This window comes from Megascapheus bottae, chromosome 10 (assembly GCF_031878675.1).
Source record: "Megascapheus bottae isolate mThoBot1 chromosome 10, mThoBot2.hap1, whole genome shotgun sequence".
Taxonomy (NCBI): Eukaryota; Metazoa; Chordata; class Mammalia; order Rodentia; family Geomyidae; genus Megascapheus; species Megascapheus bottae.
Window position 1 is genome coordinate 20,121,006 of NC_143518.1, and position 60,948 is coordinate 20,181,953.

At 39.0% G+C, this 60,948-nt stretch overlaps 1 pseudogene; it reads right to left on the bottom strand.

Annotated features, from left to right (window-relative positions):
- Window positions 1-48,771: 48,771 nt before the first annotated feature.
- Window positions 48,772-52,918, bottom strand: LOC150057677 (heat shock protein HSP 90-beta pseudogene; annotated as a pseudogene).
- Window positions 52,919-60,948: the final 8,030 nt, after the last annotated feature.

Genomic DNA, 60,948 nt, shown 5'->3' on the forward strand with positions numbered 1-60,948 from the left:
AGTGTTTACATAATTATGACTATATTCACAGCATGCCTATGTAGAAAAGCACCATTACATTGTCTTTCTTGTACAACTTTTAATTTTCCCTGGTGTTAATAACCGTCTTAATTTTTCATCTGCACAGATTTCTGTTCACCTACCATTATTTTCTACTCGTATAATCTTTGTTTGTAAATTTCCTCTCTATGCCATTATGAACATCGGATACTTACTTCATCAGTTTAATCTTCTTGGGAACAGTCTAGATGCACTCACTCCTTTCCAATTTGTGCCACTTGCTGTGAGCACCCGCTGAGTAGCTGCTGACCTCAGCCCTCTTCCTTCTCATCCTAGAATTTTTCTGTTCTTAAACTGTGCTCACTTTATTTCCTGGGTCCCACTGTGGTTTATCTTTTTCACTCAAGGAGGGTATTCTACTGCTTGATCCACACCTCCACTTTCGGTTTTTTACTGGCTTAATGAGTATAATTCTCTTTGAAGACTGCACTGGCTTCAAAATGAAATCCTCAGATCTCAGCCTCCTGAGTAGCTAGAATTGTAGGTGTGAGCCACTGGTGTCTGGCTCCATGTCTTCTTTTTTCCTTTAATTGTTCCTTTCTCTTTTCTGTAGAAGCGTATATGGGAGGCAAACACATAAAAAAGAAAAAAATAACTTTGCACCCAGAGCATATCCTCAATTCTACCTTAACATTTGATTGACTGGTGGCCATGAATAGAATCCTAGATTACAGGTGATTTTTCTGCTCAGAATTTTGAAAGCATTGTTCCATGTCCCTTAGTTCCTGGTACTAATGCCAATGGATTCGTTGTGACTGAAGACAGCTAAGCTATGCTATTTTAATTTTTGATCCTTGTACGTGATCTTACTACAAACATTTTGGCAGCTTCTCTCTGTCCCCGGTGTTATAAATTTTTACAATGATATCCTTAGATGTAAAGCTGTGGTCTTTTAAGGCATCAGCCACTTTGTATATCCTTATAATCTCAGAGTGACTGACTTTCAGTTCTAGGAAATTTCCTAGAACTAATTTGGCTATTCTTCCTTTCCAGATTCTCAAATATTCCTGGGCCTATTTCTCTAATTCCATATTGTCCCTTCATGATTTTCCCATCTCTTTGTATTTTGGTTCTCTGAGAAATTTCTCCCAATGATCTTCCAGATACGTGTGTGTTTTCATGCATTTTATTTCAGGGAGAGTTTTAAATTTGAGCTTCTTGGTCAATAATAAAATTATTCTTGCAAAAATATAGACTAAACATACACGTTCATAGGCACCCATCAAGTCTTCTCTCTTGAACTGCAGTTTTCTTAAACAAAAGCTTTCACTGTTGTTCTAGAAGAAACAAACCAGGTACTAAGCGTTTTGGTTGCAGACCTGTGCCACAGTAGAGAAGGGTGGCCGTGGGCACACACGGGGGAGAGGGTGGTAGGGGAAGAGGCATCTGGGGGTCTTATTGCTTCTGAAATCAACTCTGAGTTTGTTGTTCCCATCATGTCATACCTTTCTGAGCTCCATAGTACATAGCTGAGACTTCAGCCATCTTAAATTCTGTAGAGTCCTTATTCAGTGCCTATTTGCTTTTCCACTGCAAAAATGTGTTTGGTATCTTGTGCTTTCCTTCTGTCTTTGTCCTTGAAAGTTGTTCCTCAAATATCTTTGAGCTGGGCACAGTGGCTCACACCTGTAATCCTAGCTACTCAGAAGGCTGAGATATGAGGGTTGAGGTTCAAAGCCAGCTCAGACACTAAAGACCATGAGGCTCTCATCTCTAATTAACCTCCAGAAAAACAGGAAGTAGCACTGTGGCTTAAGGGGTAGGGCAGTAGCTTTGAGCTGAAGTGCTCAGGGACAACGCCCAGGCCCAGAGTTCAAGCTCCATGACCACCACCACCAACAAGAAAAAAAAATCTTTGTGTTGTTGTTTCTGGTAAGGTTACAGGAGATAAAGATGATGTGATTTTGGTCCACAAATGGTGCCAGGAAGGATACAATTAGTCTTGAGTCCTAGGGAGGCAGAATCTCCTTTTCGGACCTTCTCAGACTACCCTACACCTACAGCACTGGAAGCTTCCTTCTTTACAGCACTTCTGTATCTGAACCTAGTACAAACTTTTTTTTCCCCTCACATATATAACATGATTACATAAGAAATTTGGATCTTCTTACTGGATTATAAACTGCTTGAGTGAAAGAGTTCTATCTATTTTTACACCTTGAAGATCTAGCACATACCCAGGCACCTAAATGCCCAAGAATGAATATTGAATTGAATAGAAACTACATGCTATTGACTCTGTAAATTCAACTGCAAAGGGAGTGATTGAACCAGTTTTCCTGTTAGCTGGAAATGCTGAAATAAGGGTACTTGACTGGATTCAGTCTCCTCATTCCTGGGATGGTCAAAAGTGGCATTACAGACAAAACCTTTCATCAGGAATGAAAACACACATTATAATGACCATCTCTCTCAAGAATGGAGAGTCTCCAGCTCCCCCATCAGTTCCAACTAATGGTGGCTTTGAAATGGATTAAGTTGGATGATTTTTATTCATGACTCAGGCTAAACACACTATGCCGCCCATGGAGAGATGGGCATTTAAGGGTCACCATCAGCCATGGGTGTGGGGTGGGCTGTGATGGGAGTGGTGTTTCAGCTCTGGAAACTTGGCCCTGGAAAATGCTTACTTAGTACTTTAATGAAGGCCACATTTCCAGAGACAAAGCTACTCAAAGCTAGGCTAGCTCAGAGAGTCTTTAGCAGCCTGTTGAGCCTATGGAGACAGACAGAGCTTTGAGTTCAGGACCTCCTGCTAGAAATCTAGCTAATGGTGACAGGTGGGATGCGAACTGAGCTGGGCAATAACTCTACCTCTTTCTCAGAAGTCAGGTAAATGAGAAATATAACGCAACTAGAGACCAAGAAGCACGCAGCCACCTTCTTTGCTCTGGGCCTTCACTTTTCAATTGGAGAATGTCAAAGATGGGAAGTTAGCCTGAACCTCCAGAAGGCCCATCAGGTTACAAAGTCTGCGGAAGCTAGGGAAGCTGGGAGGAGCATGACACAGGCAGCATAAGTGAGCAGCATGAGGCAGAGGCAGAAACAAGCAACCCTTCATGCTGACTGTGGACATTGAATCTGATGAGTGAGGTGAAAAGGGATGATTTGGGACTTGAGTGAGACTGAGCCAGACACCTAAGTTTTATTTCTCCCCACTTAGCCATCTGAGCCTTCGAGGGGTTGTTTTTTAAGTTTCCAGGTTCCCATTTGCAGGTAATGCCCCTGCAGTGTGAGATGCCATTTCAAATAACAAATTGCCGCTTACTGAACTGACAATGTTTAGTCAGAACCTATCCAGGTGCAAGAGAAAGGATGTAAGGAAGAACAAGTGAAAGAAGAAATGATACAATTTTCCTTAGGACTGGGTAAGGTTACACATCTGTCTGGGGAAATAAACCTGTCAGGCATCTCTTGGCCTATTTGGATTAACAGCATAACGCTGAGTGCAGACACACAGTCCAGGCAGCCTCGTGAGCCTGGATGATGGACTGCTTTGACATCCTCTGATGTGCACAGGCTGGAAGGAGATAGACTCCCACAGCCAGAACGGCAGCAGTGGCATGGAGAAAACTTGCAGTTCAGTATAGGCACAAATCTGCCTCCCCCTCTTCCTCTGCCTCCTCCTCTTCCTCTGCCTCCTTTTCTTTCTTTGCTTATTTTTCTTCTCACAATAATAGGTTTAAACAATAAATGAAATTTGGACATGGATCTGGATGTTACTGAATTGCAAATACAGGCATTGCCCTTAGAAAACTTAGAGAATCTTGGGAGAAATAAAAAGGTCAAACAAGGCCAGAATTTTTCCAAGTGACCTATGAGGCAATCTGTGCTTTTATGCTCGTCTGGGTGAGTTTTCTCCCTTAAGATCATGGATGAGGACAGAGACACAGAAGCCAATTAAGGCTTCACACTGATGTTTTTTTTAAGCTGTGATCCTGGGAAGGTCAATTAACTTCTCAAGCCTTTGCTTTCTACAGTGTCAAATGGGAAAAATAGTAATATCTATCGTCTAGGCTGGTTCTGAACTTTATTAAGGCCATGTGAACACCAAATATCACACACAGTTTGGTATCTAAGTATCTCTAAGTGTCTACAACATGCTATACACATAAGGTTCATTCTCTTCCCACTAGCTAGCAGCTGTGGCTTCCTGTGGTGGTATTTTGTCGTCATATAGTATGGACCATCCTCTGGATATTCAGATATTTTTCTGAACTTGGAAAAATAAATCCTTCACAAAGTAAGGAAGTAGGAAATCTGTCATTATGTCTCAAGCATCCAAAAGACTGCTAACAGTCATCAGTGATATTTTGGGGAAACAGTGCAATGGCATACACTAAATATTGACCAGGACAAACACAGATTCCAATTATAACTCTGTCTCCAAACTACTCCATTGGGACAAATTCAACTCTTAGAGCTGTGGAGGAGTCTCCATTCATTCAAATGGTACCATCAGTGCTTCTATGTAAGTTAATAGGAAGCAAGTATAGATGGAAATGTTTTGTCTATCGCCTTGTGCTTAGGAGCATTTGTAATAAATGTTATTTTCTTTCCTCCCCATGGCTTTTCTTTTATGGCCTACTCATGAATCTCTGATGCATACTTCAAAATCCATATGCCAGGGCAGACAAAAACATTAAGAGATGACAGACTCAAGATTAAATCACGTCTTAATGGCTTGGAACATTGGGGCTGAAAAAAAAAATAAGTGATAACATTTAATAGGGTTTTCCATGAACTTGTTTTTGTATTCACTTAGTGCCTGTGTGGGTGATGGATCTGTGAGCTCCACAAGCAACCAACACCGTGTCCTGGAATTCACTGTCCACAGGGACCACAGCGGTCTGCACACATCACACCATTCCTCTACCATGGTGCCACATCTGGGAATCACACTTTTTTGTTGTTGTTGTAAGGAGAAGCTTTTGATACACCAAAGCAACTTCACGAGGGTGTGTGAGTGTGGTGACTGTCCTGAGGAACGAATGGAGGAAGTGAAAAATGTCAGTATGAGAAATCAAAACCTAAGAGATGAGTGGGCATTTGTCACATAGGGAACAACATGAAGTTGGACATTTGAGAAAAGGTTATTAAAGCTTTTATTTGTGTACGTATTTACACCCATTCCCATTGTATTCAGTGTTATATTTAGTGATACCCATGGTATGCAGTAGACAGTGATAACCATTTGGAGCTCTTTGGTGCCTGATTACAAGCTACCGATGGAAATGTGGAATCAGGGAGGACCATGGCCCATGACCTCTCTCAAGCAAGAGTTATCTGGCTCCTGCACACCTCTGACAATCTCTGTGACTCTAGAATTCAATCTCATGGATTACAGGCAAGAGACTGCAATTTAGTGGCATAAGTTGTTCTAATCCATTCATGGTCCTAGAGTGTACTTGGACCTAAAATGCAAGAGGACCCAAACCTGACTGGGAGATAAAAGCTAGGCCTAGAACATTCCAGTCAGATGGGGAAATAGATGCAAACATGTGGCTCTATGAAGAGAACTGCTAAGCATGGTGTCAGAGCAACTTGTCTACATTGATTAGAGCAAAGATGATACATGCTGATTTACAAAGGCTGATCCTAAAGGAGAAAACAATGAGTTAGAAAATATAGTTATAGGAGCTAGTATAAAAATGGCAGGGATAACAGGTTGTAAGTTTGGTTTTTGACATGAGTTAAAGCTCTACTACAAGCTAGAGGTACCTAATAAGCCATTGTGTGTATCAGTTAAGAGACCAGAGGAAGATGTAAGTCAGGATACTGATTAGGAGATACCAATATAGAAGTGGTGATTAGGAGACAGTGAGAGCTGAGAATGGAACTCCAGAGAAGAATGTTCTTGGGATACAAGCATAGGAAATGTGGTGGGAAGAAGAGGCGATAGAGGCAGGAAAGGGACTCATAGGCAGGTTCCCTAGTATAGAAGGCCTCCCTAAAGAGTTGCCCAGAGTCCAAGTGAGATGTGATAATTTGTGAACTGAGAATTTTCTGTCTTAGATCCATTTGGGAATGGAAGATGGGGAATGGGCCTCAACAGGAGGTAGAAATTGGACATAGTTGAGGTAAAGTCCTAGCATAGTGAAAGAACAGGATGGGGATAGAATATTTAAGATGGAGAGACCTGGGCCTGTGTATGTGATAAAGAAATGCAGCTAATTTGAAGAAAAGATGGAGAGAAAGGGAATGACTGAAACAATGACAAAATTTGAAGTTTCTTCCTTGAGATCAGAAGGCAAAGCAGATGCTGATGAAAATAGGGTTCCAGGCAGATTCAGGACATCATGGATTTCCAAGTCAGTGATCTTCTACTGCTGTTCGTAAAAAGAAAAACTCGGGAATTCAGGTGGTCCTGCAAAGCTGAGGGAAGTGGTGAATGTGAGAACTTGTCCTTGCCCTGCCCTAGCTTACCTGTGCCTATCCAGCAGAGCTCAGTCTTAAATATGGTCTGAGTGGGTGGGAAACTAGATAGCCTGATAGCTATCAAAGGAGACCATAAATCCTGCTAAAGGGATGGGTCTTGTCATGGGATGGCCATCAAGTCTCAACTGGTAGAAGAGCTAGTCTAAGGATTACTTGTATCTACAAGTAATTACTTTAATATCAACAATAAATCTGATGGGTGGGTGGAATCTAGAGGCTTGCTTTTCTACAGGGGCCCCAGAGGATTCTAATGTGTACAAAAAGTGAAAAGCTATTGCTTCTTGAGGCCTAAAATCCTGGATTGTTAATCCCAATACCTCTTTAGCTTTACTAATGTGTCTCAAAAGAAGCTGGAAGTAGTAGAACATACCTGTAATGCAAGCTGATTAGGAGAAAGGTGGGGGTAGGAGAATCTCTATTCTAACCAAGACCTTTATTTGTAAAACAAACTGAAAGCAAAAGGATTCCCATGGTAGCTCAAGCGGCAGAATACTTTCCTGGGAAGAACAGGGCTCTGAGTTCAAACCTCAGTACTGTCCAGGCAGTCTTTGGCCTAACTGCCCCTAACGGTGGGTGGCTAGCTTGTCACCAGGAGTCCTTGGGGGGTCAATATGTGACCCTTCCCAAGGGGGCAGCCCCTCTCCTCTCCCTTGCCCTCACTGCGGGGCCCCTCTCCCTCCCAGAGGCCCTTCCCCACTCCCACTCCCACCCCCCTTTTCCACTTTCCCCCTGGCTCTGCCACGTGTTCACCTGGAACTCCTGGCGGATCTCACTCCCCCGCAACTCCAGGCCCACGGACCAGAGACAGAGATCGGGAATTTAAGAGCCAGAATTAATTAGGAAAATGTCAGGCGGGCATGAGTCACCACAGCCCTGTGTATTTTAGTCCATTACAAATGGGAGCCCGCACAGCAAGAAAGCGCCTGCAAGGCTGAAAGCACCTTGGCAGGCACAGGTTCCCTGGGGCTCTAGAGGGCCTCTTCTTCTCCCCAGGAGGCTCAGCCAGGCCTCTGGGTTGAAGCTAGCCAGGCCTGGGCCCCACTCTGTCAGGGAATCCTTGCCAGCATCCCTAAAGATAACTGGGCGTTTAAACAACCAGGCCAAAGCAAGAGATTTGTGTAGATGTCTGTTAGATGGGAAGGACTAGAGCTGAAGAGACTCTTAGAGGCTTTAGGGAGCCAGAAGCCTGCCCATCCAGAACGACTTTCCAATTTCTTTCTCTACACACTTCGCGGGCCAGATTGTCCTCCTGTGATTCTCTAAGCTTGAGGGAAGTGACTGCCATTTTCTCACTAGAACCCTGGCATACAGGAAATGATCCTTTTCCCTCCAGAAATCTTGAGCCACCCCCACACCTCCAGCGTTTATCACATAATTGTGACAGTGGTTTAAAAAGAAAAGCATTAAAAGCTAGGAGAACCCCGTGCCCACAGCTCACATTTGTAGTAGTAGCTACTAAGGAGGCTGAGATGTGAGGATTGTGTTCAGAGCCAGCTTAGGTGGAAAACCCCATGAGACTCTTATCTCCAATTAAACACATGTGCACACACAGACACACACATACACCAGACACCAGAATGCTAGCCTTAACAATAAAAGCTCAAGGACAATGCCCAGGCTCTGAGTTCAAGCCCCCAGAACACATAACACAACACCCTAGAAGGATTAATAAGATTTTCTCAATTACTGATTCAGTAAAATTAATGAATATATAGCACTGTGTTCCTAAATTTTCCCAAATGAATCCACCATAAATCCTCCCCTAATTGTTTTATATTTTAATCTGTGAAAGTAGTCAGGGTCAGAAGTGTGGCCTAGAGGTAGAGTGCTTGCCTAACCTGCATAAAGTTTTGGATTTAATTTCTCAGTGCTAAATACACAGAAAAAGCCAGAAGTGGTGTTGTAGCTCAAGTGGTAGAGCACTAGCCTTGAGAAAGTTCAAGGACAGAGACCAGGCCTGAGTTCAAGCCCTAGGCTATCAAACAAGAAAAAAAAGTCAGAACATATCAACTCTAAATTATACATAAGTAGAATAGGACAACCAGTGGGGAAAGGACAAAGGATTGTTTTGTTTTGTTTTCCTTGGTTGTGGGACTTGAGGTCTGGGCGCTGTCCCCAAGCTCTTCAGCTCAAGGCTATTGCCCTACCCCTTGAGTCACAGCACCACTTCTGGTTTTCTGGTGGTTAATTGGTGATAAGAGTCTCATGAACTTTAGATCCTGGGCTAGCTTTGAACCATGATCCTCAGTTCTCAGCATTCCAAGTAGCTAGGATTATAGGTGTGATCCTGAGCCCAGCAGGACAAAGGATTTTGATTGAGTAGAGCTGATCAGAGTAGGTATCTATATATTCACATAGACTGATCAAGAGATGGAAGCCTTCAGATATTGATTAAATACATTTTGGAGACGATATACAACACAAGGATGAGTTATTAATGATATTTGGCACATATATTTGAACATATTCTTACCCTCCTCTCCATTTTTAACTCTGAGACACATGGTATGCCAATTAGCTTGAATATTGTATAGAAGTATTAAAATGTACATATTTAAGGAATATGTGACAATTTCTATTTACACAATGCTGTCTCAGTAAAACTTGGAAAAGGAGGAGATCCCAAAGAAATGCTTCCAGGAAGAGGTGTCATGGATAGCTCACAATCTCATTGATCCAGCCCGAGATGCTGCATCTCTGTTCCAAGCTCACAGTGAGTGAATTATAGGGCTCTATTAAGGAAAGAGCTCAGTTCTATGGATTCCCACTCTGATGATGCAGAGCCCGTGGATGGTAGTTTTTCTCCATCAGAGAAGTCAACCTAAGAAAATTGAAGAAGTTTTTTTTATAATAGTACCAAGCTGGGTCTTATGAAGCATTTTTTCCTTAACAAACTAACAATAGTAACCACACATCCTGAGCAGACACCCTTCTTGGTCTTTCTAATGAACCACCATCTCCTCAGGCACACCAATAAGACCTTTGAAGTCTTTCATGACTCATTCTTTCCTCCTCACACCCTATATTGGTTTTGCCTCATGAAAAAGTCAATCAACATACATATTTGTTGGACAGCTCCATTGGATTCTGGGAAACTAGATGAGGTAGAATCTCAAGAGACCTATAATTTATGAACTCACACTTATAAACCATAAAGTACAGTGTAATGTAATGTATGGACAGTGACTTAATGGCAGTAAAGCTGTGGAAACAACACCTGAGCCTGGATTAAGGATGGGAAGCAAGTGATGGTTTTCCTTTAGGTCCTTACTCTTCATCCCCAGCAGCATGCATGATCCTTTAGTGTCTAGTATGAAAAGCCTCTTAAAGATCTCCTTGTTTCTCAGCTTTTTGCCTATCTATATGTTCTCCACAGCACTGCAGGGTCTTTTCAAAACATAAACCCATATTTCAGCATATGTAAAGCTCTTCAGTAGTTTAGGATGAGACAGAAATATCAGGTCTGGCTCACAAAATTTGTAATGATATGACCCTTGCCTCTCTCCCAACTCTTACACCAACATGCACAAAACCCAATCTATTTGTAAGTACCTTTGCACACACTATTTTCTTGACCTAGAATCTTTTCCCTACGCATATCCCCGCTGAATCACTACTTTTCTATCAAGACTTTATGAGAGTTTACTTGTTGGATCTGGCTCTGCGGTCATCAAACATAATTATTATCCTCATTATTGGTCTCTTCTTGGTTCCTCAAACTTCCTTGTTACCAGTTTGGACTACCTATCAGGCATATGCTCATCTCTAGACAGCAGACATGTGCGCACAAGGGCTATGCCTTAAATATCCTTGTTTGTGCTATAAGAACAGTGTCTGAGACATTGTAGCCACTTGATAAATGTTTGTCATAGTATGTTCTCAGAAACTATAATGAGATTGAGAAGGAAATTCTGTTGGAAGCAAGTAGGCAAATAAAAGTATATTAGGATGTTTTGATGTCAACATCGCCCCTTAATCTAGACACAATTGTTCTTCACAATAAACACAACTTGTTGGGAACCATAGTACATAGTACAACTCCAGGAATATAGTAGGTTGTAGCTTCTCAGTTGCATTTCTGGCATTTCCATTAATAACTCTGTGCTTTGTGTGATGTAACCTTTTACCCTGAGTTTTCTTATTTATGTAATAGCATTGATATCAGTGTATAGCATAAATGGAATAACAGCTCCTAAAATATGTGTAACTTTATTTGGTTAAGGGTCATTGTGAATGTTAAGAAGATAAGGATATGAGATTATGATAAACTCAGTGACAGCCCATAAAATTAGAAAAGGAGACCTAGAACAAAAGACATGGGACAGAAATTGGGACAAAGTTTGTGTGTGCAGGTAACTGTCAGAAACTAGGAATATGGCCTGGAATGGATTCTTCCCAGTGTCTCCAGAATAGCCAGTTTTGCTGATACCATGATTTCAGATTTCTGGCTGCCAGAACTGGTAAGAGAATGAAGTGACAAGTTGTTATGGTAACCATAGAAATGATTATACAGCCTTACCGGGCCCACTGGGATCTCAAGAAGGTCAGATGAGAAAGGGTTTGTCGAGGAGCTCAGCTCCCAGCCCAGCTTGTCTGACAGGCAGCTTTTTCCTCCTTGCATCTGCAGAAAGCCTGTCAGTGATGATAGGGGACCCTTGCTCAGCAGAGTGCATGGAAGCACCTTGCCTACATCACCTGCTGCCCTTTACAAGCTGATTTCAGAGCCTCAGGCCATGATGCTATAAAGGCAGAGGCTTATGGGCTCTAATTTCCATGGTTACTTTGAGAGATTAACTTTATTCAGCCTAAGTTATCCTTTCTTGGGAGGCTCAGCTATGCCCTTCTGAGCACTTTGGTCAGAGTTTGGAAGGGATTTGGCTGCCTGAATCCTCCATGCTGGTTGAGTCTTTGTTATTATATGTAGCTTCCTTCTGTATGTCAGCATGGCTATTATGTTGCTTCCCAGGCCTAGAAAAACCTGTCTTCTTGCCAGCCTGGGCCTGACATCAAACATCACCCTGAGAAGATCCCCATATGAAACAAATGGGTACAAAATAGTCCTGTCAAGACATCAATGGCCCCCCAGCAGACCATGGGGAACCTTCTTGCCATTTATTTCTGATAGATATATGGAGAAAACTTAGGAATGCCTACTCAGCTGGATAGAAAAGCAGAACTCATTGCAAAGACTTCTCAGAGTCATAACTCAGTCAAGGATGCTTCAATATGTGGTCAGCTAACTAGACAAATAGAGGAATAGTTTTCAAAACTTAAGGTATTTAAACACTCCCTTGGACAGGACACCAGTGGTTCATGCCTATAATCCTAGTTACTCGGAGAGCAAAGATCAGAAGGATTATAGGTCAGTGCTAGCGTTGGCAAAAAGTTCATGAGACATGCATCTAACTAATAGCTTGATGGAGTGATATGCAGCTGAAAGAAGATGTGATTAGGAGAAACATAGTTCCAAACTAGTCCCAGTGACTCCATCTTAGTGGAAAAAAGCTGAGTGGAGTTATTCACATCTCTAATCATAGATATGCAGGATGCAGGCAGAATAAACATAGGATCATCGCCGAAAACAATCTTGTTAGTAAGCAAGGCTCTGTCTCCGGGTTAACCAGCCTCAAAAGGAGTAGAGATATGGCTGACAATGTACAGTGCCTTTCTAGCAAAAATAAAGCCCTGAGTTTGAACTAGAATAATGAGGTGGAGAGGGGAGAAACAGACAGAGAAAGAGAGAGAAAATGAATAAACTACTGAGGGTTATTGCATATGCAGAATTTTGGATTCCATCCCTTTGGGTATGTGATAAGTGCTCCTGGCAATTTTGACAATAGGAAGTCTCAAGGTCATACTTGGATAGATACTGCCAGTACAATTCTTGAAAGCCAGGAGATTCTTTGAGGAGAGAATAAATAATTTACTGGAGGATTAGTGATGGGGTATGAGAGCAAGAGAGGCAGAAAGATGACTAAGGATTTCAGCACACATACCTGTGTGTATGGGGATGGAGATGCTAGTCACTGAGAAAGGAAACTATTGGGGTAGAGATGATTGGCCTTCCTTCAAGCAGATAACTGAAGAGTTTGTTTGTGAAAGTGCTATATTTGAGATACCTATTGAACAGCCAAGTGTGAATGAAGAACAAGTACTGGATGCGTTGTCTTCATGCATGGGTTAGGCTGGTGATTGAGAAGAACATTTAAGACTGCTTGATATTTAATGGCACTGGATGACATCATGTAAGGGGAATAAGGATATAGATATCCAAGGGTAACAGGCTCATCAACACTTAGAGAGGAAGAACAGAAGAAGCTAGGAAAGGAGAATGTGGTTTTATACTTTCCTCATCCCTTTCATATCACCTGTTTGGCCTGTGTTGGCATTTGGGTAGTTCACAGTATCAGCTCTGGAGTTGGGTAATTCAAAAGTAAAGACTCAGTTTCACTAGTGTAAACACTTTGTCAAATTATTAATCTTTCTTTTTCTTTCTGTGTGTGTGTGTGTGTATGTGTGTGTGTATGTATGTATGTATGTATGTATGTATGTATGTATGTATGTATGTATGTTGGTCGTGCAGCTTGAACTCTGGGCCTGGGTGCTGTCCCTGAGCTCTTCAGCTCAAGACTAGCACTCTACTCCTTGAGCCACAGTGCCACTTCTTGTGGTTACTTGGAGACAAGAGTATCATGGACTTTTGTGCTCAGGCTGGCTGTGAACCATGATCCTCAGATCCCAGCCTCCCAAGTAGCTAGGGTTACAGGTGTGAGCCCTCCACTGTTGAGTAAAGTAAGGATAACATTTCCATGAAATTTTATAGAAATTAAAACAAAAATGCATCTAAATCAACATTTGACACATAGGATCCTATTACATTGTATATATCATTAACAGTACCATGAAAAATAGTTTATACATCATAATATGCTGAGAAGTTTCAATGACCATTACCAAGATTGCTTTACAGATTCTCAGAACTGGTGAGTTTTTGGTTCCATGATAAATCAAGATGACTTACTGATTCATAAGATTCCTTATATAAGAAAAGCTGAAGATGACCTCTCTGAAACCTTGACAAAGCTCATTTAATTCATTCTCAGACACCCTGCTTCTCCAATAATATCATTTTAGATGTATAAAGAAGGCAGGAGAAAGCCAGGCTATGAGAGATGACTTTGCCAAAATTAGTCTCCAAAGGCTTAGAATTTCATAGTCTTTCTAAGTCATGAGATTTTGGAGACAGGAAATCCTAGAAGTTTTGCCAGTGTAGCTCAATGAGTTTCCTGAAGAATACTGTCCCCATCCCTAGGGTTTCATAGAAACTTTCAAGATTCTTGAGGTAGAGTGGCTTCACTTCTGGTAAAAATGGAAAAAAGTAACTTCAATCAACTTCAGTGAGAGGCCTGCTGCTGCTTATCTCAATAATAAGGGTCCAGACGAGAGCTGGACAAGGATCTGGTTACAAAGTCTCATCAAGTATAAACCTCAGGAATCCCAGCCCTCATTGATTAGTGCTCAAGCTCCATCAAGGTGTTGATGCAGGGGTCATGGCTGAGGGATCTATAATTTCCCACCAGAATTTGTTTTATTATTATAAGGGGATGTACGGAGAGGTTACAGTTCTATATATCAGGCAAAGAGTACATTTCTTTTTGGACAATGTCACTCCTTGCCTCACTCTCTCCTGGATTTCCCCTCCCATCTCCACCTATAAGTTGTATAGTTCATGTTCGACATAGTGTCTATCTCTTATTTTTATGTAGTAAAGGGAACATTCTTTATATCACTGTGGTTAGCTCGTCAGGCAGAATAAAAGGGAAGGCAAATAATTTTGAAATATGTAGGAAAGACCAAACATTGAGTGCCTTAAACTAAATTCTTCTAGGACAAGAATACTATGTCCTAAAATCAGTATGACTTCAAATTAACCTAAAGGTTTAATTTTACATCGTGCCATATATTTGGGCTTTAACCAGTTCTTCAAATGTACCATTGTCAAGTTGTTTAATAATTCAGTCAGTATAGAACAGTGAGTGATTTTCACTTGGATGAAGATGAGAATCACATGGAAATAAATTGAAAAATACTGCCACACAGGCTATACTTATAAGGATTTCGATTCCATTGATCTACCACAGAGTCCATGTGTTGGTATATTTTTCAAAGCTCCTTGAGTGATTGTGATTTGTCCCTGGGGTTGGGAACTACTATTGTAAAGACTATTTGACCTTTACTTCATATAGCTGACGATTGATCTTGCAGTAGCTGGTATACAATTGACAGAACCTATTGGTTCCTCACGTATGACCTAGGGATCTGTATGCCCATTTTAAACAAGTTAGACAAAAATCCTTCGAAAGAGGAAGTTTTGTTGGATCCAGGGAAACCAACTTCACATAGAAAGATGTGTGAATTCCAAATTCACTGCTGAATTTGGATATTTCAGTTTTTAGATGCAAAGCAGAGAAAATGAAGTGTTCCCAGGATGAGTCAGAGTCTGTTAAAAGATGCTTAAGCCAGGACCTTGGAGAGAGACATCCTCAGCAGAGAAGCACTGGATGCCTCCATTCTGCAGAAGCCACATTTTCTAGGTTTTGTATCTGATGCTTTGAGATCTTGGGCATTAGAGACACTGGAGGGACTGCCACATCCAGAGTTAGCCAATTCATAAGAGAGAGTACCTGCAATAATAGGAGTGTCCTCCAGGTCTGTGTCACAATTTGGTGATTTTTTTTTTTTGCCAGGCCTGGGCCTTGAACTCAGGGTTTAAGCACTGTCCTTGGGCTTTCTCAGAGCTCCACCACTTGAGCCCCAGAATCATTTCTGGCTTTTTTCTATGTATGCGGTATGGATGAATAGAACCCAGATCTTCGTGCATGCTAGGCGAGCACTCTAACTCTAGGCCAAACTCCCAGCCCACAATTTGACACATACCTGTGCTTCAAATGATGGGCTATTAGCCCAGAGGGTGTATTTCTAGAACTGCCCCTAATTTAATACAGCTGATGCATAGCATAAAAATGCAGCCACCATGACCTCTCGACCTATAATCATGCCACACAACTTCATGATGCTTCATCTTCAAAAATCATTCTGCAATCATACAACGGTCTTCCACTCTCTCCTCTTGGAAGCTCTTCTGTTCTCCATTTTTTCTGGCCAATTCTTTGTCCTTAGGAGCCTTGTGTTCCACTACTATTTCAGGTCAAGCTTGCTTTCTTTTCTCTACTGTTCTTCCTGTTCTAACCTTATGTGGCCTATCAGGTTGAATGACACAGTTGAAATAAACCAATGTATTACTGTAATTTTTTAATTGACATATCTGTCCTCATGAATTGGGCTGATAGAATCATGAGCTCCTCAAAGTCAGGGACTTGGTCTCATTCATCTTTGTATTGCTAGTGACATTCAAAGGGGGTGACACATAGAACTGCTAAATAAATAGTAGGGTCAGAAAATGAATTGTAGTAACTCTCACAAGCATGGATTTACATGGGAGAAAGAATGTCTATCTGACAATGTTGCTCTCTGGATGCAGTAGCCGATATACTGTCTTTAATTGTGTACAGGAGAATCAAAACTCAGATGCCACCTACTCTTTATTGTCTGGTATAAGTGGGCTCTCAACCCTTTTTTTCCTCCAGAATTCCTTTCTAGAGGTGATTTCTTTGAGAAGTCTGCAGTACCATGATGAGAGTCTGCCTGGGTACCTTTCCCATAGCCTTGCGAGTCTATGGAGAGTTGCCTTCCCCGTTTCTCTGTTGCCTCTCTGTCATGGACTCTGGAACCAAATTTCCTCAGATTATTGTCTGGGATTTCCTATTTGATGAACTTGGGGCAGGGATTTTCTCAAAGCCTTTGTTCCAATTTTTCCAAAAAGCTGAACACCACCTCCTTACAAATTTCAGTTAAATATTTTGGTAGAAACTTAAGATCTTAGAAGACTGTTTACTAGAATATAGCATGATCTTCCTAGTACTCTCTTTTGGACTTTGAGAGTATTTCTCAACAGAAAAAAAGAAACAAACTTTGATTGCACAGCAGATATACTATAACTATTTTAACCTGTCAGGCTATGGATTTAATTCTCTTCCCCCCCGCCTTCCAAATAACATCAATCTTATGTTCAACCTGGTCCATTATAATCCAGTCAGATGGAGGTAGCTATAGCTTCTGTCCTCAGGCATCCACTCTACGAGGGATACAGGATTATATGACAGGTGTTGTTCTAAGCATAAATGGACAGAGCTACACCCCAGAAGCTGAAGACAATGATGTGTATTACTGATCACTCAGCAAGCTCCCTTTTGTGCACTGTTGAGCAATGCTGTTCCTGCTATAGTCTTTGCGGGAAACTTCAGATCTTAGCTCTCTGCAGGTAGACACAGCTGAGGAGTGCTGGCCTCTGTGCTCACTTGAAATTCCATGCACCATGCTGGCGTCCTGCAGATGGTATGGCTCATTTGCAGCTGCATCCGGCACAGGAAGCTGCAATGTGCCACGAGATGTTGAGTGTGCATGGATTGAAGTTTCAGGTTTGCCTCGGACCTCTGGAGGCAGCCAGGAGTGATTGATTATAACACAGAGAAGCAGGTTGTGCACCTGCCAAGAATCTTGAATGGGAGTTGTTGCCTCATGCTCTTGTAGACAAAAGTCCAATTAAAATACCATCCAATGGAGCTGGATACTGGGAGGTGGTGGGAGGGGCAGAGGAGAGGGGAGGCTGTCACATTTGAATCCCTCAGGATGTTAAGATCTGAGGATCAAGTTCTGGGCAGGAACATCTAATCTCCAATTAACCACCAAAAGCCAGAAGTGGAGCTGGAGCGAGAAGTAGTTCAAGTGGTAGAGCACTAGCTTTGGATACAAAGCTCAGGAACAGAAAACAGGCCATGAGTTCAAGCCTGAGTATCAGCACACACACACACACACACACACACACACACGCACGAACGCACGCACACAACAGGAAAAACATAATCTCCCTATCCAATAATCCTGTGATATGGAGGAGAACACAGCTCCTGGGCTGTGTTTGCATTGTCCACTGTGGTAAGACCACCTACTTTTTTGATTGCACAAGGACCCTGAGCAGTACAGAATCTGTTCTGCTACTACTAGAAGCTAATAATGTAACGTGTCCTAGCACTGTCAATCTCAGTGAGATGGGCTTCTTGGTAATTACTTGCAGGCAGCAACATATAATTCAAGTTAATCTTGGCTCAGTGTTTTTTGTTTTCCTGCAATACTTTTTTTTAATATTTTTTATTGTAATTAATAAAAGGGTTGCATGATATTTGCCAGATAGAAGGTGCATTAATTCACATACATTGTTACCTTTTCACATGTCTTGGTACCCATTACCGTCCCCCCCACGTCTCCCTACCCGTCTTGGTTTTGCCCCTTCCCTATCAAATTTCAAATAACCAAATACAAATAAATTCAATATATCAGATAACAAAGTGAGATACTGTAACAATATGAGATAATCAAGGGACAGCAAAGGAGATGAGAGATAACATAGTACATTAAGGACAACAATCATTCATTATATGGCTTTTGTTTCAATATCCTGGAGGTCCTTTCAATTAGCTTCATACTATATGGCCTTATGTATCAAGATTTTGCTCTATTGCAGATCTCTGCTAGTAGAGCCCAAGGTTTCTACTGATTATGACAAATGAGGGAAACCATTGAGCCTAAGTTCCTTTGAGTCTGGCTTACTTCACTTAATGTGATTTTTTCTAAGTCTTTCCATTTCCTAACAAATGGGGCGATGTCATTCTTTCTGACAGCAGCATAGAATTCCATTGTGTACAAATACCACAACTTGTTGATCCACTCATCAACTGAGGGACATCTAGGTTGGTTCCATATCTTTGCTATGGTGAATAGTGTTGCAATGAACATTGTTGTGCTAGTGGATTTAGTATGCCCTTGTTTCTGGATGGTTGGGTAAATGCCAAGTAGTAGAATTGCTGGGTCATAGGGGAGTTCTATGTTTAGCTTTTTGAGGCACTGCCACTCTGCTTTCCACCAACAGTGTAGTAGTGATCCCTCCTGGCCACATCCCCTCCAGAATCTGTTATTATTCATTTTCCTGATCCTGGCCATTCTAACTGGAGTGAGGTGGAAACTTAGAGTTGTTTTGATTTGCATTTCTTTTATGACCAGAGATGTTGAGCATTTCTTCATGTGTCTGTAGGCCATTTTTGTTTCTTCTTCAGAGAAGACTCTTTTAAGTCTTTGGCCCATTTTTTAATGGGATGGTTGTTACTTTGGAGATTAGTTTTGGAGTGATTCAATTTTTTGAGTTGTTGATATATTTTAGATATGAGGCCTTTGTCCGTTGTTTGGTTGGTGAAGATCTTCTCCCACTCTGTAGGCTTCCTAATTAGTTTACTAGCTATGTCCTTTGCCATACAAAAGCTCTGCAGTTTAATGCAGTCCCACTTATCCAGCCTTTCTCTGATTTGTTGTGATTCTTGGTCCTTATTAAGAAAGTTTCAACCTGTGCCAAGGAGGCCTAGTGTATCTCCTATTCCTTCTTCTAAAGTTTTCAGTGTGTCAGCTTTTACCTCGAGGTCTTTGATCCATTTGGAGTTAATTCTAGTGCAGGGTGACAAAGAAGGATCCAACTTTAGTTTTCTGCAAGTGCTTAACCAGTTCTGCCATCACAACTTGTTGAAGAGGCTGTCGTTCTTCCATTCTATTTTTTTGGCTCCCTTGTCAAAGATTAGGTGGCCATAGGTCTGTGTTTTAATATCTGGGTCCTCAGTTCTATTCCATTGGTCTTCAGGCCTGTTCTTGTGCCAGTACCAAGCTGTTTTGATAATTATAGCCCTGTAATAGAGTCTAAAGTTTGGAATTGAAATTCCTCCTGCGCTGTTCTTTCTGCTAAGAAGTGTTTTTGCTCTATGGGGTCTTTTATTATTCCATATGAAATTTTGGATTGCCTCTTCTATTTCTTTAAAGAATGATATTGGGATATTGATGGGTATTGCGTTGAATTTGTAGATAGCCCTTGGCAAGACTGTCATTTTTACAATGTTGATTCTTCCAATCCAGGAGCATGGGAGGTTTTTCCATTTCCTTAGTTCTTCTTTAATTTCCTTTTTTAGGGTTTTAAAGTTTTCATCAAAAAGGTCCTTTACATTCTTAGTTAAGATGATTCCTAGGTACTTGATTTTCTTTGAGGCTATTGCAAAAGGAGTTGCTTTCCTCATTGTTGCCTCATTCCTCTCACTGTTGGCGTAAAGGAAGGCAGTTGATTTTTGAAGGTTAACTTTATACCCTGCTACCCTTCCAAAGTTTTGAATCAGCTCAAGGAGCTTGGGAGTGGAGTCTATAGGATTCTTTAAATACAGAATCATGTCATCTGCAAAGAGGGATAGTTTTACTTCCTCTTTCCCTATTTGGATCCCCTTTATGCTTGCTTCTTACTTTATTGCATTGGCTAGGAAATCTATGTTAAAGAGGAGTGGAGAGAGTGGGCATCCTTGTCTCATTCCTGATTTTAGAGGGAATGGCTTTAGATTTTCACCATTAAGTGTAATACTAGCTGTGGGTTTGTCATACCCAGCCTTTATTATACTGAGGAATGTTCCATGTATTCCTAGTTTCTCCAAAGCTTTTAACATAAAGGGGTGCTGGATCTTGTCAAATGCCTTTTCTGCATCTAGTGAGACAATCATGTGATTTTTGTCCTTGCTCCTGTTGATGTGTTGAATTATATTAATTGATTTGCGTATGTTGAACCAGCTTTGCCTCCCTGTGATGAATCCTGTTTGATTATAGTGTATAATTTTTTTGATGAGTTGTTGTAGACAGTTGGCCAGTATTTTGTTGAGAAGTTTTGCATCGATGTTCATCAAAGAAATAGGTCTATAGTTCTCTTTCTTTGATGAATTTCTGTTTGGTTTGGGGATGAGGGTTATACTGGCTTCATAGAATGAGTTTGGTAAAGAACCTTCATTGTCAATTTCATTGAAAAGCTTGAGGAGTATTGGTGTGAGCTCTGCTTTGAAGACCTTATAGAATTCAGCTGTGAATCCATCTGGCCCTGGGCTTTTTTTAGGTGGAAGTTCTCTAATTGCCATTTCTATTTCAGAGCCTGAAATAGGCCTATTGAGTTGGGTTAGCTCTTCTTGGTTCAGTGTGGGTATGTTAATATTGGCTAGGAATTCATCCATTTCTTCTAGATTCTCAAATTTGTTGGTGTAAAGGTTTGAGAAGTATTCCCTCATGATATTCTGGATCTTGGTAATTTCTGTCGTGATATTACCATTTTTATCTGCGATTTTGTTTATTTCCATATGCTCTCTTCTTTTTTTGGTAAGATTTGCTAAGGGCTTGTCAATTTTGTTAATTCTTTCAAAGAACCAACTCCTTGTTTTGTTGATTCTTTCTATAGTTTTTTTTTGGATTCCAAATCATTTAATTCTGCTTTGATTTTAATAATTTGCTTTCTTCTACTGGGATTAGGGTTGGTTTGTTGCTCTTTGTCCAGGAGCTTAAGGTGAGACATTAATTTGTTGGTTTGCGATTTTTCCAACTTGTTATTGTAGGCACTCAGCTGTGTCCCAAAGGAGTTGGTATTTTGTGTGCTCCTTATTGTTAAATTTCATAAACTGTTGGATTTCTGTTCTGATCTCTTCGATGACCCATTGGTGATTCAACAATGTGTTGTTCAGTCTCCATGAGTTACAGGGTTTTGGTTGGTGGAGATGTGTGTTCAGTTCCAATTTGATGCCTTTGTGGTCTGAGAGTGTGCATGGAATAATTTCAGTGTTTCTGAATCTGTCCAGCTTTGTTTTATGGCCTAAGATGTGGTCTATTTTGGAAAATGTTCCATGTGCTGCTGAGAAAAACGTATATTGTGTTGTTGCTGGGTGGAATATTCTGCAGATGTCTGTTAGATCTAGTTGGTCTATATAGTTGTTCAGTTCTAAGGTTTCTCTGTTGAGTTTTTGCCTTGTTGATCTGTCCATAGGTGAGAGTGGTGTGTTAAAGTCACCAACAATCACTGTGTTTCGATCTATGTATGGTTTCAGTGTAAGTAAAGTTTGCTTGATGAAGTCTGTGGGTGTTCCACGGTGGTGGGGAGTCTTTCACTCCCCTTGGGTCTCCTCCGCCGCCTGTGTGCCGCATCTGGGTTCCGCTGCTTGCTGTTCTGGTTCCGAGTCCTGGTTATGCTGCTTCTGCGCCCCGCTGGCCCCGTCCAATGCTGGTTTCTGCAGGTAGGGGCTGGCTGGCCCGGTGCCCTCCACTGCCGCTTTTCTCAGCTAAGCCGGCAGCGAGGCGTGGGGGAGGGGTCCTCGCGTTCCGAATTCTTTGAGAAAGTTGGATGTGAGCTTTATCTGGATTTCTTTTCCGGTTTGAGTCCTTCTCCGTTGCTTTTTGAGTTTGTTGTTGTGGATTTCTTAAGGTAGTTGGCTCGTGGGACTCCCTGGTTCTCTCTTTTTGTGAGAGAGAGCTAGGCAGCGTCCCTATTGTCTCGGCGCCATCTTCTCTCTCTCTTGGCTCAGTGTTTTTAGGACCACTGCAAGGGCCAAGTTTTGTACTCTATGTTCTGATTTTTAAACGAGCATCCTGATTATTTGTGTCAGAGGAAAGCTAAGAAGCCAATGGAAAAAAAAAACAGTAACAACATAAAGCTGATGAGATATGACAATACGAGCCAGAAATGGTCTTTGAAAACATTTTGGTTCTTCTGGAAAAGGCTTAATGTTTGTGTGTGTGCACAGCACAGAATAGAAGCATTACAATCATCTCTTTGGGACAAGGTTTGCTAACTGGCACCAAATTACTGGCACATGTGTGTGTCCATCCTTCTGTGTACATGTTTGCATGACTGAACAGAACCATGAACTCAGGGCCAGAAAGCTGTATGTTGGGTCTTTTGGTAAGCTAGTTCTCAACCAGTTGAGCCACAGCTTGATGTCTAGCTTGTTAGTGATTAATTTAGAATAAGAATCTCTAATTTTTCTCTCCATGCAGGCGTCACATCATTATTCTCAGATCTCAGCCTCCTGATTAGCTAGGATTGGATGTCTGAACTGCTCTTATCTCCTCCTACTCTTTAGTTTACTGCTTTAGATTATAAACAGATTTCTTTCTGAAAAAATTAGATACACAATTTATTAAATATGCATATTAATGGAGTTCAGTGGATTATGTCTATACTTACTGCATATAAGTCAAATCCAACTTTATTTTCCACCCACTGCATATAAGTCAAATCCAACTTTATTTTCCACCCACAACTAATCCTCCAGTTTTTAGTTATCATTCTTCCACTCCCAAATGGACTGTTTTAACCTCACATTTAAGAGAGAATATGCTGTGCTTGTCTTTATGTGTCTTCCTTATTTCACTTAACATAATGTTCTCTAGTTCCATTGATTTTGTTGCAAATGATGGAGTTTCATTCTTCTTTATGACCAAATAAAACTCCCTGAGTTTTTTTATCTTTTATTGTAAATATAATGTACAGAGAGGTTACAGTTACATTGGGTAATATGTATATTTCTTTTTGAACAGTGTTATCTCTTCTCACCCCTCCTTCATTTTCTCCCACTTCTCCCTTACATCCTCTCCCCCAAAAGTTGTAAGCTTCATTTCCAATATAGTGGCTAGTGAGTATCAGTGTTGCATTGATTCACTTTTTTCCCACCATTTCTGTAATTCTCTTCCCCATCCCCAAATCAGATAAACTTACATTCAAGTCATCAGACATGGGCCTCATATCTAAAATATACTTAGAGCTCAAAAAACTATTCCCCACTCCAAATCCTCAAAGAAACAATCCCATTAATCACTGGGCTAGAGACTTAGATACTTCTCTAAAGAAGAAAAATGAATAGCCAATAGACACATGAAGAAATGTTCAACATCTCTGGCCATAAAAGAAATGCAAATCAAAACAACATTGAGATTCTACTTCACCCCAGTTAGAATAGCCATTATCCAGACGGTGGCAGAGATGGGAACAAAAGGAAATGCTGCTACACTGTGCGTTGGCATGTACACATGTTCAACCACTTTGGAAAGCAATATGGCGGTACCTCAAAAGACCAAACATAGAGCTCCCCTATTACACAGCATTCCCATTTCTGGGCATCAACCCAAATGACTACAAATAAGGCCACACTAAAGCTACCAGCACAACCATGTTTATTGAAATATTCTTTACCATAGCTAAGATAGAAAACCAATCCAGTACATGAATGGATTGAGAAAATGTGGTACATATACACAATGAAATTTTATGCTTCTATCAAAAAGAATGACATTGCCTCATTCATAAGGAAATAGAAAGACTTGGGAAAAATTATATAAAGTGAAGTAAGCCAGATCCTAAGAAACACAGACTGCATGGTTTCCTTCATTTGTCATAACTGGAATATGTCTAGGATATTCTTAGCAGAGGATCACAATGGCTTAATACCCCTGTGCATGTGACCATATAAACTGATGCTTATCAAAATGAACTCTAAGAAATGGAAATGAGGGCTGGAATTTTGGCCTAGTGGTAGAGTGTTTGACTAGCATGCACAAAGACTCGGGTTCGATTCCTCGGTACCACATACATAGAAAAAGCTGGAAATGGTGCTGTGGTTCAAGTGGCAGAGTGCTAGCTTTGAGAAAAGCCCAAGGACAGTGCTCAGGACCTGAGTTCAAGCCCCACAACTAGCTAAAAAAAAAAAAGAAATGGAAACGAGGTATTTGTGTACTGTTTGCAGTTCTTCCATTTTTTTCTTTTACCTTTGATTTATTCCCTGTTGATGCTGTTTTTGTTTTCTGTCTCCTGAGATTTGAGATCACATTTTCCTTATCCATTCTTTTCTTTAGGACTCTGCGTCTGAACTACTATGAGTAGTTCCTCAATATATATGGACATGCAGCTGCTCCTTTCCCATGCTGATTTTATTTTTGCCAGATAAGTGTCCAGGAGTGTGGTATACAGTCATTCTAGTTTCATGCTTTTTGAGGGAACTCCAGACTTTTCCACAATGGCTGTATTTATTCATTTGTAATCCCACTAGCAGAATTCCATTCCTTCCACATCCTCATTGGCATTTATTTATTTGATTATTGTCATTCTCATTACAAGTAGGTGGAATCTCACTTTAGTTTTGACTTTTATCTTCATGAAAGCTAATGATACTGAGCCTTTTCTCAGTTATTTGTTGGCTATTTGTATTTCTTCATTTGATAAGTGTCTGGGAAGATCACTTACATGTTTTTACCTGGATGACTTATTTACTGTTAAGTTTTGGGGCTGCTTATAATTTGGAATGTGAACCTCCTGTTAGAGAAATAGCTGGCAAATACTTTCTCCTATTCTTTTTTTATTAAAGAATTTATTAATGTTGATTTTTACATCATATTTTAAATGACATGTTTAACAAACAAGTGTTCAAGAAGGGAATCTCTATTTACAATCACTGGGACTTAGTATTTAGAACTTAATCAAAATTAGGCTAATGGTTTGTATGTCATAGAAACATATAAATTTATGAAATAAAACATTATGTCTAGAGTCATAGGTTTTTATGTCTATATAGTTATGTTTATATTTCCATTACCATGTCCATAGCTTTGAGTATGCAGTTATTGAGTCCTCGTTCTTGTACTCTTTGAATTTAATAGCCACATATTAAGGATACCATGCGCCTTTTTTTCCTTTGGTCTTAACTTGTCTCATTCAACAAGATTCACTCTAGATTCATCCACTTCCCTGTGAATACCATTATTTTATCTTGTCTGTTGAATTCCATTGTATGTATATATATATATATATATATATATATATATATATATACCACATTTTTGGTATCCATTCATCTGCAGTAGGGCATCTGGATTGTTTCCATCCCCTGGCTATTGTGAATAGTGCAGAGATGAACATAGCTGAGCAGGAGTCTTTATCATATCCTGGGTTATGATGTTCAGGATAGATGCCCAGGAGTGATATGGCGGAATCGTAGGGAAGGTCTATTTTCAGTTCTTTAAGAAACCTCCTGCTTTCCAGAGTGGCTGAACTTGCTTACAATCCCACCAGTAGTGCAGGAGGGTTCCTTTTTCTCCACAACTTCGCCAGCAACTGTCACTGTCTGAGTTCAAAATCTTGGCCATTCTTGTTGGGGTAAGGTGGTATCTTAGGGTTGTTTTTATTTGCATTTTCTTTATGACCATGGATGATGAGCATTTTCTCATATGCTTTTCTGCTATTTTAACCTCTTTTTTTGAAAAGTCTCTCTTTAGTTCCTTTGCCCATTTAGTGAATGGTTTATTGAGTTTGAGGGGGATTAGTTTCTTGAGTTCCCTGTAGATACTGGGTATTAAGCATTTGTCAGATGTATTATTGGTGAATATCTTTTCCCAGTTGGTTGGCCATCTCTACTTTCACAACTATGTTTTTATCTGTACAGAAACTTTTTATTTTTAGGTAGTCCCATTTATCGAGCCTCTCTCCAATCTGTTGTGACCCTGGGATTCTGTTCAGGAATCTTTTGCCTGTGCCTATGAGTTCCAGTGTCTCTCCTACTTTATCATGTAGCAGTTTCACGGTTTCTGGTCTGACGTTGAGGTCTTTGATCCACTTTGAGTTAATGCTTGTGCATGGTGAAAGGCTAGGGTCAATTTTTAGTTTTCTGCATGTGGCTGCCCAGTTTTGCCAGCACCAATAATTGAATAGACTTTGTTTGTTCCACTGCATATCTTAGGCTCCTTTTTCACATACAAGTTGCCTATAGGTATGTGGTTCTATTTCTGGATCTTCTATTCTGTTTTTGTGCCAATACCAAGCAGTTTTGTTATTATGGCTCTATAGTAGAGGGCTATTTTAGGTCTTTTCTTGTTCCATATGAATCTTCAGATTATATTTTCTATTTCAGTAAAGAATATCTTTGGGATTTTGAGGGATGGGGGAGGTGTCCTCGCATTTGGAATTCTTTGAGAAAGTTGGATGTAAGCTCTATCTGGATTTCTTTTCCATTTTGAGTCCTTCTCCGGTGCTTCTTGCATTTGTTGTTGTGGATTTCTTAAGGTAGTTGACTCGTGGGATTCCCTGGTTCTCTCTTTTTGTGGGAGAGAGCTAGGCAGCGTTCCTATTGTCTTGGTGCCATCTTCCTCTCCTTTTCTCCTATTCTTTAGGGATAAATGTTTATTTCACTGTGATACTTGTTTTAGAGAAACTTTTTAGTTTGGTATAATCTCATTTGTCTATTTTTAATTTTTTTTGTATTTTTGGATTCTTATATAGAAAATCATTGCCTGTATCAAATCTTGTGTTTTCCCTATGTTTTCTTCTAGTAGATTTTTGAGTCGATTTTTTTTTTGTGGAAGGTGAAAGAAGTTGATCTAATCCTCCATATGTTGATATCCAACTTCCTCAACATTATTGGTTAAACATATGTATTTTCTCCTATGGATATTTTGGCATCTTCATCAAGAATTTTTTGGCTGTACATGTATAGTTTTATTCTGTTCCATGTATCTTGGTATTTTTTTTTTTGGTCTTGAACTGGGCCTGGGAGCTGTCCCTGAGCTCTTCAGCTCAAGGCTACTGCTCTACCACTTGAGCCACAGCACCACTTCTGGTTTTCGGTGGTTAATTGGAGATACAAATCTCATAGTTTTACAGTATGACACTAAATGAAACAACCTCTAGGATGTAAAAACAAAAGCCATACAATGGGTGATTGTTTTCCTTAATGTACTATGTTATCTCTCATCTCTTTTGCTGTCCCTTGGTTATCTCATATTGTTACAGTATTTCACTTTGTTATCTGATATATTGGATAAATGCATATTTGGCTATTTGAAATTGGATAGGGAAGGGGGGAAAACAAGATGAGGGGTGGGGGTGGGGGGGAAATGGGGACCAAGACATGAGAAAGGGTATCAATGTATGTGAAGTAATGCACCTTCTATCTGGTGAATATAATGTAACTTTTCTATTAATTACAATAAAAAATATATGAAAAAAAATCTCATTGTCTTTAGTGCCTGCACTAGCTTTGAACTGCAATCCTCAAATCTCGGCCTCCTGAGTAGTAGCTAGGATTACAGGCGTGAACCACGTAGCCTGGTTCAAACAACCACATTTTAACTAAAGTATTGGATCTTTGATATACACTCACATGATATTTTGTAGGCATAATTGGATGTGAAAACATAAAGGCTGGTACACTGTAGAGACCAATTATTTCCCCTTGGGCCTGGGAGCTATGACTTCGGGCTACTGCACTGTTATCAGGAGACAAGGTCATGTCAAAATCAATATACCCCAAAAGATAAAAACTCATATGTGAGTTTATTAAACTTGTATCAGTTTTGAGCAATCAGAAAGTAAATATAGTAAATATACATACCACATCACCCAAAGCCAGGGACATTATCTATTTAATGAACTTTTCTTTGGATAGTGGTATTATTTCTCTGGTTTTATAGATTAGGAAACTAAAACCAAGAATGGATAATATAATTGACAATAGGTAGCAGAGCTTGAAGCCACAAGGCTCAGGACTCAAATCAATATTCTCTATTTCAAATTCATCTACATTCTTCTCACAACTCATATTATCATCCTGGGTTCAGAAGCAAAGCACTTGGCTAGCAAGCAACATTGTGGGTTTGATCCCCCCAAAAAATTACAGTTAAAAAACACCCAAATTTATTACAATCCTGTGAGTAGGCGTCTTCCAAAACCAAATCTTTCCAAGTCTGGTACTTTTAACACCTAATGGCCACCTTTATTAGTATTAAATGAACCTCAGGCTTAAACCACATTTCCCCTCAAGAGCTAGGATAGGACCATGCAAGATTCAGTAATCTCTGCAAATAAGATATTTGACATAATTGATGTATTATTTAAAATGAATCTAAAATCATATTTCTCTGAACCAGTAATATTTTAAGTACAGAGAGGAGCTTTCTCCTAAAGAAACCTAGGATAAATCTCTTTAAACAGTAATTTTGTACCATTTTAACTTCTGAATAAATCTAAAAATTTCCCATAAGAGATTTATTTAAAGCAAGGGTTATTTTTCCAGTGGCCTCTGGGCTAAATTTGGACTTCAAATATGATTTGGTTAGTTGGCACAGTGTTTAAAAATTAGAATAACTGATAACATTAACAAGCAAGAGTTTTTTTTTAAAGTAAAACGGGAAGGGAGGGGTTTTATTTAATGGAATAATATGGGACCCTGAGGTAAAATGCCAGGATAAACCTGGCATTTCTGATTGCATGTGGCAAATCGGGTGCATAGGGATTGAGGCTGAGTGGTGAGAGGCCACGTGTCCACCCACTTCCCTCACTGGGATTAAATCCCTCCTGATTGAAGATGTATTGTAGCTCTCTGGACATATTGAGGATGAGAAAGCACAATGTAAGTAATCAGGAGGTTTCCATCCCCCAGTCTTCAAGAACACTCAAAGTAGGGAAGTGTTAGCAAAAGATGTACATTTTATCAGTGACCTGGAAGTCTACATATGGTAAAACAGACTGCCAGTCAGTTACTTCTAAAGTTGATTCACTAGGTAAATAATACCCCAGGGCTTCTCCCCCCTCACCCCCACCCAGGGCTGTGTGCTGATCTGTATAAGAGCTATCAGCAATAGATTCATCCCCTAAATTCCTTTCCAGGAATCTTCTCTAATGGCAATGAAATGCAAATCAGCCTGAATGCAGAACAGTTAGTTTAGAACCCTGGCAGTTAGCAAACCCATTTGTTGACTTGGCAAAGGAGAAAATGCTGACATAAGAGAGAAAATTAGTTTGTTACTTTTATGGGTTTGAACTAGTCATTTGTTTCATTTTCTGATGTTTGGGCTTCTTGTCATGAAACCCTAGGTGGTGTTAGAAAAAGGGGTAAGAATTACGGTTTCATTTAACTTCCCTTCTCTATGTAAGGAATTTCCTCTGGACCCCAATGTTTCTCCACTGTGTACAGTATATAAAACTCTTCATGCATGAGGGATCACAGTCAAAATAGTCAAACCCTCAAAACTCTAACATTTAGTAGGATGCCATTTTTATTTATCAGATTGCCTGTTGGATTTTAGATAAGTCACTCTTCTGAATCTACTCCCTCAGCTTTCATTCCAGAATAATGACTGCCTCAGAAGGCTACAGCTTTACCCAAGTATTTTCAAAAAGATAAACACATAATTCTCATGCAAATATTTGGTAAGAATTATACCAAGTATTTTGATTCATTAATGGGATGCCTAAAGAATATCAACACTGGTCCAGGAGTGTGGCCTAGTGATAGAGTGCTTGCCTAGTATGCAGGAAGCCCTGGGTTCGATTCCTCAGAACCATATACACAGAAAAAACCAGAAGTAGTTTTGAGGCTCAAGTGGTAGAAATGCTAGCCTTGAGAAAGCTCAAGGACAGTGCTCAGGCCCTGAGTTCAAGTCCCAAGATTGGCAAAAAAAAAGGAATATCAACATTGATTTAATTGGGGGAGAATAAAGGATTTTTGGAAGGCAAAAATGATGAAAAGAAATTATAACATTTGATATAAAACTAATATTTCAAAATATATGAATCATGATCTTTCAACTTAGCCTTATTTTTGTAGCAATAATAATGCTGCATATTAACTTTTTAAATGTTAAAAACTAACGTTGTAGAACCTAGTATTTTATTAATAATAAAAGTTAAAATTAGAGAATTGTCTGACCCTATGTAGGTTTTTTTTATTGTAATGTATAGAGCAGTTACAGTTATATTCACCAGATAGAGGGTGCATTACTTCTCACAGATTGATACCCCTTCTCATGTTTTTGTCCCCATTTCCCCCCCTCCACCCCTCTCAATCATCTTGTTTTCCCCCCTTCACCTTCCTATTTCAAATAAATAAATGTATATATAATATATAAAGTAACTAAGTCAGATACTGTAACAATGTGAGATTAACCAAAAGGCAACAAAAGAGATGGGAAATAACAGTACATTGAGAACAATAATCACATAATGCTCGGATGTTGTTCTCTATTCTTTGATCTAATCTTCTCATCTTATTTCTAAAATTTAGGATTAAATACATTTCTCATGCAGCCCTTAGAATAATGCTTATGTGTAATAAATATTTGGTATTTCCATCATGACTTGTAGTAAGAGGAAACTGTAAAAAACCCCACATGATTGTTATAACAAGTTACATTAAATAAATGACCATTTATTTGATGATAATTTTGTTGATTACTGGAGGTTGGAAACCATGTATTCATACAACCATATAGGAATTTTATGACAGAAATTTAACACATGCTTATAAATGGTAGATTTTGATATTTCCATTAAAAGAATGTACCATACTAACGTTGTTTCAATACCAATTATGTATGTGTGTGTATGTGTGTTAGCAAGTGACTTTAATTTGTCCTAAGTTTGATGAGAAATGTAAGCGCTTTTTAGAAAAAACCATTCTGTCCATCAATCCAAAGACTACTGAGTTATGCCAATCTGGCCTGTGTTCTTATTTAATTAAATGAATTTTCACAAGGAAGAGAGGTGAGAGGTATTATCCTCTTTGTCACAACATTGAATGAGGGTGTCTGTGCATAAAATGTACAGGACTGCTTGTTGCAGAATGCCTCCACCATGAGAACTGTGATGTTTATTACTACCTCCAACACCATACCATTGTCTTTCTCCACTGAACATCTAAGATCTCCAGAGCATGTTGGGAAAAGAGGGTCTAACCAAACTAAAGAATAAAAGTAAATATGTATAGATTGTGTGTGTGTGTGTGTGCGCGCACGTGTGTGTGTGTGTGTGTGTGTATGTATGTATGTATGTATGTATGTATGTATGTATGTATTTGGCAGTGGTAGGGGTTGAACTAAGGGCCTTGTGCTGGCCAGGCTGATAAGGTATCACTGGTTCCCAAGTTCAGTCCTGTTTTTCACTGGTTGGGATTAGGACAGGATCTCACTCCCTGAACCACACTATCAACCCATTTTTAGGCTACCTATCACTGGGACTTTAGACACTACCACATCTAACTTCCCTCCATGGAAATGGATTATGGGAGTCAGTGTCTCGTATACTTTTCTGCGAGGCTGGCCTGGCACTTGGACCCTCCCAATTTCAGCCTCCTCCATAGCTTGGAATCTATACCTGTTTAGGGAGTTTAGAAGGTAATCAAGCACCCTTACAACCTAGTCTACTTTCTCAAGGAAGTAAAGGAACTAAACTGAGCAGTCTAGATCATCCTCTTTACAGTTTACAATAGGATTCCAAGGTATTGATGAAAAAATTAGGATGTCAGCACTTAAGTATATCCAAAATGTGTGTTATATTAACAGGAATAAGAAAAACATTCATCTCTCTAAGAAAATAGCTTCAATTAATTGCTAAAGTTTTTGATAAATATATTTGATTGCTCTCACTGTTTTAAGTACCAAGCATGTAGATTATGTAGATGAAGAGATAGAAGTTCATGAAAATACAGGATTAGGAGAAATTTGTCTGTGTGTGAAGTCAATGTTCCTATCCATGCCAACTGTACCTCTTTTTGTGTAGGGAAACAAGAGACGTTTTATGTTCCCTTTTCACTCTTAGGTTCTGTGCCTGAAGCCAGTGCTTTGAACTGATAAAGAACGGAATAAACAAGAGAAAAATAAACATGAACTTAATTTAATATTACCATGGGTGTGTTTATATAATTGAAAAGCCCCAAAGAAGTAGCTATATCCAGGTGTGTATATACCATTTTAACAAAGAGTGATCAATGTGAAAATAGAACCAGATAAAGGAATAAAGAACATCAGCCAGAGACAGTAAATTGTCAGAAAGTGTCTAGGAGGGATATGGGGGAAACTACAGGAAAATAGGGTTATTTTAGTGTGATTTATTTCTGTGGATTCATCTCAGCATCGACTTCCTGTCTTTAGTGATAAGATTTTCCTCTTCTGGCACAGCGAACCTTTTTCACAGAAAATTTATGTTGTACTTCTAAGCAAAGACAGAAAAGGCTAAAAGCCCTTCCAGCACCCATTGTTTCTCAGTTGCCTTTGGCCCAAATTTATCATTGTGACCAAGGAGCTACCTTATTTGGGGCTAGAATGTGAAGCTTCTCTTTAAATGGTTCCAAGTTCAAGTCTCTAGTCACTCTCTTCTGTTTGAAACTTGTCTATTTAGAGCTTAGTATCCAGAAGTGATCACACGATGCAAGCCTGATCTAACAAGAAGGGAGTGTAGAAAAACCTCCACTTCTTTCTTCCCAGTGTCAATATTACCAAAGTTCATTTTAGCTCAGAGTACTGACTCATCCTCAGCTCCATGCCCAATTCCCAAAGTCTCTGTCACATGGGCTGTTGCTAAGCTTCTCTTCCACGCTTGCTTATGCAGCTACCTTTTTTGGGAACAAAGAGCCAGCACTTCACTTTAATGGGGGTTGCTAGGCATTGAGTCTTTAGCAACTTGTTCATTCAAACAATGTTTATAAGCTCTTGCTGTCATGTCTAGGAATAGAATTGATATATACAGTGCACCCAGTTCTTGGCCTCATTGCTGTTTCAGTCCAATAAAAAACAAGAAAAGTTCATCCAGGTGTAACCTCTTCTGTAATGGGGATTTACAGAGGATTTTCTAATTTAGATTGGGGGATCAAGAAAGACTTAATGGAAGAAGTTATGTTAGCTGAGGGATACTGGATTCATAGGTGTAAAAAAAAGGAGGAAAACAATGTATTCAAGAAAATAACTTCAGCAAAGATGAGAAAATTTAGAGTGTGGGGTGAGGGAGCAGCAAGAGTGCAATGAAGCATTCAAGCTAGGTTAAGTTAGAGTTTGATGTCATCTTTCAAAAGCTGGAGCTATTAATGGTCATAAAACTAGAGTAGTAGTTAGAAAAGGTTAAAAGCAGATGCTTCTGTTAATACTTTTGTATTATTCTAAATGAGAGACAAGGATGAAAAAATAGATGAATAAAGGAACTAGAAATGACAGGGCCTATGGAATGGTAAGGCTAGGAGGTAAATAAAAGAATGAGTAAGATTGGGCTTGGACTTGGGTACTTTAGAGGGAACCTGACACTTCTATTGTGATAGAATATAGGTAGGTGAAGAGGAAAGGTATTTTCTTGGTTTTATTGTTTGGGCACACTTTGGTTTATAAGAGATCTCACAGATGAAATTAAACATGTTACTGTCAAGCTTAACAATAGATAACAAGCTAGGATTGACGTATATTGATGAGAAGTGAACAAAAGGAATGGGGTAAGAGATCCAGGAATAAGAGAAGATGCAAAAAACAATTTCTTTAAATTTAAATCTTGGAAGAGAAAGAGGAATCCACAAAAAAGTTTCAGGTGGCAAATCAGTATGGCATCTCTAGCATGAAATAAGTTGTTCCAAATGGTGCTTGTGAGGTTGTCCACTGTTCTTTCTTTTCCCTACAATTCTTTTTTTTTTTTCTGGTTGGTCATGGGGCTTGAACTCTGGGCTTGGGCACTGTCCCTGAACTCTTCAGCTCAAGGCTAGTGCTCTTCCACTTAAGCCACAGCACCACTTCCTTCCCTACAGTTCTTTAAACTTCAGCACTTGTGTCACTATATCATTCATTCGTTCAAACAAATATTTATTAACATCAGCTGTATACAGTGACAATAAGGGATAAACAATAGGGGGGAAAAAGAAAAAAGAAATAATTTCACACAGCACATAAAATACAACTGCAAAGAAAAACCTCTTTTTTTCCATATCTAGGAGTTCATTTCACATTTTTTTTTTTGCCAGTCCTGAGCATAAGCTCTGGGCCTAAGCACTGTCCTTGGATTCTTTTCTCAAGGCTAGAGCTCTACCACTTGAGCCTTAGCACCACTTCCACCTTTTTCTAAGTATGTGGTACCGAGGAATCGAACCTAGGTCTTCGTGCATGCTAGGCAAGCACTCTACCACTAGGCCAAACTCCCGGCCCCAGTTAGCATCATCTTATATGGTCATATATGCATAAAAATTGAGCTATTGTGATCCTCTTCTAGGAAACTCCTAAACATATACGAATTATTACAAATGAGAGAAACCATGGGATCTGTTTCTTTGGCTTATTTTACTTAATAGGACTTTTTTCTAAGTCTTTCCATTTCCTTATGTGTGTAGTGACGTCATTCTTTCTGATTGCAGCATAGAATTCCATTGTCTAAGTACCACATCTTGATCCATTCATCTACTGAGGGGCATCTGGGTTGGTTCCATATTTTAGCTATGGTAAATAATGGTGCAATGAACATGGCTGTGCTGGAAGAATCAAGATACAGACCCAGGCACTCTGGTGACTGTGTTCATGCTCATAACTATTCTTCTACAATGTTGTTCCATATCACAGAGATCAATCACCTGGGACTTCTTAGATTAAACAAAACACTTATTGTTAACTCAAAAGTAATGGAGAAAGGCATATTTGAGGGTTTTCTTTGAGGTGTGAGTTGTATGTGTGTGTGTTTAAGAAATTTACTTATAAGGAGAAGGGAGTTTACTTATATGGGGAAAAATGGAGATATTGTTTCTGTGTTAAGACAGAAGACATTTAATGGTGAAGCAGAAGATGAGTGGTTTATGATTCAGAGGAAAATGATCATTGCTAAGTAGAAATGTCCAAAAAAAGAAATACCATCAGATTCAGAGAAACCTTTAAAGAGTGAGGAAGGTTGAAAAGAGTTACAGAGGGTTGGAAATTATCCCATGAACATGAGGAACTTAGACATACAGAAGCACAGTGGGGAGATGTTGTGTAGCCGGCCAAGGTTGTGGCTTAGGTGAGAAAGTACAGATCCCAGTCCAATACTGGTACAGCTGTGAGTAACTTCTCGAACTTGACCTTGTTCAGAGCTTTTTCCACAGGCTTCTCTGACTCAGCTTCTTGTCAACAAGCTTCATGAGCTGCTACAATGTGCCTTTCTTTTTTTCCTAATGACATCATTTTTGCAATCTTAAATCACATGGGAAAGAAGACTTAGAGATCCATTTTTCTCGGCAGTCTCTTCCTGTTACCTGAGCATGAATGTGTCCCAAAGATATCTCATTATTCCCATAGTCCTTTTTTGTGGAGGGACATTTGGAGGGAAAATATTTGTCTTGATTTGAAGGGAGGGAAAAAGCCAAACACTGGTATCATGAGATGCAAAAATTGCTTCTGGTTTTCACTGAAGGAACAAAAAAACCATTTTCCTTCTCAGAAAATTGCAAGTGTGAGCACATACCTATGGCCTTCTAAGATATTCCCACAAAAAAGTATTTCACAGTCCCCCCCCCACACCCTAACTGTATCTAATTTGTTACAGTGGGTGTGCTTAGAGGACAGATGAGTACCGAATAGGTATCCAAGCAACTGTTCTGTGACCAGCTAAAATTGGGGAGCTACAGGTGGGGCCATAAGAAACATAGAAGCATGATGCTAAAAATGTCTGACAAGGTCAAATTGCATCTCCTAGCAAGAGATGCAATTGAGAACGGGAGCTGAGTTAGAGATGAGATATCTCAAGGCTACCATGTTTGATGCTGCTGTCAGAGGGAGCTTGTTAAACTCCATAGAGGAAAATATTTATTTCTCCAGCCCTACCTTTCTTGAAGTCAGTGGTTCTCTACATTGATGTAACATCTTACAAATATATATACTTGGACCTACATCCCAAGGGTTTTCTTTTTTCAGCACAATAGCATAATCAATGTTTAACATACAAATTCCTACCACCTATTTCAAACACACAATTTAATAAAATGTGACTTATGTATAGACCCACAAATCTATCACTACAATCATGACAGTGAAAACATCCATCAGTTTCCAAGATCTCCTCCTGCTCCTTTATGATTCTCTCTGCCTGCTAACCATTTTGATCACCCCCTTTCTCAAACAACCACTGAGATTTCTGTCATGATTTACTAATATCCTAAAGTGTTATATACCTGAAACCAGTCCACATGCTTTCTTATTCTATCACTGGAAATGTTTTTAAGATTCAATCATGTTTGAAATAAAGATGCTGTGAAAATCCATGAGAAAGTCGCTATCTGGACACAGGCTTTCATTTTCTTGGGGAAAAATTACCTAGTAGGATAATTGGGTCATATGATATATGTATCAGACTTTAAGAAACAGGTAAATTTTGTTCCAAAGTGATTGTGCTATTTATATTCTCATCAATTACAGTTTCAGAGCTGGAAGCATGGCTCAGTAGTACTTAGCATTAGCAAGGCAAGGGTAAAGTCTTGAGTTCAAGTCCCTACAAACACACACACACACACACACACACACACACACACACACACACACACATAGAGTCCTTCCACATTCTGAACAGTACTTAAATGGTTGGTCATTTTAATTGTAGCTATCCTAAAAGGTAGGAATAGCATATTTTAGGAGATTTAATTTGCATTTCTCAAGCCTTCTATTCAATCTACAGGTTTCTCCATCATTCTGTTTATTTTCATTGTTTGATGCAATCCCATTTATCTGCTTTTGTTTTTGTATTCTGTGCTTTGTTGTGCCACTCAGAAAATAACTGATCGTACCAATATCTTAAAGGGTAGCCCATATAGATTCCTCTGTGTTTTTCTCTAGTAGATTCAGATATTCTGGTCTTACATTAAAGTGTCTTATCTATTTTGAGGATTTTTGCACTCATATTGTGAGTTAGTTGACTGGGCTCTGTATTTAGCTCTATAATTGATATGTGTCTGGTTTTCTGCCAATACCATGCTGTTTTGGTTACTATGGCTCTATATCATGTCTTCATCAAGTACTGTGATGCCTCCAGGTTTGTTCTTTTTACTCAAGATTGCTTTGGCAATTTGGGGTGTTTTGTTCTTCAATATATACTTTAGCATTGCTTTTTTTAGTCTCATGAAAAATGTAAGTATTTTAATAAGTATTTCATGTAATCTGGAGTTGGTTTTTGTGGCAGTGGGTAGGGGTAGACACTTAACAATCCTTGCACTCCAAAAACATAGAAGGATTTTCCATTTTATTCTTGTCTTTCTTTAATCAGAATTTGTGTGTGTGTGTGTGTGCGTGTGTGTGTGTGTGTGTGCGTGTGCGCACGCGCGTGCATACATGAGTGCATGTGTGCTAGTCCTGGGATTTGAACCCAGTGTGTGGGCACTCTAAGAGTCTCATGAACTTTCCTGCCTGGCCTGTCTTTGAACATTGATCCTTAGGTATCCGTCTCTTGAGAAGATAGGATTGCATGTGTGAGCTACTAGTGACTGGCTCTTGTATCAGTATGTTAGTAATTTTCATTGTAAAGGTCTTTTCTTTCCTTAACTAAGTTTATGCCATGGCATTTCTTTGGTAGATATTGTGAATGTACTTGCTTCCATGACTTCTTACTCAGAAAATTCATAATGGGTTTGTAAAAGAGAACTGACTTTTGTATGTTCATTTCAATTCTACTTTACAAAGTTCATTTTTTTTGGCCAGTCCTGGGTCTCGATCTCAGGGCCTGATCCCTGTCCTTGAGCTTTCTCAAGGCTAGAGCTCTACCACTTAAGCCATAGCACCACTTCCGGCTTTTTTTTCTATGTATGTGGTACTGAGGAATCAAACCCGGGTCTTTGTGCATGCTAGGCAAGCATTCTACCACTAAGCCAAACTCCCAGTCCTACGAAGTTCGTTTTTTCCAAGTTATAATAGTCTTGCAGAGGGAGGGGGGAACTAGGAGTTTGGCCTAGTGGTAGAGAGTGCTTGCCTAGCAGGTACAAAGCCCTGGGTTTGATTCCTCAGTGCCACACAGAAACAGCCGGAAGTGGTGCTGTGGCTCAAGGGGTAGAGCACTAGCCTTGAGAAATCTCAACAACAGTGCTCAGGCCCTGAGTTAAAGCCCCAGCACTGGAAAAGTCTTTGCTGGAGTCCCTAAAGCTTCTGTGTATATAATCTTATTATCGCCTACCAGAATTGCTTGAATTCTTCCCTTCCTATTTTCATGCTTTCTGTTTCTTTACTGAATAAAACATTTTTATATGTTCTGGATAAAACATATTTTTATAATGAAAAAGAGCAGTAAGCATGGACACTTTTGTCTTTCCTGATCTTTTTGCTCAGGATTAGTTTGGCTATTTGGAGCCCTTTATGTTTTCACATGAATTTTAGGATTGATTTTTCTATGTCTGTGAAGAATGACATTGGGATTTTAATAGGCATTGCCTTAAATTTGTAGATGATATTTGGCAGTATTAATTCTGCTAGTCCACAAATAAGGGGTCAGTACACTTTCTGTTATTATCTTCAATTTTTTTTATTTTCAGGGTAATATATAGAGGGGTTACAGTTGCATTCTCCAGGTAGCAGGTGCATTACTTCTTACACATTGATACCCCCTTCTCATGATTTTATCCTCATTTCTATCCCCCCAACCCCTCGTAATCATCTTGTTTTCCCCCTTCCATTTCCTATTTCAACTAAATAATTGTATATACAATATTCCAGGCAATAAAGTCAGATACAGTAATAATATGAGATTAATCAAAGGGCAACAAAAGAGAAAAGAAATAACATAGTACATTAAGAACAACAATCACACAAGATAAAGCTCTTGTTTCCATATCCTAGAAATCCTTTCATTTAGTCTTATCCTCTATGACTTTATGTACCCAGGTTTTGAGCTATTGTGATCTTCTGCTAGGAGAGTCCTAGATGTGTACTAATTATGACAAATGAGGGAAACCATTGAGCCTATGTTCCTTTGGGTCTGCCTTACTTCACTTAATATGATTTTTCCAAGTCTTTCCATTTCCTTACAAATGGGTCGATGTCATTCTTTCTGACAGCAGCATAGAATTCCATTGTGTATAAACACCACATCTTGTTGATCCACTCATCAACTGAGGGGCATCTGGGTTGGTTCCATGTCTTTGCTATGGTCAGTAGTACTGCAATGAACATCGTTGTGCTAGTGGATTTAGTATGTCCTTGTTTCTGGATGATTGGGTAAATGTCAAGGAGTGGAATTGCTGGATCATAGGGGAGCTCTATATCATCTTCAATTTCTTTTCTCAAGGTTTTATACTTTTCATCATAGAGGGATTTCACTTCCTTGGTTAGATTTAGTGTGTGTGTGTGTGTGTGTGTGTGTGTGTGTATTTGTGTGTGTATTTGTGTTAAAGACCATCATGAATGGTATTGTTATCCAAATTTCTAACTTTTCTCATCCTATTCATTCTGAGCAAGCAGAAAAGCAGCTGATTTTTCTATGTTGACTTTATACCCTGCTCCATTACCAATGATATGTATCAGCTCTAAGACTTTTGGGGTATAGTCTTTAGAGCCCTTTACATATCAGATCATGTTATCTGTGAACAAGATGACTTGACTTTTCTTTCCCTACTTGCATCCTTTGTATTTTCTTCTTTTGTTTTATTTCTGTGATTGGAAATTCTTGTCCACTTTCTCCATTCTTATTCAATATAGTACATTTGCCTTGTTTCTGATTTTAGAGAAAAAGATTTTTAGATTTCCATCATTTAGTATAAAGTTAGCTCTAGGTTGGTCATATATAGCAATTGTCATGTGATCCTCTTCTAAGAATATCTTTGGCCTCACTTTTAAGAGTCTTGTTTAATTTATTACATCAAAATGTAATTGTTTTGCCTTTTTAATATCCATTGTGTTTACTTGTAGATTTATAGGCACATTCTAATTACTACAAATGAGGGAAAACATGGAATCTATGGGTCTAGCTTACTTCACTTAATATAATTTTTCCAGGTCTTTCCATTTCCTTACAAATGGAACAATGTCATTCTTTCTGATGGAAGCACAGAATTCAATTGTGTATGTATACCACATTTTCTTGATCTATTCATCCACTGAGGGGCATTTGGGTTGAATCTGTGGCTTGGCTATGGTAAACATTATCACAATGAACATGGTTGTGCTGTTAGCTTCAGTGTGGCCTGGTTTGTGGTCAGTTGGATAAACTCCTAGGAGTCCCTTTTTACTCTTAAGCTTTTTTATCTTCATTTATAGTTTTGAGGTTGTACTTAGGGCCCTATGCATACTGGATAATTATTCTATCATAGGAGCTTTTTTATTTTCTTTAGTCATTTTTCAGATGATGTTTCATATATTTCCTATAGCTGGCTTTAGAGTCTGATTTTCCTACCTGTGCTTATTGCACAGTTGGAATAAATGCCAGCCCTTCGGGTTTGTTTGTAGGGATGGAGTCTTGCTCTCAAGGTAAAAGCAGATACATTGAAAACTTTACAAAAAGGAATAGGAGATATACTAGGTCTCCCTGGTACATGTCAAAAGTTTTTTTAATAAATACCCCAAAACACAACAAATCAAAGAAAATTTAGATAAATGGGACTGCATTAAACTGCAGAGCTTCTGTATGGCAAAGCACATAGCTATCAAGTTAAATAGAAAGCCCACAGAGAGAGAAGATCTTCACTAGCCATACAACAGACAAAGGCCTCATATCTAAAATATATCAACAGCACAAAGAATTGAAGCGCTCCAAAACCAATCTTCAAAGAAACAACCATCCCATTAAAATATGGGCCAAAGACTTAAAGAGAGACTTTTATCTTGTTGAGTGCTACGTATTTTTGTAGTTGTATAAGTGTTCTTGGCCTTAGTTCTAGAATGTAGTTAAGTTTCTTGGAAATAGTTGCATTCTTCTAATTTCCTTTTTTGTTGTTGTTTTGGTCGGTTGTGGGGTTTGAATTCTGTACCTGGGTGCTGTCCTTGAGCTCTTCAGCTCAAGACTACCACCCTACCCCTTGAGCCATAGCACCACTTCTGGTTTTCTGTTGGTTAATTGGAGATAAGAATCTCATGGACTTTTGTGCTCATGCTGGCTTTGAACTGTGATCCTCAGATCTCAACCTTCTGAGTAGCTAGAATTACAGGCATGGAGCCACCATGCCCTGTTCCAGTTTTCTTTTGAAAGGTTTTTTGGACAGGACTAGAGCAGTTATTAGTATAGGGCTGATTATTCTCCACAGTGAAGCAAAACCTCTTTAATAAGCCTATTGACCCTTGCATCTTGATAGTTCTTGTCTTAGATATTGAGTCATTATTTGGGCAAATATGTATGCTGGATATTTTTTCTCATTTTTTAAAAAAATTTTTAGTGTCTGGGTAATGTTTAGAGGGGTTAGTTATGCTTGTCAGGTAATGGGTGCATTACTTCTCACACATTGATACCCCTTCTCATGGTTTTTGTCCACATTTCCCTCCCCCATCCTCTCCCAATCATCTTGCTTTCCCTCCTTTCCTATTTCAAATAACCAAATGTGTATGCTGGACACTTTTGCCATAACACTTTCTCTTTCAGATAAGAGTATGTCGTAGTTTATGGTGCATGTGTACATGTTTTCAGTTGAACACTCAAGGGTCCTTCTGCAGATAGCCAACGCTCCTGCACCCCCGCTTGTGTTCACACATGAAGTGTGGAGTGTCTTTCACTCTCATGCTTTCTTGCTTTATCTTCTAGTAGTCTGCCTGGAAAATCTCCTAACTTAATCTCACTAGACTCTTCCCTTTCCTGGCCCAATTCAGGTAGCTTGAAAACTGCTCAAGTAGTTTGCCTGGACATTCACTCAGGCAGCAAGGTGGGATATTCAGTATGCTAACCTCAGCTGTTTCCCGTGTCTCTGACAATGTTGTACTTTGTCCATTTATGTCGTTTTTCATAAATGATTGTTTAATACACTCCAGTTCAGTGTTTAAATCTTTGCCTTGTTTTATTCCTGTTCTGGGGATGCACTCAAAGCCTCACTTCTGGGACCTTGATTTTCCAACTAAGAGTAACAGGGACCATGGTTAGCTCTTCCATTTAAAACAGCACCGTGCTGGCAGCTGGTGGGTCATACCTTTAATTCTAGATACTCTGGAGATTCAGATCTGAGAGTGTTTACACACTTAGTGTTTAGACAAAGCCTATTTTTTGGTGCAGTACTAAGTTTTAACTCAAAGCCTCCCATTTGCCAGGCAGGTGCTCTTCTACTTGAGCCACTCTACCAGACTAAAGATAGTGTTTGTTGCATTAAATGCTGCTACATTTTGCACATTGAACCGTTTGAGGATATTGTGTTAGTGATTGGCACAGGAACCCTACCCAAACTAGAGGCAAAGAAATCCCTAAGCACCCTGGGAAGTGCATGGATTTTAACAGAGGATGAGGCACATCCCTCAAAGGGGGAGCCAGTAGAGCCAAACTTGCAGTTTGAGACCTGGAGACTGATGTCCCTTATAATTTTGCTCAGGCGAATCCTGCAGTAACAGCTATTCTTATCCCTAGGCTCTAATTTGAGAGAAAAACACAGCAGTTTGTTTAACTCATTCACTATATCAGCTGTCAGTTCTCCAAATGGAATCGTGGTTAGAGGAGCTTTTTGTCACCTTCACTGAATTTGTCAGATAAAGGGGTACCCCCAAAACAATTCCAACATTTCCTTGTTGTTTCATTGATCTAGTTTTGTGATAATCCACTGCAAAAATGAGTGACTCCCTCAGGCATCTCAAGCAAGTATAGGTTTGTTATGATTCCCTTTTCATAGATGAAGAAATTGGGGCCCTTGTGAATTATATGGCTCAGAGGGTGTTCAGAATTAACTGTAGGTTAAGTATAGCTAAGTAACTACACAGAACCATCAAGTTAGACAAAGGTAAAAATAATATTCCAATCTGAGCATTTCAGGTACTGTCACCTAAAACTGCTTGTGTAGTTACCAAAATTTGCTTGCTTTTACCAGGGACTCACTGACTGTGAGTCACCAAGTGAAACATATGTATGTGCAGCCAAACAGTTCTCAGCAGTACTTGCAGAAATTACATGTCAGAGTTACTGGTTTGTATTTGTTTGTTTTACTTGGGTTGGTCTGTGTCTGATTAATTAAAGAAAAGGTAGCTACTTAACATGCATAAAGAAACTCATGTATTCAAGAAAAACCAAGCACCAAAAGTAAAACTGAATAAAACCAAGATTATCACAAATATTTATGAGTGGAAAAGAATGTGTAAAGATAAAAAAATCATTAAAGTATATGAAAACACAAAAAAGGAGAGTTTTTCAGAGACATGTTTTTGGCCCTGTATATCATTTCTCTGAGGTTTGATTTCTTTCATCAACTATGTTCAATGTGTCTAGAAAGTATAGTCAGAATAGGGGCTGATAGTGTAGCCTAGTGGTAGAGTATTTGCCTAGCATTCATGAAGCCCTGGGTTCAATTCCTCAGTACTACATATATAGAAAAAGCCAGAAGTGGTGCTGTGGCTCAAGTGATAGAATGCTAGCCTTGTGAAAGCCCAAGGTCAGTGCCCAGGCACTGAGTTCAAGCCCAAGAACATGTAAAAAAAAAGTCAGAATCAACAGGGTTCTTGATACTTAGCTGGACGGCTGCCAATTAGTCATGGAATGAATCAATGAAAGAAAAGAGTAAGCTTCTTGCCTCTATCCCCACCCATCTCCCAAGTCTCCTTAACTATCTTCTCCATAATTCACCATCCTGTAGCCTTTGATCTTCTAGTTGTGTCTGAATGAGGACCTGCTTGTACTTCTTTAAGGTCTTTCTTCTAGATGAATAGTCCTTCACTCTACCACAACCTGACAGGGGTTCTTTCATACTGGTTCTCTGGGCTCCCCAACCTACAGTGGCATCACACCATCCTCCTTAGAACCAGGTGGCATTGCCTACGCATAACATTTGCCTATTTGGTTTGCATCATCTTCACTGATTCAAGGTCTTTGATAATGGCATTTATATAGATCACACCATTGAAATTACATCACAAATAATACATTTAATCTACTATAGCCCCATGAGATTAGTCTACGACTGTTTTTCCTTTTATACAAAATGAACCTTGAGATTGTCTTACCTGGAATTTGAGGTAGGAAAAGATGAAGATAAAAACCTTGTGTGGCACAGTAGGGCTCTAACTCGATAGCTTTGGCTCTTGTTATGTCTTTATACCACCTTCTGTTCGAAGTTGCTAATTGGGGCCTTTAAAAAGTACACATATGAGGCAAGATTAGACATGAAAAAGATTTGTTCAAAGGAAATGTCAGTAAAGGAGTATGGAAAGGAATCTTTTGAGCTGTAAGGAAGTCTTCCCTGTGATGTGATGAGGTGAAAAGAAGAAAGGGGAAAGAAAAGACCAAGATGAGAAGGAAGAACATGGAAAAAGGAAAGTAAAAAGGAAATAAATGAAGGAATACAGTATATATATGTGTACATATATGTATATATATTTTAAAAGTTTTTTGGGGAATCAGGGAGTCTTCAAACCAAAATTTCCATTGAAGGAATCCTGCATCATCTTCCTGGTTCAGATATTCCTGTAAGAGTGCCTGGAGGCAGTATGACTTGAGCAGGAATGCCATTAGGTTTCAGGACACAACAGGTGGGATTGTCAGTAAACAATCTGAGAAGGGTTACTTTGCTGGTGGCTATGGGAGATTGCTCAGTTCACTAAATTATCTCTAATACATAGACCCATATCTAGCATGTGAAAGACCATACTTTTGTCAACTAAACATACTGACTCTTGGAACATAGAAGGTACTTGATAATTGTCAAGTGTAGACAAGGATGGGAGTATATTATCACACAAAACAAACAAGTTTCCTATCTTCTTTGTAGTTTTTCATCACCATTGCTATTCTGATGAAAAGTGAGAGTGGGCAGCCTGGGATTCAGATCACAGGACAAGAATTTATCTGCTTCACCTTATTTATCTGGAAGCCCTCCATTTAGGCAGTGATCTATGGAGACAAGCTTCGTCTCCCAGGGAGAAGAATGAGACTTGGCTGTTGCTTGGGCAGGTGAATTTACAAACACTTCAGTCCTGCACATTTCAAGCATTTAGTCCACATGAAATGACAGTAGTTGGCTTTCCTGTATCGGTTCCAAGATGGCAAAATAGATGACTTGCTGGAATGACTCTTTAGGCAGTACCCTGACTTTTATTTTATTTTCTTATACAATCACACACACACACACACACACACACGTGTGTTTGTACACATGTGTGTGCATGTACCTGTGCCAGTACTGTGGCTTGTACTCAGCACCTGGGTGCTGTTCCTTAGGTTTTTTTTGCTCAAGGCTAGCACTCTACTGCTATGGCCACAGCTTCACTTCTGGTTTGGTGGTTAACTGAAGGAAAGCATCCCAAGGACTTGGCTACCCAGGTTCATTTTGAACCTTGATCCTCAGATGTCAGCCTCCTGGGTAGCTAGAATTACAGGTGTGAGCCACTGGCAACTGCCATTTCCCACACCCCCACCCCTGAACAGCAAAAAGAATGGATTCTCACATGATTATGGAGTCTAGAAGTCTAACCCAAAGGTATCAGCAGAGCCATGCTTGTGTTCATGAGCACTGGCTTCCGATGATCGCTGGCAAGCCATAGTGTTGCTGTAGTTGTAACTGCTCTAGCCAGTGATTGCCTGTTACCACCCAGCATGCACCCTGTGTGCCTTTTGTCTCTACCTCCACATCTCCTACTTTAACATTTTATTTTTTGGTGGGTCATGGGCCTTGAACTCAGAATGAGCTCTTCCCCTACTCCGGGCTTAAGTGCTGTCCCTAAGCTCTTTAGCTCAAGGCTACCCCCCTACCCTTGAGCCAAATCCCCTTTCCCATTTTCTAGAGATTAATTGGAGAAAAGGGTCTCAGGTCCTTTTGTGCCTGGGCTGGCTTTGAACCTTGATCCTCAGATCTCAGCCTCCTGAGTGACTAGGATTACAGGTGTGAGCCACTGCATCTGGCCTACTTTAACATTTTTCTTTTAGCTTTGTCTCTGGTAAAATATTCACAACATCAATTGTGCCAGTACGCAGTGGAGGCAGTACATTCAAATTTTGGTAAAAACAACTATACCATCCATCTCCAACTTTTTTATGTTGCAAAATAGAGATTCTGTATTTATTGAAAAATAATGCTACACTGAAGCCATAACTCTGTTCTTTATCTCTATGAATTCCACTACTTTTTTTCTTTTTCTTTCTTTTCTTTTTTTTTTTTTTGGTCAGTTGTGGGTCTTGAACTCTGGGCCTGGGCACTGTCCCTGAGCTTTTCAGCTCAAGGCTACTACCTTACCCCTTGAGCCACAGCACCATTTCTGGTTTTCTAGTGGTTAATTGGAGATGAGTCTCACAGTCTGTAGTGCCCAGGCTGGCTTTGAACTGCGATCCTCAGATCTCAGCCTCCTGAGTAACTAGGATTACAGGTATGAGCCATCACACCCAGCCGAATTCCCTACTTTGTGTATCTCATGTGAGTGATATACTATTTGCCTTTTGTGGTTGGCTAATTTCATTTAGCATCATGTCCTAAAGGGTTATCTTATTGTATTTTGTCAGAATTTCCTTTTAAGGAATAACATTCTATAGTGTATTAGTTTTCCATGGCTGTTAGAACAAAACATTCCAGAGAGGGTCACTTAAATCACAGAAATATGTTTTCTTAGAGTTCTGAACATTGGAAGTCCCAAACTCACGGTGCTGGCAGGTGTGGATTACTCAGAAGCCCCTCTGTTTGGTAATGGGTATCTTGTGCTGTGGTTATTCCTTAGTCAGTGTTGTCTGTGCCATATCTCTTATAAGGACTCCAGTCATATTGAGTTAGAACCAACCCATATAATCTCAGTTTATGACTTCTAGTTTTACTGTACTGAGGTCTGAATGCAGAACCCCATGTGTATTAGGCAGGAACCCTACTATTTAAGCCATGCTCCCAGTCCTTCCATTCTTTGTTTTTCAGTAATTGAAATCTAAGCTACTCAGAAATTTAGTCAGATGCTGGTAATCACACTTGAAATTCTACCTACTCAGGAGGTTGAGATCTGAGGACCATGGTTTGAAGAGAGCCCTAGCAGTAAAATCTATAAGATTCTTACCTCTAATCAATCACAGAAAAAGCCAAAAGTGACGCTGTGGCTCAAGTGGTAGAGTGCTAGCCTTGAGCAAAAGGAGCTCAGGGACAGCGCCCAGGCCCAGACTAGGACCAGGAAGCAAAACAAACAAAAGACCTTGTTCAAATGATGGATATTATTCCATGTCACTTTCCAGATCCATAATCAATCTGGAGCCATGCATTTCACTTAGTTTGTCTCTTCAGTCTCCTCTAATCTGGAACGGTTCCCTGATTTTCTTTTAGCTTCATAATCATATTTTGAAAAGCAAGGTCCCATTATTTTACAATCTCCTTCAATTTGCATGATGCTTTCCCATGATTCATTTACTTAGACATTCTTTTTTTTTAAAGAATTTATTAACATTGATTTTTACATCATTAAGGAAACCAGGGTTACCTTGTGCTTTGCTCATTTACCCTTTCAAGAGACTGTTGTTGGTCAGGCACATTTACAGATACCTCATACCTGCACAAAAAATCCACACACGAACCCTAAACCCACATGATTAATGATAGTTCACTTTTCTGAATCCATTCCAAGATGTAATGCTACTGCACCCCATTGCCCGCTCTATATCATTAGCCATTTGGTAAAGCTGATGTCTGCAAAGTCTTTCCACTACATTTTCCTTTGTAGCAAGTAAGTGTTTTCTGGTCAGATACTTTGAAATTTAATATTTAATGTATTTAATTTTAGTTTCTGTTGGTGATTCTTGCCCAAACCATTACTACTGTGGTATATGGTAAACTTCCATCTTCTATTTCTAGTTTTCATTCTCTTTTTTATTAATTGAACCCTCATATAAAGAAGAGCTTCTTTCTCCACTATTGCTCAGTTATTTATGTCTGCAAAGAGGAAGCAATTATACAATACTATAATTTGTTTTACTGATGATCAAGGTTTGGCCACCAGAAGCTCATTCACATGGCTTCCACATTATTTTGATGTGGACCTGTCATATTTTGAGCATTTCCTAATTTCTGGCACTATAAAATATTTCAGATCCTCATTTACTTTCCCTAGCAATTTCTTTTATTATTTTACTTGGTCAAACAGAGTGTATGTTTTATTTATTTATTTTTACAAGGGATAAAATTTTATATACCTCCATCTTTTATTTTGCATACTTTTAATTTCGGAACCCCATAAAACACAATACACAACACCCAGCCCTGCTGGCAGAGGGAAGGAGGGGGACAGGGCTTGAATCCCTTGTTTCCTGCCTTGGACATGGGAAAGGAGAAGACAACATCAGCAGAGGGAGGTGAGGTGGGACAGGGCCAGTCTAGGCTGCTTGGGGGACACTATACAGAGGAGGGCGCTGGCTTCCTTTCCAATGGGGCTTTCTAATCTACTTCTTCCATGTGGGAAGCATCCTCATCACCCTCGAGCGGGGCAGGGGTGGGGGAGGGTCTCATCAGGAACAGCAACGCTGGGCTCCTCTGCAGCCACCTCATCCTCATCAATACTCTTACCATCAAACTCCTTTAGCTGCTGCACGCAGTGCTCATCAATGGGCTCTGTCATATACACCACTTCAAAGCCCAGCTTCCGCACCCTCTCCACAAAGGCAGAATTAGCAACCTGCTCTTTGCTCTCACCAATGCTGTAGTAGATTGACTTGTGAGTCTCCTTCATACGAGACACATACTCTGACAGAGAAGTCATCTCATCTCCAGTCAGCTTGGAAAGGTGCCACCGGTCAGTAGAGTCCTCATGGATGTCAAGCTTTAGTTTCTTTGAGAATGCCTCATAGAATTTCTTGTAGTTCTCTTTGTCTTCTGCCAGCTCAGAAAAGAGCTCAAGGCACTTCTTCACCCTGTTCTTACGGATGACTTTCAAGATCTTGTTCTGCTGGAGCATTTCTCGGGAGATGTTCAGGGATAGGTGCTCAGAATCGACCACACCACAGACAAAGTTGAGATGTTCTAGTATTAACTCATCACAGCTATCCATGATGAACACACGGTGGACATAAAGTGTGATATTGTTCTTCTTTTTCTTGTTCTCAAATAGGTCATAGGGAGTCCGACGAGGGATGATGAGCAGTGCTCTGAACTCCAGCTGTCCTTCTACAGAGAAGTGCTTGACTGCCAAGTAAACTTCCCAGTCATTGGTAAGGCTCTTGTAGAATTCTCCATATTCCTCCTGAGTGATGTCATCAGGATTTCTGGTCCAAATGGGCTTGGTCTTGTTCAGTTCTTCCTGGTCGATATATTTCTCCTTAATCTTCTTGGTCTTCTTTTTCTTCTCCTTACCATTGTCATCTTCCTTCTCTGATTCCACATTTTCAATCTTGGGCTTTTCCTCTTCATCCTTTTCTTCTTCTTTCTCACCTTTCTCTTCTTCTGCTTCATCATCGCTGATTTCCTTCTCTCGTTCCTTCTCCAAGTAGAGGGTGATGGGGTAGCCTACGAACTGAGAGTGCTTCTTCACCACTTCCTCCACGCGCCTCTCCTCTAAATACTCTGTCTGATCTTCTTTGAGGCAGAGGGTCACTTTGATACCACGGCCAATGGGCTCACCAGGGTCTGCTTGAACAGTGAAGGATCCCCAGGCAGAAGACTCCCAAGCATACTGCTCGTCATCAGTGTGCTTTGTGATCACCACTATTTTCTCTACCACCAGATAGGCAGAATAAAATCCAACACCAAACCGCCCAATCATGGAGATGTCTGCTCCTGCCTGGAGAGCCTCCATAAATGCCTTAGTACGAGACTTGGCAATGGTTCCCAAGTTATTTATGAGGCCAGCCTTGTCATGCCAATGCCTGTGTCCACCAAGGTGAGGGTCCATTCCTGAGGGTTTGGGATGATGTCTATTTTCAGCTCTTTACCACTGTCCAACTTGGAAGGTTCTGTCAGGCTCTCATAAAGAACCTTGTCCAAGGCATCAGAAGCATTGGAGATCAACTCCCGAAGGAAAATTTCCTTGTTGGAATAGAAGGTATTAATGATGAGAGACATGAGTTAGGCAATTCCTGCCTGAAAGGCAAAAGTCTCTAAAGTATAAAAATTATACTTTATTTCAAGGTGATAAATAGAGGGGTTACATTCATCAGGTAGTGGGTACGTTATATCTTAAACATTGATACTCTTTCCAATGTTTTTTTCCCCTTTTCCCTTCCCCCACCTCCTCCCAATAATCTTGTTTTTCCTCTTCCTCTATTTAAAATAAATTAATGAATATACAACATACCAGGTACCAAAGTCAGATACAGTAATAACATGAAATGAACCCTTATGGGGAAAAATGGGTAAAGAACTTTACATAGTGCATTAAGAACATCAAAGATAAATCTTTTGTTTCTATATCCTGGAGTTCATTTCTCTTAGCCTCATCCTCTATGACCTTACGTACCTAGGTTTTGAGCTATTGTGATCCTCTGCTAGGAGAGTCCTAGATATGTACTAATTTGACAAATGAGAGAAACCATTGAGCTTATGTTCCTTTGGGTCTGGCTTACTTCACTTACTATGATTTTTTCCAAGTCTTTCCATTTCCTTACAAATGGGGCAATGTCGTTCTTTCTGATGGCAGCACAGAATTCCATTGTGTATAAATACCACATCTTGGTGATCCATTCATCTACTGAGGGGCATCTGGATTGGTTCCACATCTTAGCTATGGTAAATAATGCTACAGCAAACATGGTTGTGCTAGTAGCTTTAGTATACCCTTGTTTATGGACATTTGGGTAAATGCCCAGGAGTGGGGTTGCTGGGTCATTGGGGAGCTCTATGGTTAGTCTTTTGAGGAATCACCATATTGCTTTTCATAGTGGCTGAAAGAGTTTACACTCCTTCCAACAGTGGAGTGCTGGCCACATCCCTGCCAGCATCCGTTATTAGGTTTCTTGATCATGGCCATTCTAACTGGAGTGAGGCGAAATCTCAAAGTTGTTTTGATTTTCATTTCTTATGGCCAGAGATTTCTTCATGTGTCTATAGGCCATTTGTATTTCCTCTCAGAGAAGTGTCTCTTTAAGTCTTTGGCCCATCTTTTAATGGGATGGTTGTTTCTTTGAAGATTTGTTTTGGAGAGATTCAATTTTTTTGTGCTGTAGATATATTTTAGATATGAGGTCCTTGTCTGTTGTATGGCTAGTGAAGATCTTCTCCCACTATATGGGTTTTCTATTTAACTTTCTAGCTATACAGAAACAAAAAAATAGGATGGAAGAAAGACAGTGTCTTCACAAATGATGCTGGCAGAATTAGTTAAGCACCTGTAGAAAACTAAAGTTGGATCATTATATGTTACCTGCCCCAGAAATAATTCCAAATGGATCAAAGACCTTGAGGTAAAAGCAGATACCCTAAAAACTTTACAGGAAGGATTAGAAGATAACACTAAGGCTCCTTGCCACAGGTTGAAACTTTCTCAATAAAGGCCCAGAAACACAACAAATTAAAGAAAGCTTGGAGAAATGGGACTGCATTAAACAATATATCTTGATCAATGTCACCCCTTAAAATTGAGAAAAAATTTAATTTTCTGATGGGATACAGATTGTATACTGTAGTATAATTTAATTTATATTAAATTAGTTTATAATGTCTGAGGAAAAATAAATGTCTTTATATGTTTGTATATATATGTTTTGTGCCAGTCCTAGGCTTGAGCTCAGAGCCTGAGCACTGCCCTTGGACTTTCTCAAGGCTAGAGCTCTACCATTTTAGCTTCAGCACCACTTCTGGCTTTTTTCTATGTATGTGGTACTGAGGAATTGAATCTGGGTCTTTGTGCATGCTAAGCACTCTACCACTAGGCCAAACTCCTGGCCCTGTTTATATATATATATCACATTCACAGTGTGATATGATTGTGTGTATAGGAATGTGTGGACTAGTAACTGTGAAGGAGATGAAACTTTAAGGAGAAGTCACCACCAAGTTTCAAACAGATAATAGGCATACACTCATACAGGAAAGCAAGCAGCCCCTGTAGACTAGACTAACAAGGTCCCTGTCCCAGTCATGGGCGACTATCCAGTTCATGATTGATTCCATGTCACTATGAGATTGGTTTGAAGAAATTATTATGAAATAAAATCAAGCAGGGATTATGGTAGATTATATTTTCTCCAGGAAGAAGAAATTTATCCTTTTGAATATCTCTTAAAAATCCATCAGGGAGTCTTTCAAGCACAATCTAAATTACCATATAATTTATGATATCATATGATTGTATCATAATTTAGATAACATTCAATATTTCTAGAAGTCCTTTAACAAGCATTGTAGGACCTCATTGCTTAGGAATTTGTTTCAACAGGCTCAGACACTTGTCTTTGAATTGTCTTCCTTCATGAGAGTATAACTGAAGCATGCTGCAATTATTTCTGAGGGAATAATCAATCTTTCCTGCTACACCACACCCTTCCCAATCCACAATAGTTATTATTCTACTTTCCTTCCTCCTCTTTCCTTCCCTTCCCTTTTCAGTTTACCCACATGGGAGCCCATGTAGCACTTACCTTCATGTCTGGTTTCCGTAAATGAACAGTTCCTCCAGACTCATACATTTTGTTGCAATGACAGGATTTCATTCTTTTTTATGACTGAGTAATATTCTAGTTTATCTTTATATATTTGCTTTATTCATTAATATGCACCTATGTTATTGGGTGTTGGAAGTGGTGCTGTGATTAGTAGGACAGTGCAGGTATTGTGTGTGTCTTTGTTTCAGTTCCTTTGGAAGTATACCTATAGCTGGGCTAGCTGGATCATATGGCAATTCAATACTGAGTTTTTAGGAATTTCCATAATCTTCTTAATGGTAATTGTACTAATTAGTATTCCAAGGAACAGAGTGAGTTCCCACCATTTCTCCACATGCTCACCAGCTTTTTTTTCAAATGATATTTCTGACTGCAGTGAGATAATATTTTGCAGTTTTGATTTGTATTTCTCTGATGGATAGTGATCACATTTTTTAAAAGATATTTTTAGGGGCTTTTGTATTTCTTCTTTCAAAAGTTATCTATTGAGATCATTTGCCAATTTTTAAATTGGATTGTTAAGTTTTTATTTTTAGTTCCTTATACATTCTGAATATTAACCCTATATTTGGTGAATAGCTGGCAAGTATTATCTCTCATTCAGTATATTGTCTCTGCCCTTTGTTGGCTACTTTGTTTTCAGTGTAATCTCAATGGTCATTTTTTACTTTCCTTGAGTTTTTGATCTTCAGAAAATCATTGCCTATACCAAACTTTTTAAGTATTATGTTTCCTTCCAGTAGTTTGAGTTTCTGGTCTTTTAGGTCTTAAGTCCATTTTGAGTTACTTCTGTGTAAGTCAAGAGAGGAGTCAAGTTGTATGCAGCTATCCAGCATAGTCATAGACAGGCTAGCACTCTACCACTTTGAGCCACAGAGCCACTTCCAGTTTTCTGGTGGTTAATTGGAGATAAAAGTCTCACAGACTTGAAACTGCAGTATTCAGATCTCAGCCTCCTGAGTAGCTATGATTAGAGGTGTGAACCACTAGCACCCACCTTCCAGTTTATATTTTCAAGAGACTATCATTTCTTCAATCGATACTTTTGATTGGTGGGTTTATGAAAAAGAAATTGGCTGTTCATACCTGTGTTTACATTTGAGATTTGTTTTTGTATCATTGATCTATATCTATCTTTATACAACTACCATGATAGTTTGGTTACTGTACATCTCTATAGTATGTCTTAAGGTCATGTATTATGATGATTTCAGCTTTGCTCACTTTGTTCAAGAATAATTTGGTTATTTGGGGTTTTTTTGTCCTAATATACAAATTTTAGGATTATTATTTTTAGTTCTGTGAAAAATATGATTGTTATTTTCATAAGAATTTCACGTAATCTCTAGATTCTTAAAGGTTATATGAGAATTTTAACAAATGTAATTCTTGTAATCCATGAATATGGAAGGTATTTCCATCACTTCATGTCTTCAATTAATCATTATAGAAATTCTTCCTTAGATAAGTTTATTTCTACACATTGTTGTGTTCATGGTTTTTTTTCTTTTGGTGGATCATGGACCTTAAACTTGGCCTGGACACTGTCCCTAAGCTCTTCAGCTCAAGGCTACTGCCCTACCCTTGAGCCAAGCCCTATTTCCTTTCCCATTTTCTAGAGATTAATTGGAGATATGAGTCTCAGGTCCTTTTGTGCCTGGGGTGGCTTTGAACCTTGATCCTCAGATATGAGCCTCCAGGGTAGCTAGGATTATAGATGTGAGCACCACCAGGTTTTCATGGCTTTTATGAATGGGATTTTTAGAAATTTTAGAAAACTTGATACTGGCATATAGAAAAATTTCTGTTTTCGTATGTTAACTTTGAATAATATTTCATTAAATTCATTTTTAAGTTCTGATAGCTTTTTGGTAGTCTTTAGTTGTTTTTAATAGGATTGTATCCTCTACAAATAGACGTAGCTTGACTTCCTCCTTTCCTATTTATATGATTTTTTTTCTCTTGTCTGAGTACTCTGGATAAAGCTTGTGAAACTAAGAACAGTGAAAGCAGATACCTTCTTCCTTATGCTAGAGGAGATACCATGTTTTTCTTCTATTGAGTATGATGTTAGGGCTTTATTTTATATTAAGTTTTGAGGAATTTGAATTATGATTATCTATGCCTGAAGTGTTTAAAGCCTTTTGATTTTCAGTCTTGGGGCTTGAAGCTCTGGGCTTGAAGCTCAGGGCTTAGACACTGTTCCTGAGCTTTCTCAAGGCTAGCACTCTACTATTTGAGCCATAGCCACTCTACCGCAGCACTACTTCCAGCTTTTTCTGTGTATGTGGTGACCAGGAATTGAACCCAGGGCTTCGTGCATGCTAGGCAAGCACTATCACTAGGCTACATTCCCAGCTTGTTTGAATTGTTCATCGTTAAGTAATGCTGAATTTTATTAAATGCTTTTCTTGGATGTATATGATCATGTGACATTTTACATTTCGTTTTGGCAACATGATGTTTAGCATTCATTGGTTTGCAATGTTGATTTAAATTTGCATACCCTCAGCAAAACCAATCTGATCATAGTGCATGATCTCTCTTTTGTATTATCAAATTATGTTTGCTGGTATTTTGTTAATGATTTTGTGGATGATCTCTCTCATTAGAGATATTGGTAAATGGTTCTGGCTTGACAATAGGGTGGTTGTGTTTTGTCAAGTTTGGTGACAGCATAATGTTGGCCTCCTAAGATAAAAAGGCCATCCTTTGATTGTTTGGAGTAGTTTAAAATAACTTGTTAATTCTTCTTTTTAAAAATTCAGGAAAATTAAGAGAGAAGTCATCTAGTCCAGGGATTTTCTTTTGGGGGCGAGATTTGGTTAATGTTAGCATTTCTACCTCATTATTTATAATTCAGAGTTTCTATGTCTTTGTAATCCAATTTCAGAAGATTATGTGTGTCCAGAAATGGGTCCATTGCTTCTAGGTTTTACAATGTTATTCTATCATTTTACCAAAAAAAAGTCCTAATGGTCTTTTGCATTTTTAGAATAGCAATTGTTTCTTCTGTCACCTTTTTTTCAAGGTTAAAAGATCTTTGACCCTTTGATTTTATTCCTTACTTATATATATGAAGTTTTTCATTTCTTTGCCTCTTATCCTATCATTCTTTTTTTAAAGTTGTATTTTATTGTTGGGATAATGTATACAGGGATTATGGTTACATTCTTCATGTAATGGGTATTTTACTTCTTAAGCTTTGATAGCCCTTCTCATGTTTTTGTCCCCCTTTCCCCCATCCCCTCCCAATCATCTTGTTTTCCCAATTCTCTTCCCTATTTCAAATAAACAAGTGTATATACGGTATATCCAGTAATAAAGTCAGATACAATAACCACATGAGATTAACCTTAAGTGGAAAAAAAGAAAAGAAAATAATTGCATATAGTACATTAAGAACAACTATAATTTTATTTGAATCTTCTCATGTAAATACAGGTTTAATTTTTTATATTTTGTTTTTAGTGTTTGCTTTGTTTTGATTCCTTATTTCTTTCTATTTTGTGTTTGGGTTGTTCTCACTTTTTAAAGTATTTGGTTACATCATTGAGTTATTCAAAATCTTCCTGTAATTTTTCTGTAGGCACTCTTTGTTCTAAGTTTTCATCTGAGTAATGTTTTTGCTGTAGATGCCAGAGTTTGGTATACTGTATTTCTAATTCATGTTGGAAGAAAATTTAAATATCCCTTCTGACTTCCTTAGTAACTCTGTATTTGTTCAAAAAGATATCTTTCAATCTCCATGTATTTGTATAATAGTAGTCAATAGCAAGATAGTTTCATTCCATTGTGACTAGTAAAATAGACGATATTGTTTTATTTTTTCAATTTGTTACAAGTGTTCAGTGGCTTTATATAGAAACTGTTTTAGTGAATGTTCTGTGTGCAGATAAAAGATTATCTGGAGTGGTCATATCTCACCCCACATTCAGTAACTTCATGCAAATAACTTGAAGGGTAATATGATAGGAATATTTGTAGCATGAATAATGTCACATCTACAAATAAGTATTTGACTTTTACTTGAAGAGGCAACTGCTAAAAACTAAGAATACTGTTGTTTAAAGTTACACTCATGACATTGTCTCTGCTCAACAGTTCAAAGAAATTTGAGCATGTAGAGATCTAGCCACTTATATTTCATAGGAAATTGAAGCTGGCTTTTAAATTCAAGTCTGTGCAATATGAATATAAGCAAGACATACTTAACAGCATTCTAATATTCTTTGCTCTCCCTATTTTTAAAACAATGGAGGTTCTTTTACTTTTAACATTGCTATAGTGGTTTCATGTTTTTATTGCTGTGAGAAACTGCCTGACAAAAAGAGAAGAAGGTTCTTTTCCCTGATTGTTTTAGAATATTCACCTTGTGGTTGCTTGACACGGGGTGCTTTAACAGAACACTATGGAAGCAATTGTTATAGAAAAGCTTTTCATCTAACAGTGGACAGGGAACAGGGACAAGGGACCAGATATCACTAAGAGATGGCCTGTGAATAATCTACATCAAGTTAGATCCCCCCCATGAAAATTTCTTAAGACTCCCGAACACACCAACTTTTAGACATGTGGATTTTTAATACATAAGCCTGTAGGAGGTATTTCATAATCAAATCATGGCCATTGATCAAAATAACTTATGAGGCACCTCTCTTTTTAATAGACATTCAAATAAAATTCCACAATGATGACTAGATTTTTAGTCATCGCAAATTTCTGAAACAAAAGCAGATCATTTATTTTCTAAGCAATAAAGCATGGCAATTAATGATAGATTGATAGTCCTGTTTTCATTAGAAAATTGGCCTTTGTGTCAAACAGCTAAAGCATAATGTAAAAATTTAAATGGCATCAGAAAAATCTTGAAGAAATATGGGCCAAATAAAACTAAATTCTGGAGGAAGGAAGACCTCTTCCTGTGTAAGCTGATATTGGCCAGTCATTTTGTTCTCTGGGTTATTTTTCAAAAATATAAAAATATCTGAATATCCAGCTTGGCCCAGTCAGTAAGAAGCTATATGAGAAAAATGAAATTAGCAGAGATTTTATGTTCATCAAGCTCAAACTGAACTGCAAACCAGAGAAGCCTCTGATAAAGACCAATTTTGCTCACCAGACTTTTGCTTAGATATCTAATTGTGCAGAGAAAGCAGAAAAGAAAACAAGACATATTTTACCATTTTCAAGGGAAGTGCTGCTAGAGAAAGAAGGACTATCCAAAATATAAAAGATTCTATAATTTTCTAGATTCTGAAGTGGAATGGGGCAGAAGGCTAAATAAGCTTAAGAACACACACCTGTACTTTTTTGGGCAGGATAAAGATTTCTGTACACTATCATATACTTGGGCAGGCTAATTCTATGTTGTGGGGATTAGGCCAGAAGTAAGCAGTAATACTAAAACTTCAAACCAGGCAATTTCCAGTTCAAAATGTCCTTTAAACCAATAATAAAAACAAGAGTTAACTGCTAACTTGGCACTGGAGTCTCACAACTCTTACTACTGAGAAGGCTGAGATCCTGAAGATGGTGACTTGAAGCCAGCCTGAGAAGAAAAATCTTAAGTGACTCCATCTCTATAATCAGCAAAAGAGCAATAGGCATGGGTAAAATGGTAGTGCTGTATTCTAACAAGCAAACCAAATAAGCATCAGGCCCTGAGTTCAAACCTTAGTAACAACAACAAAAAAAGTTCCTATAAAGAATATTGTCCAGGGGCTGGGAGCATAGCCAAGTGGTAGAGTGCTCTCCTAGCATGCATTAAGCCCTGGAGTCGATTCCTCCATACTGCTTACACAGAAAAATTCAGAAATTGTGCGGTGGCTCAAGTGACAGAGCACTAGCTTTGAGCAAAAAATGTCCAAGGACAGTGCCCAGGCCCTAAGTTCAAGACCCATGACTGGCAAGCGATAAATAAATAAATAAATAACATTTTTTAAAAAGAAAAAAAAAGAATATTGCCCAGATCAACTGCCTAAAAGTGAAAAAAAATCCAGTGATATTAATTCCCTGATTTTGATTACTATGTAGGGAGCACATGAGGGAATGCAGCTATGGGTTTTAGGAGATAAATACTGCAGTAATGAATTTTGTTGTTGTTTGTCTTTTTAATTTTGATTTTTTTCCAGACCTGGGGATTGAACTCAGGGCCTAGATGCTGTCCCTGAGCCTCGTAGTACTCAAGGATGGCCCTCTGCTAGTTGAGCCACAGTGTTACGTCTAGCATTTTTTGAATAGTTTAGTGAAGAGTCTTATGGACTTGTCCATCTGGGCTGGCTACAAATTTTGATCCTCAGATCTCCGCCTCCCAAGTAGCCAGGATTACAGGTGTGAGCCACTGCACTCAGCGATGATGAGTGTTAAAGGAACACATTTCTGAGTGGACTCTCAGAGGCTCAAAGAAAACACAGAAAAGGGAATGAAAAAAATCATAAGGCAAATATGAAACAAGTAGTATTTGTGGAGTTAAGTGAAGTTTATGTGGGTATTCTTTGAATTATTCTTTTAATCTGTATATTAAGTTTTCTGACCAAAATTCTTACAAAATAGGAGGATGTAAAGAAAAACTTTGTATTTTCCAATAAGCAATAGCTTAGATTTTATTGTAAGTCTATAAGCATTGGGCTGTTTCCATATCTTGGCTATTGTGAATAGTGCATCAGTGAACATGGATGTACAGGTGTCTTTATCATATATCCCAGCTCATAGTGTTCAGGGTAGATGCCCAGGAGTAGTATGGGTGTCTATGGTTAGTTTTCTGAGGAACCTCAGACTTTTCCAGAGTAGTTGTATTTCATTCCCACCAACAGAACAGTAGGGTTCATTTTTCCCCTGTGTCCCCACCAACTTGTGTTGTTACTCACACAGTGAGACCAAAAGACAATAGTCTTAAGAGAGAAATACTCATGTAAAATAACATACATATGGAAACAAACTCCAATATAGGGAAACAGGAAACCTTTCTTATTTTTTAGTTTTCCTTGTGTATGGTATGTTCAAACATTGATCTTCCAGAGTGTTGGGGGAGTATGAAAAAGTACATCTGGAACTCACTGGACACTGGTGAAAGTGAACTATACAATTGGTGGGTAGAGAAGTGAAAGTGAGGAAACAGAGGACACTGCATAAAAGAAAATGTACTCCTTATTTGACTCATGTAATTGTAATCTCACTGTATACAGCTGTTTCCTGTCCACTTTTAGGTGAAAAGCTTTTCCACAACATGTATTATTTCATAAGCCAGAATTATTTCTCAACATACCTTATTCAACAAGAATATGAAAAATGTCTATCAGTGTATATACATCTATTATAGTGTTCTACTGTCAATTTGTGACTTTGAAAGTAATCTAATTTCAACTTCTCTTTTTCTCGTTTTTTCTTATTTTGTGACGTTGGTACTATGTTTTGAACTCAAGCCCATTGGCTCTGTTCCTTAGCTTTCTCATGAGAGAATAACATTCTACCATTTGAGTAACTGCTCCACTTCTGACATTTTTCTAGTTAATTGGAGATAATAGTCTCAAAGACTTTTCTGCATTGACTAGTTTCAAATGATAGTTCTCAAACCTTAGCCTTCTAAGTAGCTGGTATTACAGGCAGGTGCAAGCACCATCACTCAGTTCAATCTCAACCTTTTAATGTAGAGTGCTAGCCCAATATATTTGACTTAATTACTGATAATAGGGGAAATTTGTAAACTTGCCTGTATTTTCCTATATGCCTTAAAGCTTTTTATAGTCATTTCTACATTTATACCTTCTCATGTGTTTACATGACTTTTTTATCAAAAAATTTATTAACATTGATTTTTACATCATATTTCAAATGATGTGTTTAACAAACAAGTGTTCAAGAAGGGAATCTCTATATACAATCACTCGCACTTAGAACATAATCAAAATTAGGCTGAAGGTTTGTATGTCATAGATACATATTAATTTATGAAATAAAACATTATGTTTACAGTCATAAGTTTTTATGTCTATGTAGTTGTGTTTATATTTCCAGTACTATGTCCATAGCATTGGGTATGCAAGTATTGAGTC